The following is a 72,089-nucleotide window of genomic DNA, read 5'->3' on the forward strand; positions in this document are numbered from 1 at the left end:
GGGAAAGCTCCTATTGCAGACAACCTGGAGTGAACCATTGCAAGGGGAAAATGGGGGTACATAGAACCAGCTAACTAACATTTATTACAACCCCTAACTGAACCAACCCAGGATGCAACACATTACCTGAAGGAAGCTTATAAGAAAGATGGAGAGAGACTATTTACAAGAGCATGTAATGATAGAACAAGGCATAATGGCTCTAAACTGAGAGTAGATTGAGATTAGATATTAGGCAGAAATTTTTCACTGGAAGGATAGTGAGGCACTTGAACAGGTTGCCCAGGGAAGTTGTAGATGTCCCATCCTTGTAAATGTTTAAAGCCAGGCTGGTTAGGCCCCTGGTCTAGTGGAAGGTGTCGCTGCTCATGGCAGGGGAGTTGGAACAAGATAACCTTTAAGGTCCCTTCCAACCCAAGCCATTCTATGATTCTATACTTATTCAAACTGCATTATTAAAAGGGTAAACTATTAGTTACTCTGAGTACTAGGATATCTTACTACAGCTCTGGCTAGAGGGAAACTTGTGCAAGTATACAACAAACATGATAAGCAGGCAATAAATAACTTCCAGGCCATCTCCTATTGCTCAGAGGTGACTTGGCTGAAGTGGTATGTAGGGGATAGGTCCTTAACAGAGCTTTGAAGACATGAAATATTTGGACCATCCCTACTGATTGTCCAGTACCTAAAAAACATCAAAGAAAGATATCTTTTGCACAAAAAACAAACATTCTGGAGATCTGTGAGTCAGGAAAAGAGAACAGACACATTTGTCCTGTAGCTGGAGCTGAAGGACTAACAGGAGTGAAAAAACACAGGAAACTTGTTTCTGGGAGGTGATATTTGAACATGCACAAAGGTAGGTTGTTTACTAGATCAAAAATGTGACTTCATCATTTTTGGAGAAAAGCGTAAACACTTTGGCCAAATCAAATCATTCTAACGTGAGATACACTGAATCTTACGCAATGAAGTGGGTAGAAAGTGATAAACATTTTTCCCAAGAAGTCCATATGCTCTGTGTATTTAGTCCTCCATATTATCTATTTATTAAATAGATATTATCTATTTATTAAAAACCTTTTAAAGTAAAGATCTTTCTTACTCTCAGTTTGTCCACAAAAAGATTCTTGTGTCCCTGTTGGAAGCAGTCTTGTTTGGCTCTTCACTTAAGACCTGTCATCTGATTTCAGTGTCAGGAAAGATTCTGGATTTATTTCCATAGATTTGTGCATCTGTGTTCCTTCTTATTTTCTCACTCAACTCTCTCCCCTAATGATACACCTGATCTACAGGTACACAAACGGACAGGAAAAACTTCCATGTCATAATGTTCAGAGTTCAGTACTGGATTTCCCCTGGTGGGAATGGAGGAGCTTTTCCTCAGGTTGCTCTCTTTTGCAGCTGTAGGGGCCAGTGGTGCTCTCTTAGACCACATCTCCATGCTGTGTCTGTCGGAGGCACAAGCCCTGGATTTGCCAAGCCTGTAAACCCTTCTCAAGCATGCTCTGACTCCAGTGGCCAAATGCTGATTTCAGCTGGCAAGCAGCAGGCACTGGAGTTAGCCAGTGTGGCAACCACCAGCCACAGCTGTGTCTTATCCATGGCTGGTGCCTTACTCCTTAGGGAGTCAAGCCAAGACCCGGGCTGAGGGTGGCTGTTTCTAAGCTAAGAGGTTTGCCAAGGTTCTGTGTGAAAGTGTGACTCCGTGTTCAAATCTCAGACAGGTGCTTTCCAGATGATGTGTTGACTGTATTGTCCAAACAACATTGTATTACTGGATGTTCCATGTATTTTCTGCCACAGGGCCTTGATATTGCAGAATGACAGAAGGATATTGAACACATTGCAGATTAATGAAGGAAATTTTATTGTCTAGGTCACTCAAGGATCAGGTGAAATTACCCAAAGGACTCTTTCTGGTCTTAATAGCAGAAAGTTCATTACTTTGCTGACATTAGTGTTACAGAGGCTGTAAATAGACAAGATGGTAAACCTGTTTTAAGATGCCTATTACAAGATCAAAAGCTCTGTGGCCATATGACACAAAGCACTAAAACAACTTCAGTCTGTCAGTTCAAATTTGTTCCAAATATTTTGAATTCTTAGAACAACTTCAATCTGTCTTGACAGATCAGTTTTTAGCTCATCCTGCCCACTCTAATTTTATGCCGAATACACATCCTCTGTTTACCCATAGCTGGGATAAAGCCTGGCATATATCCATATACTGTACTCTGGTTAATTCATCAGAAATATGCCCGTGCCTCATTCAGATTGGATTTGTACCACAGGCTGATCCAGGAGCACACAGATCTTACACAGTGGAAGCACAGTCCGTGTGAGGCCTGTTGACAGAAATGGTATGTGACAGAAAGAATCTAGGAGGAGAGTAAAAAGTAGAAAAGCTGGAGGAAAGCTGATGAGGGGAAAAAAAGAAAAAAAAAGAGAGAGATGTGACTTGAAAGGGAAATAAATAAATAAATAAACATAGCATGTGAAACAAAATATTTGGAAACCACGCAAAAGCTGCAGGTAGTCCAAATATGGTTACACCTAGTGCCAGATGTAAAGCATTGAGAATACAGATAAAGGCAACTCAAGATGAGGCAGAATGTCAATGCAAGCTTCTCAACTTGATGAGGGAATTACTGGGTGAATTTCTGTGGTCTCTTTTATAGAGACCAAACCTAATAGAGTGAACCTTTCCACTTTAATGTTGGTTGATCATAAGTAATTGCCAGTCACTGTGGTGGTGCAGTCTGGATTGCACAGACTTGAGTGTATTTGTGCCACAGCTCTGAAGACAAGGTTGTGCTGCTGGGTACAAACAAGAAGAATATAACAACAAAATGGGAGGACTCTGTCTGGAGAAGAGGAAGAAATCTAATTAACATCTAATGAAAGACAAGAAGACAAACCCCCGGATGATCTCATAAAGTTACCAATTGAAAAGCCCTTGAGAGCTTTTGACTCTAATTTTTTCCTTGCTCTAGCCAAATGTTTTTTTTTTTACAGGTGCAACTTCTTTGATGGGTGACAACAGTCCTATCCCTACATGTAGATATCCACTACAGCTAAAATGTCAGCTGGAATTTTTTGCTGGAAAGGACACCATGTTTTGATTCTTTTCTCTCATTCTTCTGGTTACCAGGGGAAAGGAACAGGCATAAGGAAATTGAGGGGAAGAAGGATGTCTCTTCACCTGGTCTCGTTGCCCAAAACTGAATATATTTTGGTTCTTCTTAGAAATTGGTGGGAAAGAAGCATTATTTTAAAAATAAATGTAAAATCAATCTCATCTATGCCCAGCTAAATTTCTTTCTATATGAAAATATTCCCAAATTAATACCAGATTGCTCTTTCTTAACTGGCTAATTAGCAAGAGGAGGTGTGTATTCAAGATCACAAAGTCTCTCCTATTAAGAGCTGGTAATATAACCACATATTATCACTCTCTTCATTTACTTGACAACTGACAGATACTTTCTCAAAAAGCATTCTTTTTTCTTTTCTCTCTCTCTGAGAAATAAAAACAATTGCACAACAAAACAAATGTAGACTGCAGATTGGTCTATACATGAGATGGAGGGTAAATGAAAAGAGAAATTTAGCTAATATAACAGAAGCCCTAAGAAACATTACTAAAACTGATTGGACTTTAAAATCTCAGTAACTTAGCATATTCTAACTTAATTAAAACTTCATTGCAATTCAGAAAAGTTCTAAAAATGTCAAGGAGGGCAATTGCTTTTCTTGTACATGGGACGAAGACCGATCTTCCAAGGGCTTCATTGTATCCTTACTTTTGAGACCCTAAGATTGAGCACATATTTGTCTCAAGACAAATAATCTTCACAAAATAATTTCAGGGGCTTTGTGAATTAAAAAAAAAAAAAAACAGTGAAGAACTGCACAGTTTAGCATTCCCATAAACAGCAAAAGGATTCTGCTATAATTCGAAAAGAAGTAGCAATGACATTTTATGGATTCCTCCGCTTCTTAAAAAGAGAAAAATTTCCTCATCAATCTCTCCCTAAGCTTCACAAATTTGACCCTCACTATTAAGGACAGTGAAAGAAAATTTCTGCAGTGTGTAAATACAGGACACCTATCGGACCTTCCTTTTTTGCTTTTATGAACCCAAATGAAAGTGCTGTGAAATTAGCTTGTTAGCCTTTTAGTGATTAAAACAAAGTTAATTGTGATATAACACTAATCACAATGATGGTAATCAACTCTAAAATGAGAATGCATCCTTAATATTAGATTAAATTTTGTTAATGAGAAACTGAATTTAGGAACTGTTAATTTATTAACTAGCCAAGAGATATAAAAAAGCATGGGAAGTCTTGAACACCATTTAAAACTTTGGGAAAGGGTGAATACTGTAATATCAAATAGCACACAAAAAATCTCTATGGTCTGCAGCCACCCACTACTAAATGTGTTTGGGAAAGAATTCACAACAGCAAGGGAAGGTGGCAGATCAGGAGAAGCAAGAGGAAGGTGTATTTTGGAGCAACAAATAAAAGCAACCTGCTAAAGATGTGAGGAGGCCTTTGGAGAGAGGAGGAAGTGTTCCAATTCAAGGGTTATAGGACCCAGTTAATCTGCTTCTGCAGTGCTGGTCACTTGAGACACTTGCAGGTACTGCCTTGTGTAAACCAGTAATTTTTACAAAACTTCACAGCCTTCAGTTATTCCCATGAATGCAGATAAGAGTGACTTCTGAAGGTGGGTATCTAAACTCAAGCAGTATATGCTTTCCAGGCAGTAGCAAAGGCCCTGAAAGCACAGGAATTTTTTTTCCCATCCTCTTCTTGGCATTTCAGCACAGCGAGCACCTAGGAAGGGCTGCTGATAACTGTGCCTTGGGGAAACCCTGTGAGAAAAGTGTTTATGCCAAACAAGTCTGTAAACAACTGCTCATGCAGAGCACACTTAGTCTGGGCTGTTCTACAGTTCAGGAAAGATGTGTCCTTGTTTTAACACTGTTACTACAAAGCAAGCACTTGGGGGAATATCTGAGGGCTCACAGTGCTCACAGCTCACCTTCCACTTCCTAACAGCTCTGATTCCACTGAAATCAAACAGATGATGCTCCATATTGCAAATAATAAACAACAAAAACCTGTGGGAATTCCTGAAGTAAAAACAGCACTGGGACTTATGGTGCTCCTAAAATCACTGGTGGCCCTGCTGTATTTAATTTCTGGTATTTGTGAATTTTATCTGAATGGATGTGATCTTGACATTTGGCCTAATCTATTGTTTACTTTCCAATTTTAAAAGAAACCTGTAATTTTCATACATGTAATTTTTCTTGCAGAGTATCTCTTTGCCCACAGATCCCTCCTTGGACAAGGGGCATAGGTCAGAAAAAAACAGATGCCAAATTATGATACAGAGAGAGAAATCTGCACATACACATTTTCTTTGTTTGCTTTTTATGTTGAGGAACAAACCCTGCCTGAAGCTATAGTATGCAGACATCTAGTGGTTGGATAATATAATGCAATTAACACATCTTTACCAGACACCTGTAAAAGTTTTGCACCATCGTATCATCTGAAGGCCTGATACTTTGGGTCCTGTTGAAAACAGATTCTTTGGCTCTGCAAGAACTTTTTTTCATTCATTACAGCCCTAGTCACAGGTACTTTGAAATACTCTGGCCTCATGTGTTTCTAGGATTCCATTTTAAATTGTGTGGAACTGGGGTAGTCAAAATGTAAAATCTGAAGATTCAAAATTCTGCAGCACATCCACTTAATGACAGCCTATAATTTCACACTGAGACTCGTGCACTTAATAATCATTAGCAGCTTCCCTGCCAAGAGCACACAGCTCTCAGACCTTTGTGTGTTTGTTTTTTATTTTTCTCTTGAGTGAACATCTCCTTATCTGTATGATACATGTTTCTAAGCCATGAATAAATCTTTCAACTACCTTTGGTTTGCATTTTTTTTCTTTTTGCTTGGCCACATGTATGATTGCCCAGCTAAAGAGACCAAGCCATTGTCAACTTATGATCCAAGATAATGAAACTCGCTTTGTACAGACCTATATTGCACCAAAAAGAAAAACCCTGGTATCTTCACAACATGAGGCTAAACACACATTTTCTAGAACTGTTTTATACCTGCTATTTAAAATATTGCTGACATGGTGTATCATATTCAGCTGTATGTATTCACCGACTTAGCTTTCATCTGTTTCATGATCACCATTGTCAGATGTTTACATGGGAGGCACTTCAGAAAGCACTGTTTGTAGAGTATATTTATACTAAACCCTAAGGGAGGAAAAGAGTTTATGTCTATATAAGATCATGTTGTTTTTGTCTCCATCTCAGACACAAATATCACCTTTAATAATAAGCACTGGAGCTGCTTATGTGCTTGAAGCTCTGGCCTTCTCAAGTGCTTTACTTTATAAAATAATGGACCTTGTGCTTTAACTTTATTTCTTTACCATTCTCCATCTCAGGAGATGTGGTGGGGGTGGGAAGGTAACCCAACACAGGGAATGTGGTGAACAGCCAGGGTTTTGGATAAGATTTGCTGTCCAAGGACAAGCAGCCAATTCCCTGTCACTGGAGGGAAAGGTGCAGGAGAGAAGCAGTCTCAGAGAATAAGGCTGGCTGGATGTGGTTTCTGATCACTGATTTGGGAGTTGGCTATGGGTTAGTCAGCTGGTGTTACACAACCCAGAATGGATCACTTCCAACACAAGCAAGTTGAGATGGAAATAGAAAAGAAATATTTCCAACCACATCCCAGCTAGTGAAAAGGACACTTAAGGAAGTTTCTTTATGCTGTTTTTGCTTTGTTATCTTTATACTTTATTTTTCTTCGTTATTCAAGGCTTAAACAGCTCACTGTTGCTTTATAGGACAAGTTCTTTCCAAGTTTATCTAATATTTCCCTTCTTTTACCCCATCTTCAGTTGTTTCTCTGATGTTTGGGGAGGAGAAGGTCTCTGGATCAAGATGAGGTCAGGCTCTGGAGAAGGCCAAGCAGAAGCAAAAAGCTGCCACTGTCTCTGTAAACAGCATAGGAAGAACACTGTTGAGAAGCATTTGAAGATACTGAATGTAAGAATCACAAAAAATTACCCAGCCCTAAAAAGCAAACCTTGCATTAGAAGTAATTATCCCAGCAAATCAGGAAGAAGACTTAAGAGGTGATCTGACTACTGAGTCAATGCTGAGTTTTTAATTTGCAAACAAGGCTAAGTTAAAGTATAACAGGTCCTCCTGGACAAGGACTACATGCATTGTAGGTGCATATGAAGAGTCTCTCTCTGGCATGGCTGATTGCGGTGTCTTTTTCTTATACTTGGCATCCTGCAGATAATCTGCGATCAGAGATGAATTCTCACATGATACAGGGGAGAAGGCATATGCAAAGGGATTGAAAGATAAGTTCTTTAATACATCTGAAGCATTCCAACAAGTACTGTAAGAGAAAGGCTCATGAGAAAGTGTCTTCAGAGCAAGTCTCAAACAGCATTTGATATAAATGACCTGGGGCTGGCTGTAAATTGAATAATGGGGAAAAAGGAGAAAAAAAATAGGACTTTAACACAAATACATTAAGCAAAGGGAGAAAAGAAATCATACAAATACCAGCAGGGCTGGTGAACTGATGCTAGGCATATAGTCTTCATACTGAAATAGATTAACTTTAATTAGAAGTTCTACAATTCATTTTGAATTGCTTTTGGTTTTAAAATAGTTTTTTTTTTTATTTGTAGCATTCTTAAGAGATAAATACACACACATAGGTGTGCTTACAATGGCAGCTACAGTTTCATAAATAAATGTGCACATGAACGCTTCCAAACATGTTCTGCATGGTCTAGTCTCAGGAGGTGTAGTGGGTGGTTCTCCAGCTAGCTGACATTTCAGCAGGCAGCACTGGTGTATAAAGGAAGAGCACATCTCAAAGCAAACTCCATGGCTGATGATGCCACCATGAAACCCAGTCAAAAAAGAAAAACCAGGCCAAAATCTGCACTCCTTCCACAGTTCTTAACTCCTAGAGGGTTTTCCCCTTTTTCTCTACAGCCATCATTCCCCCTGAGATTTCCCCCATTTACAAGAAAGGAAGCTTCCCTTCATTCTCATTGGAGTGGATGTGACAACCATGAAAGGAATAGTTTGCCCAAGGCCATCACTGCACCAAGTGCTGTGCCCATCAGTCAAACTCAATGAAGGTGAGCCTGTGCTTTTATGGCAGCTGCATCCTGGCAAGGTCTGGAAAATGCTGATTGGTGTGACTTCTTGTGAAGCTGCATGTGCATGGATGTCCTCTCCTTGTTCCTTCTGCAGTCTCAGCAAAATTTAGCCAAAATTTCTCAGTAAAATTATTTTTTCTTTATGTTGCCCAGCCGTTACGCACTTTTATCTCCTCAGCAACAGTAGTCTTCAATTACCCTCTGAGAGTCAGGAACACAGATGAGTCAACCTTTAGGATGCAAACAAGGATGCTGGCCAGGGACCACTCTTATTTCCTCTTAGACTCATGTTCCACCTCACATCTGTTTCCATACACAGCCACTACCCCACACTTGCCAGTGTAATGTCTGGGATCGAGCCTATCCTTTAACCCACACCAATTTATTTTTGTTTACCTCCCAGGTATATTTTGAGATCAGGCCTAGAATTTATCGGTCCATCTACCTATGACTTAATTTTCACACAAAGGAAAGGTGGGAGGCAGGGCAAAAGGCAGCTTTAGGGAAGCACAGTGCTTTCTAAGAAGCTCCTCTAATTTAGATAAATGGAAGCCCAGAATCACAGCTCTAAGTGCAAAGCACATCATACCATGGTTAGAAGCCAAACTAAGAGTTTAAAGGCTCTAAATTTTTTGAGAGCTCCAGAAAACTACAGAGGAAACTGAAGAAGACATCACCTGCAGATGGATGATCACTTGACAGCAGGCATCTGCCCCAATTCACCTTCCTTCTCACAAGAGCCAGATTTCCTCCTATTCCCAATGCCTTCCTACAGCTTATCAGAAGCCTGTGCAGACAGTTTTTGCCTGATGAAGCACAAAGTTGCTTTTAAGTATTATGTCACTGATTTCGTGACCAACAAGTGTGCAACTGCTCAACATCTCTTGGAAACTTATAATTCACATTTCCAATAAATCTCTAAAATTATGTGAAGCATTATGTCCATTAACATTTACCTTTAGAAATACTTCCAGAGAGAAACTGATTCAAAATTTTAGTAGCTGTAGGCTTGAAGAAGAAATTATTAATTTATGGCCTTACACAACCCTCAGAAGCCCTTTATCAGTTTTCATGATTTCTTAAAAATATTAATGCAAAGGTAGGCATGTGGAACTCCAATTGGAGAGCAGCAGAGCCTTTCCACACTCAATAAAACCTCTGATGGGTGCAGTATAACTGAAATAATACATGAAGAGCCCTTCCTGAAAATTCCTCCCTGTGGATTCCTACCAAAACCAGAAAGACTAATTTAACTTTTCCCAACACAGAACAAATGTGGGTTGACCAATCTGTAATGGGTGTGTTTTGTGAATGAATTTGTTGTTATAATTAGATCCAGTTCTTAAGACACAAAACTGCTGTAAGTACTTTTACCAGTGGGTTTTATTTTTCTTTCAAACCCAAGCCTAGGAAAAAAAGTCTGACAAGTGTTGAGACAAATTTACTAACTTCAATTCCTCAGTAGTAGTATTTATATGACTAGAATTTCGCTGCACAAGGCAATGCTTGAAAGAACAGCAAACACAGGAAGGGAGCAGAGGAAAGGGAAATAATGGACTTTTTGGTGGAGACATTACATCATTTGCTTTGCAACGTATCTGTATTTCACAGCCACAAGAATATCAGCCAGCTCCAAGATAAGGAACATGTTTATTTAGAGAATAAATCTAGTTCAGATTTCATCATAATGTCAATATTTGCCATATTACTACTACAGTTCCTGTCAGTTAGCACTCAGGAGTTAATAGTATGTTGTATGCAAAGGGAGAATATCTGAATGAGCTGTGTATATAACCTGAGAACTGTCAAGTTAGCAACATGGTTCACTCCACTTTTGGAGGGTTCATTCATTGCTGGGTGCAAGGAGACAAGAACAGACCTTCACCTGGCAGAAAACAGCTGACTTCCACCTCACAGATTTTTATTTTCCCAAGATTTTAGTACCAAACCTGACAACTAAGACAAATTATAAGGCTCCTGTCAAAAACTACAGTCCAGCCAGGCCATTGCAGCAGAGACTTCTCCTGCCCTGTGATATGATGTAGATCAGTGGGAAGCCAGTGTCTAGTAATCAGGTGCTGGGGCTCTGGCTGCAGCTGCTTGGGGAGTAACTGCTGAAGGAAGAGAGGCAGCAGCCAGTGAAGCTGCTACACACACATATTGCAGACACTGCAGGTGCAAAATGTGGTTTTGGCCAGCACTGAAATCTTGAACCCATTGTATAGATAATGGGGTTATACTTCATTAATTGTGGGCAGGAGATGGAGATAACCCTAAGAAATATAAGTTTCTCTAAGCCCAAGGAAAAACACGCTGATTGTCATTCTGCTAAGCCCAAATGAACAAATGACCTCATGGTGGGCTGCTTGTTTTACAATTTCTGTGCATTTATTGCAATGCATGCTACCAAGGCATGTCTCCAAAGGAAGCACGTGTTTCTGCAGAACACCGAATTACAAACGCATCAAGTGGTCAGCAATATCTGGTCCCACTGACCCAGCTCACATGCACTGTGTTGTTTTGCCCTGTTGTTTCTGCTGCCCCTAATATACACATAAATTACTCAGCGAGCTCGTAACTCGTTATTCAGCAGTAGCTCTCCCCATAATGCTTGACAAGGTGGATTAAGGATGCCTTCTGACTCTGCATTTACCATTGCCTGGGAATGAGTTTGTGATTGCTGATTGATCTGCTCCAAGAGAGTGGCATCCCCTTTGTGAGCCCTCAGTTTGCATCTTCATTGTGCCCCAGACTAGAAGTTGCCATCTGTGCCTCTGAGGTTTTTCCACTGACACAGATCTCTGCAATATCCCTCATGCTAGGACAGGGGACCTCACTAATAGCTACAGTGATCAAAGTTATTGCCTCCCACATTAGTGACTCTGTCCCTCAGATCTTGGTGTTTCTCAGGAATTAGAAGTTATGAGGTTGACTAGGTGATTCAGACTACCCTTGCCTCATCTTCTCTGTCAGATAAGTCATGTGTGGCCCAGTGTGGCAATCCCCATGCTGTGCAGCGAGCTCAGGACATGCAGACTAAGAACCCAGACCACCATCCTCAGCAATGTACAAAACAAATAGAACTGTCATAATTCACAGGAGAACAAAGACTGAAAATTTTCTGCCTCAATTGAACACTATATTGCAAAGTTCCATGGCTCACCAAGTAGAAAATAATCCAGACAAGTCTGTTTAATGTTATATTGATTAATTTTACTCAGTTCCAAACTGTCCTTCTTTTTAGTAAGGTTCCTAGTAATGCAAATGTCATTCAGCTTTATTCAGACAAACCATGTCAAGTGCATATGTTTAGCAGAGAAGTGCTCCTTTCTGCCAAAAAATTAATTCTGAATTTGTATAATACTCTTTGTGAACAAACAATGTTATTACCTTTGTAGAATGCATCTTCCCTCTGCAGAAAATATGGTTACTGACAGCAGAAGAGATTGGAATAAAAGCAAATCTAACATTCAAAATAATAATAGGTATTTCTACATATTAGCATTCATACCAAGCTTAAAATCAGTACTATTTGGATCACAGATGACTATTGAATGCTATGGCAAAGTAGCTATCAAAGCAACAATAACGACAATTTAAAAATAGTTAACAGTGTGAATTGAAGATTTAATATGTTTTCTTCTTTTAATGTACAGCCCATTCCCAGAATTTCACTGGACCATGTGGACAGACCAACTGTCACAGCTGTCTATCAAGGCTGAATTAGATGAAGACAAACAATACAGGCTTTGTGGTTCAACTGAAGCAGCAGTCTCAAAAGTTTCCATTTCTCATCTGCGGGCACTGTGGGAGCATTGTCTTCCCCCTCTCTGAAAAGAGAATGGAACAATTATGTTACTGAAATTCCTCTGCAGTGGGTCTGAAAGACTGTTTATGTCCAGCCAGGAAGACAGGGGAAACTAAAAGCTGGGATTTCATGACAGCAGGTGGGAGCAGTTTCAGGGTATATACTTCAGTGACATAATGGTACTGATTCTTCTCTTTCAGGGTAAAGCCAGTGCTGCAAGATTTACTAGCAATAGAGGAAATGGCAGTAAAATTGCAAAGTTAAATGCAGTGGTAAAATTATTAATTTGAAACGAAGTTTAAAAACTGGCTTTCTGAATCAGTCTGGTAATTGATTCTAACCTGGTGCTCATGGTAGTAAACTAGAAAGAAAAATATACTGGTCACAGAGAACTTTTTACCATTTACTGTTTTAGGGGCCTTACTAAATGAAATGCTGAGTACCAGCTCTCAAGGGAATCAGGTGGGCTCAAGGGATAGAAAGCAATCACTCAATTTCTCCTAACAGCAGTAATATTCATTAGCAGCATTAATCAATACTTGATTTCATGCAAACACATATTCATGTGCTTTGGCATAACCTTAAGATCCAGGTGCTCAGGTTGTCCCAGTGCTCCCAGTTCAGAAGCAATGGGTATGAGAGTGTCTGACTGCTTCATTCTGTTGTAATAAGTTCCTTTTTCTTTCCCTGAGGTTATTATAGTGCTAACAATAGCTCAGTGTGTACACACAAACAATCTGAAAGTGTTTGTGTGCAAATGGTCACCCGGGGCTACAACTGCTTGCAGGAAGAGTCAACGCATTCCAGAGAGTTCCCACTCTGGTCCTGACAGGGGAAGGGACTGTAAAGGTTGCCAGTAACCAGCAGTGCTGCTAAGAAGTCAGTGCCTACCCACAAGACAATCTGTGTTGTGATTTCCACATACTCCCTGGTTATCACTCAATACCCCCCCAAAGCCACGTTGTCTGGCAGCAGCACCATTTGATGGTCCCCTTAAAGAGCTTTCTACCTAAGGCAGGCTGTAAGCCGTGTAAGGGTTTTACACTCCATGTAACAGCACGGAGGATTCCCAGCTCTTCCTGGGGCTTGGTATACAGGTAAAGACATAAAAAGACAAAATAACAACCAAGTAATAATAACAAGTTATTCTCCATCTCTGGAAAAACTCTTGGCATGTTTTTCAGTGGGCTACTGATACAAGGGTGCAGGGACCAACCAACCCCCTCCCTGAACTGAACAGAAAGTTTCCGCTTTTGTGTCCAGAGGTACTGGATCAGTGCATAAAACTGAACAATTCAAGTGAGAAAATTCAAAAGAAGCCAAAACCTTTGTGGTTTTAAGGTTCCATTTAGGTAAACGAATGCTGTGACACAGTGACACTTCTTCAATCTCACTTAGTGCTTAAACTAATTAAGAAAATTGTTTTACACACTGCAGTGAGTAGCATCTCCCTTCTTTCTTGGATAATCCCTAGTGTGATGTAAGGGTGATTGAGTATCTAATTACTCTTTAATTGAATGCACATTTTGTACATTTTTAGCTAGTTCAAGCTTAATGCTTTTAGTCCAAAAGTCAGTGAAATTAACTTGAACTGGGATTTGGTACCTATTGTATTAATGAATTACTTTCTGAAAGGAGCCTAATTATGAGCCAGTCTGAAGATTTGAGCTGTGTTTGTTACAGAAATACTTAATGTATTGTCTGACAAAAGACTGATTGTATATATTGGTAGTGTTGTTATCCATGTCTACCCTTGTTTATTCTTGTTTAACAATAACTTTCCTACTTTCTGGTGAAGTCCTCTACAGACCACATAATTATTCCCGAAGAAAACCTTCCAGGATCAGTGCCATAAAGCGTAAATACCTGCAAAATCTGAGAGTTCTTCACAATACCCATGGTTTGGAAAAAAAATTATTAGCAAGGTTAATCAATGCTCAGAAATCAACCTCAGAATGTAAAAAAATAATTATTTTTCCAAGAAGATTTATATCTAATTCTTTCATATACAAAATTTTATGCACCTGCATTCTTCACAGAGAAAATTTTCTTCTACAAAACTGGGACAAATGGAACACTATAAATTTTACCTCAGAAACAAGGAGCAAAAGTAGGAGCAAAGATAAGGAGCAAAGCTGGTATATTTTTAAGAACCAAAGTTCCTATAGCAATAGAGAGAACAAATTTAAAAGAGAAGATATGAGAAAACTTCAGTGAAAAGGATCATTTTTCAAAGTCTTCCAAAAGTGTTGAGAAAGTGCAAATAAAGAGACTATGGAGAAATTAAATAGGATGGCCACAATAACATGTCTTTCCATCTGATAGGGAGGAAGTAAGATGTCCCACTGCAACAGCTTTAGGTCAAGATCAAAACCTTTATTCTGCTACTTAAAAGTAGTCTATCTCCTTTCTGGAGAGCTTTTCCACTTCTTTTGTCTTACCATATTCCTTATCCTTGTCTCACACAATGTCCTATTTTTTTTTTTATAAAAGGATCTTTCCTTCTCCTCCTTAACACTATGATAAATCAAAAACTTTAAGAGTTTTAAAAAAAGCAAAATACATGGGTGGCAAAAACAGTATAATACTGACAAAATATTGCCTTTATCCTACAAACAGCACCTGAAAGTACAGCCAGGTGTGGATTCAGAGTGTCTCAGAAAACAGAACGGAGTACCTTATGAAACTTTATCTTTCTTGAAACACTTTGCATTCCTTCCATGAAAAGGTTACAATTTATTGAATCAACATCAACTTCTGTGGGCATTTAACTACATCTAGCTAACTAAAATACACCTTTGTTTGTCTTGAGCTACAAGGATGCATAAATGTTTTTAAAGAAAGTTTTGCTGGGTAGCACTGCTCTGTCATAAACTCTCTTTTTATACATAAAACATTGCTAGCAACAGTTAGTGCTGACATTCTGTTTCTTGAGTGGCAAGTACCAGTTACAAAAACATTTTCAGTAATCCAAATAACTTGGAAGGTTTCATTTGCTATTTATTTACAAAACATGTCTGTTTGCTTAGTAAGTGTTTGCATATTTTTCATTGCATTGTCTTTATCCATATGAAATAATCAGAATTAAAAAGTTCAAATAAGAGTAAGGACGACCTGGATCTTCAGTTTCAATGGAGTAATAATGTTCTGCTTAAATCTGTGTGATTTCATCCAGGTAAAACAGAGTGCACTTCCAGTGCTTAACTTGTATAACATTGGTGAAGGAGGAAAGCATATTGCAGGCTTTCTTCATTGTATTGTACAGACATATGTACCTGTGTGTCCTTCTAGTATATTTGATAATTGAGAGTCTATTACACCATATTTTATATGCACCACTCTCTTTTTTAAAAATGGGTGTAGCTTTATCAGTGATGATTTAAGCCTCCCACTATTTTGACTCACCACTAATTTGCAGCATTTTCCCCATAAATGAAAATGCCATGGCAGAGTTTCAGTGCGTGTTCAGACTCTAACTTGTGTTGTGATTGCTAATAAACATGTTGTGAGGGTGTTTTGTATGACAGGCACTCTGGGCTCCTACATTACCAGTTCCCAAGCAGCAGTCTACAAACTATACATGGTTATGGTAAGCTGCTGGGAATTATACTCTCAAAACTCTTTTTATGAAAAACTGATGATAACAGCAAATTATTAATTGGAAAAACTGTATGATGCTGGTAGAAACTCACCAATCACAAAATTTAGGAGCATTTGTCAGCATGAAGTATCTTATTTGAAGCATAAGCAGGGATCTGATTCCTAGACTACCTTGTGACATTTTCAGCTTAGAAAAGGAAGCACAATAATCTTTCCTCCTGGCTTCTTTACATGCTAAGGGATTTTGAACATTTTCCATTCCTCCACAATTCATATATTTCTAACAAGAGCTCAGTAAAGAATTGAACAAGGACAATTCCAATATGATACTAACTCTGAAAACTCAAAATGGTTTTCTTTCTCATTTAGGGCTTGATCACCTGCTATACTGATGCTCTGGCCTGGACACATAAATACCACAGCAAGGACCAGCCTATGACTCTCGGCTGCCTCTGGCTACCAAGTCCCTACATTCTGGCCCCCATGTCTGAGGTATGTCACATAAGCAACAAAAGCGTTTTTCTAGTCACTTATTTGAATCATCAGCAGTGGGAAAATAATTTATGCTGATATTACAGAGTTCACTTGCAATTTCAGTGCACAGCCTACCCTCTGCTATTACAATGAAGTAGTGGGAAACAACCTCAAAAGGCACCCTTTTTCAGCCATTCCTGGAGGTTTTGGTTGCCTGAAGGCCCCAAAAGTTTTGTTACTAGTAGGCCTCTGATTATGGTGTGTGGCTCACAAGCCAAATGTGTTTGGCCCTCTGTCCTACAGTCATGTGCTCAATTGTAAGCACATTCTCAAGAACTCTGAAGTGGCAGCAGAGGGTTGGGCACTGGACATTAGACATTTAATACAGAAGAACGAGAGTCAGTTTTGGTGATAACATGGATTTCAGTTTCTTTAAAAGACTGAAACTTAACAATTAAACCAATCACCTTTTAAGCACAAACTCTAAATTCATGGAGACAAACAATGACCAATAAAAAAATCACTCACTTAGAAGAAGTATAAGTACTTAAATTTCAACAAATCTAGGAAATTGGTGTTTGCCTTTCTAAAGAACTAGTGTTGATAATCTTTGTGTCAGGTTGATTCAGGATTTTCAAACAGGAAAATGATAAGAACAGTTGTAGTGGCCTAATGATGCATGGCTGCTGATAGCTCATTCCAGCTCTGGACCTACACAACAGGAAAGGATAAAATCCCCAAGTGTTAGAACTTTTGCAGAGCAACTTGTTTGTGAACTTCACAAATTGTAAAAGCTGCTAGTAAACTGAGAGTAAAGACATGTGGATTGCTAATGTAAATGTCCATTAAAATATAAATTTCATTGAAATACAGTCCATAGCATTGCATCACCCTTCCCATTTCTCAAAGGCAAGAAACACTTTCCCAAGTGTTAGAACTTTTGCAGAGCAACTTGTTTGTGAACTTCACAAATTGTAAAAGCTGCTAGTAAACTGAGAGTAAAGACATGTGGATTGCTAATGTAAATGTCCATTAAAATATAAATTTCATTGAAATACAGTCCATAGCATTGCATCACCCTTCCCATTTCTCAAAGGCAAGAAAGGCAAGGTGCAGCTCCATGGCTCACTCCGGATTTGAATGTTCTTTCATATTCTACAATCTAGTATCATATAATTCACAATTCCATAAAGAGGAGAGTGCACCACCACCTGTTCAGTACTAGTTCATTCCACTGGCAACACCAGATCCCCTATTTAATATCCTGGGGAAAGGGCAACGTAGTTTTGTAGCCACAAGAGCTGCTCAGCAGCTTCAAAAGCAAGGAATTTGCACTATCTAGTCACAAAATGCACCAGATAGTCACCTCATTGCTGTGAAACTATTGTTGTGCCAGCTTCTCCTTGTCTGCTCAGACCTCTCAGTATTATGCAGAGAGTGTCTGTAGCATCAGAAACGCAGTCTCTGTTCCTCCCACCCTAAATTACACCTTCCTGTTCCTCAGGCCTAGCAAAACCTTGCTATTTTAATGATGTCATTTAATTGTTTTCTCTAATCTTGAATTTACAACTAGGAAAATAGTAATTATATTAAGCATGTTTTTAATCTGAATTAATTTCTGCTATCATAATTTACAGGACATTGGATAAACTTGCAGCTACTTGCAGTCTGAGTCTACCACAGATGTATGTGTATGTTTGAGTATGTCTATGGACTTGTGTATATAAAAATTGATGCTTTCTCAGGAATTTCTGAATCAGTCACAAATGAAAAAATGTTCAGGAGAACTTGAGTAATGTATGCAGATGGAATAGGTATAAGACAACATCACACTTGGAGGATAATTATGAATACAAAATAAATTGCGTCTGAGATAGGGAGTTTTGAGACAACACACTGGAGATCAAATTCTTTTATTAATTATTCTCAGAGGAAAGCAAATTAAAGTTTATCACTTTAAAAAGAAAATATTCTTCTACCAAATTGGTTTTTAGAATAAGCTCTTACTGTCTTCTATTAAAAGAGTCTTGTGGATTTCAGTGATCTCTATAATAGGCATCTATTTGACCTCCTCTTAAACAGGAGCAATGCCATTTACCTGCTCTATGCATGGAATCATGTGTTTACACCCTGGTGTATAAAGGGATGAAGACACGCTGGCATGCCATACTGAGTTCACTATCATTACAAATTCCAGTTGATATCCAAGTGTTTGAAATCAGAAGTCTTGCTCATTCACAGATAAAGCTGTTCCACTGATGTAAAAGGGGAAAGGCATGTCTATCAAATCAGCTACATGTAAAGCAACACGAATTAAAGAGAGGGTGATAAATCCATTGAAAACCAAAAATAATGCTGTCTTCAGTGAAAAATGCAATACTGGACAAGTACTTATCCATTAGAAAAGGTAGCAAGCCCCAAAATTCCATCAAGCCTTCTGGAATAGTCACAATTCACCTATTGAGAAATAGTGTGTCAAGACTACAACTGTGAAATAAATACCCTTTAATGAAATGGAAGATTTAAGATTTTTGTTGTTTGATTTCTAGAAGCTATAGCATTTGTTTTCCTCACTGTTAGGCTTTGTTGCATAACAATAGTAACTATAAATCTTATTCCAAGATCATCTGAAATTATCAAGAAATGGCTCAATGCCCATAGCAAGGGTTCTGAGTCAAGCAGGATGTAAAAAAGAAACTAGCATTAACACTGAGGAAGTCAGTCAGAAGGAAGGAACACTCAGGAAGTCAGAAAAGGACTTGGGAATCCTGGCAAACATCAAATTCAAGCTAAGTCAGTAATGCACCCAAGGCAATAATGAAGTTCTGCAGCTTTCTAGGCTGCACCAGGAAAAGCATTGCCAGCAGGTGGAGGGAAATACTTCTACTCAGCACAGATAGAACATCTGGAGCACTGGGTCCTGTCCTGGGTTCCTGGGTTCCCTAGACATACTGGAGAGCAGCAACAGGCTACAAACATGGTAAAGGATTGGAGCACCTGTCATTAAAGGATGGCTGAGAGAGCTGAAACTGCCCAGCCTCCAGAAAAGATGTTTCAACAGGGATTTTATCAATGAGTATAAAAACTTGATGAGAACAAGTAAAGAAGATCACACCAGACTGCATCTTCAGCTGCATCCAGTGAAAGAAGAAGAGTCAATGGGTACAAACTGAAATACGGGAAATTTCATTTAAAATTAAGGAAAACCTTTTTCCCTGAAGGAGTGCACAGGTACCTGTGCTTAGAGAGGTTAAGGAGTCTTCATCCTTATGATATTCAAAACCCAGCTGGACACGTCTCCGAGTAACGCACTGTAGTTAACACTGCTTTGAGCAGAGGATCAAACTAATAGATCTCCAGAGGAACCTTTCAATTACAACTACTCTGTTATTCTATTGTTCTTCACTCTCTAAATCTGAACTCATTTTTTTAACCTTCCATGTCTGAAAGCAAATTTATACTGAGCTTTTCCTCCAAACTCCTTAACACCTGATCGGTTCTTTCATTATTGGATATGATTTTAAAATGTTAGAAAATTTTTAAACCGCCTTTTCAAAAGAAATGTACTTGAAAACTTTAGCAACTGCAGGAGAAGAAGAATGAAAAGGTCATTTAATGGGATATAATTTGGATGCATGTCAAAAACCCTACCAAAACAGAATCCAAAAACTCATTAACCCCAAGCTATAGCTGAGAGAGATACATTTTCAGCAGAAAAGAAGCAGAGCCAAGAGAGGCCAATAAGATAGCAGCAAACTTATTCTAAAAACTACCAGGTGAAAGAGAGCAGAGAAGCTACAAAGTTCTCTCTGTTTTACTATCCTGAAGGCCCCCTTTGGAGCCTGGCCAGACTTTGTCTTAGAACGGGGGAGGAATATTTTGAGATCTGGGCTTTTCTATGATGGAGGAACATTAAAAAAAATATAGTTCTTTCCCTGATATTACACACCATGATATTCCATGTTTGTGTCAACTCTGCTTCTTACTCAACAAATTAGAACAAATTACATCAAAGATCAACATATGCCATTTGATCATAAGCCACAAAGGGTTCTGTTTTGTCAAGGTTTAAATCAAGGCTGAGGAGCAGATGTTCTGAAGCTTTGGGAGCATGGTGTGCATAGAGCCTGCATTCTGATTCAGTCAAAATTAATTAGACCTTTCAAACAACCTCTTGCTACTCCTGTGGATACATTTACAGGAACATTTGTCTCCTTCTTTCTCCAGCAGAGTAACAAGGTCATGGCAAACTAACATTCCCCAAAGTTCTTCAAGTGGCTGTGCCACACTGGCTTGGAATATAAAAAAAAAAAAATGAAAACTTTACTGACAGGAATTCCAGCAGTCTTGGCAGAGGAGCATAGTGTAAGAAAAGAAGTCAAGCAGTGTGTTTGTAATTGTAATATTAAAGACATACCAGAGCTTCAAAATAAAAGGTAATCTCCTCTTTGAAAAGAAGAAACGCTCCTCTTGAATCACTAGGAAGATGCTGCCCAGAAAATGATCACTTCCCCATCTACTGCTGAGTTGTCATAGCAATATTCAGCTGATGTCAGCAGTCCCAGCTTAATGGACTGCCCTCATTCCTGTGAAGGAAGGAATCTTTCTGAGGTCTGTGTGAGGAGCTACTGTTCTTCAACACCCTCCTCCTGGAGAGGTGTGAGGAAATCACTACAAAGTAAGTAGGATTGTTTCCTTCCCTTTTTACCCCTTTGCATAGAAGAAATGTGAACAAAGCCATGTGATTTCTTTTTACACTTCATTTTTTTTCAGCTCCCTAAACTCAATAGCAAAGATATATAATGAAACCTTGATTAGTTCAGTGCTACTTGGACTGATGCATACAAAACTAAAAAGACCTGACCAAATGAATTTCTGATAAATAATTCAATCAGGTGTAGAGAAACAAGTGTCATTTCTTCTGTGAGCTACACTGTGTCAGAAGTCACAGTTCTTCCTCAGTGCTTGAGTGTCCATAATTACTATGGCCCTGCAGTAAGGACTATTACTTTGCATTAAAAATTCCATCATTTGAGAATTAAAACTGCAGACTATTTTGTGAAGCAAAGCCAAGATAAATCTTATTACATAGAAAAAATCTTTATAAGTATTGACAAATGTAATAAAATTTCAAACATGAAAGCAAAAGGGAAATTTTTACATTTCAATTCCATCATTGTAAAAGAAACCCTTTCATGCTTAAAATTCAATCTCAGTGTGTCAAGTAATTTCACTGTTACAGACTTGAATTACCTGCACTGGCCTGAGGGCATTATTCACTCTCTGAGAAAAATTGTACTTTAATATTGCTACGATTTTCACAAGTAATTTTTATGCAGAAGCTGAGATGAATTTGAAACATCCATTTCAAGATTAAAGTGACAACATTTGGTTACCATGAGAACCATGTAATTGAGAATTGGTCTTAGGGATATGCCCAAAATTAAATATGAGAATGAGAAAATAATATTTAAAAAAAGGATCAGTGTTTTGGGTTTTTGTTCAACTTCTGGGATGCAGATATTAAATAGGGTTATAAAATACAAAAAACCCTTACTTCAAAAATGTTTATATGCATACTCTATATTGAAGGCTTATGCTATATGAAAAAACCATGAAATTAATGAAATTGTTGGTCATTGTCCTAGCCAATTTAATAATTTCTATCATATGCAGGAGAGAGGATAATCTTCTCACTTTGTTTTAATGGATCTATTTTTTGGAAGCACTGAATTATCAATCTTTTTTATGGGCTATCTGCTGCCTGATCATTTGGTACTTCACATAAAACTGGGAAATGGATCCAGAGCATGTTCTGAATCAGCATAACTCCACAACAGAGCCTGGCATGAACTAGAGAAGGCAAGAATTTAAAGTACAAATAAATATCCTTATCCAAAACAGTTTATCAAAAGTCTTTAAGCAGCATGCTTTCCAGATGAAACCCTAGATTAATTGGTTATTTTGTAGTTTTGGAGAAATGAGAAGATAGAAAATCTGAGGCTTTTATATTATGTGTTTCAACAGTAAATAGGGTAATGGGGAATACCCAATGTTTCTATTATTTAAATGAAGTTTTTTGTGGGAAACTAGAGGAAAAGTTTTACCATGTTAAAAAGTAGTAGTACTTATTTAAAAAGCAATCAAACAGATTCTTTTCTTGATTATTTCTCAGATTTGCTCTTCTATTTTTTGCATTAAAGCAGGATCACTTCATTTCAAAATCAACCATAAAGCTGGTGCCTTGACTCATTATTTTCAAGGCAACAATTTGTCTTAGAATAATAGAATTGTTTAAGTTACAAAAGACCTTTAAGATCATCATGTCCAACTATTAACCCAGCATTGCCAGGTGGTCCACCACTAAACCATATGCCTAAAATCTCATCTAATATCTTAAATGCCTTCAGGAATCGTGACTTAACCACTTCCCTGGACTTTAACTCTCTTTGAATCTCATTGCCAGGTTATTCATTATAGCAAAACATCCACTAACTAAGTATAACGAGGATTAGGAGTAACTGTTGAGCATTGAGGGGATTTATTTTATATATAAAATAGATAGAGGCTGGGGGAACATGACACAAGATGTTTTAATAACTGCAGCAGGGTTAATGCAGATTCATACATGTATTTCTCTTGCTCTGTGTGTCAATGAAGGTGGAAAAGAAGTAGCAACTCATTTGATTAATGAAATATGAAAAATTAGCCATGACAGAATTTAATTTGTTTCCTTTCGTACCTTCACTGAAGTTGCCCAAAATTCAGACTTGTTGGGAAGGAACAGCATTGTGGGGAAAAAAAAAAAAAAAAAAAAAAGCGCCTCATTTTACAATTAAAGACTTCCTTCCAGAACTACTACCCTGCTTTTTTAACAGGGTGAAAAGACCCACCAATGGCTGGTTTTCCAGAAACATGGGAAGAAATCAACCAGTAAAACTCAGTAACTGAGGAAATACACCACATAACCAAGGCATACTGTGCTCTTCTTCACTGCAGCAGGAGAAATTTAAAGCTACAAGAAGTAATTGTGATGTAAGTGGGCATTGTGATTCACTGCCTGGATGGTGGTGAATTACTTTCTTGTTTTCTATTGCTTTTCTTGCATGCATGGCTTTTGCTTTACCAATTAAAATGTCTTTGCCTCAACCCAAATTCTCTCACTTTTACCCTTCTGATTCTCTCCCCCATCCCACCACATGGAAGTGGACTGAGCAGCTTGTGGGGCTTGGTTGCCAACTGGAGTTAAATCATGACATAGCCAAACTATTATACACAGAATGAAATAGAGATTACAGTGTCAACATTTACAATTGTGACAATGTATCATAACATTAGCTAAAATTAAGTGCATTTTCTACTTTAGCTAAGTTACTTCAAAATTTTGATTTTTCCGCAAAATTTTTGCTTACCTGACTGAAGATTCGTCATTGCTCTTCCTCCTCTGCTACTGAAATGCAGCCCTGATGACTCTATCACTAAGTGGCTGAGTTGGTCTGAAGTTATCTCCTAGGATTCCATCAGAGCCCTCTAAAAGTTCAGCACCTTTAACATGAGTCCTCAGTCTTCGAAATTCCTCTATCTGAAAGACAGAAAAACAGAAATTAAGAAGCTGAGACACATTCTTCACCAAAACCAGCCCTGTACATCCAATTCTGCAGCTTTGAAAATGGCAGTGTTCAGGTGACATATAGTAAGGTCAATATACATTAATAACATTTTAAAATAGTTATCAGCACTGTCAAAATACTTGAGATATAGAGAAAAACAAGAACTCTTAGGCACATGGTTTGGCAAACTTATCCTTTGCCTTCTCACAACTTCTTTTAAGATCTATAACCATCTTGGCCACTGCAGATTACATCCTATGAATCAGCCTTACTGTTGTGTGTTTAGAGCAGTAATTCTGGTCTTCTTCTTCAAAGAAATGCATTTTAGGAATAACTTACTTGACTATAGATTGTTTTGAAATTCTCCTAGTGATTCATTTACTGCCTGAAACTGTTGTTATCTTCTAACCAGAAGAATACTAAAGAGATTCTTAGCTTCAGAGGATGTCTGTTGACATTTTATATGGAAAAAATACAGTTTTTGTGATCAAAACAAAATACTGCTTCAAAAGATCTGCAGGTGTAGATAGTCAGAAAGTCAAATACAGTAAAAAATAAATATGAAATATTTAAATTGAGCCAAAACAAATATGTTTCTTGCTTATAGATTCTTTCTAGATTTTTCTAAATCTAATCTGGTGTATGGAAGAATATGAGCAGCTTCCATCTGCATCCCTGGTGTTAGCATCAAGTGCTGCATGATAAAAACCTTTACCTTACTGTTCACCAGTGCTGCTTTTAAAAGTCTGGTATTTTAAATAGTTACAACTACTAGAAAAAAAATGCTTTTTCTTTGACATATTCACAAGCTGTTTTAGCTGGATACAGCAAATGTACTTGATGGCTGACTCCCCTAGCCTCAGCCTCTGTACTTGGACTTCACTATGCACTTCACTTCACTATGCAGTTCATCACTAACTTCAAACTGAAGATACACAGAAAGTAAAATGGAGCCTGAAGTATACAATCATTTTAATATCTAAGACATTATAGAGTTAAATTCTCCATGAAAAACACCCTAGGAAATATTACAGGGAGAATGTAAGCATGATTCCCAAATTAAATTAAATGAGGTACTAAACAGCAGGTAATGGCATTTTTATTCTTACCCTGCCTACAGAGAATACTTTCTTACTGCAACCTGGAACACAACTGCCCTCACTGTTGTTTTCCACTCTACAGCAGTACTGATACAGACCTATTTACTTGATTTAGAGGCTAGCTCTTCTCTGCTTAATTTTCCTCAAAAAAAACCAGTATGCTTGGAAATCAACACCCAGTTTGTGGCAGCTGAGATATAAGGCAACAGCTTAGACTGCAAAAATGAAAAAAGCTCCTTGAAGGTGCTTTTAGAGGCAGAATCCTGTTATGGAAGATTGTTGTTTAAAGCAAACAGAAAACAAACCCACTACCAGCTTGGAATTGAAAAAGTCTTCAGAACTCAAGGGCTGGTAAATGACTGAAGGAGTTTTGTAAAAGCATACTTTTTCACCATCTGAATCAACTCTGGAAAGTCTGAGATAATTGCAGTTTAGGAAGGAGCACTTTACAAAAATGTGGCTTTTGTTTGATCTTGTGAGAATGAGGTACTTCAAACAAAGACAGATGAAGGAGAGGGAAGAGCAGGCTCTCTGCAAAGCTGGCATTTGTGAGCTGTCTCCTACTGCAACTACAAATGCTCCATCCCAGTTTCCACAGTGAAATCTTTCTCCAGGAGGTAACTCCTCACAAAGCAGCTTCCAGTTTCTTCAGTCAGGAGAGTAGAACTGACCTGACCTCTGTGCCTGTTCTTTAGTCTTTACGGAAATCAAGAATTGTAGCTGTGCTCCAAGGAGGAATTTCTTCTGAGATTGACACCCTCCTTGTTTAGTTGTTCCTTCCATGGTTCACATTGCCGTGTCAGAGACCCTCTACAACATGGTGGTTTGCTCTACTCGTGAGAAGGACTTCTGTCAGAAAAGGACGCTAGCTGTGCCAACACTACTTTCCCTATTAAATTTTCATGCGGCAAGGAAATATATTGTCTCAAGTTGAAAGGTGTAGCTGGATGTGTATTGTATTCCCATCTGTTAGAGATGGGGCAGTTATTTTCTGTTAATTGGGCAGTTTTTCTTTATCTCTTCCACAACCAATCCTCCCTCCCTGGGGGAGATGGTTTCTGTTAATGGGCCATTCAGTGTCACTGTGTGACTGATAAAATTACATCATCCCATTGTGAGATGCTCCACTCAGGGAGAGGAGCCAAGCGTTCTTACCTGGATATAACCAGACATTTGGAACATCACAGTCAGCCTTTTCCCACTGGATTCTCAGAGGAGCAGCTACCTTCTCCACTGGATTCCCAGAGGAAGACTAGGCCCATCTACACCCCTTCTGGACCTTCAGAGGAAACCTACATCCTTCTACAGGATCACTGCTCCAACAGTACCACATCTGCCACTCCAGGAGGACTGCAGCTCAACAGTTCAATCGGACTGCTACAAACACCCTGACCAACAGGGTGTCAGGTCATATTCTGACTCTGTCAGTAGTTTATTTTCTTTTTTTTGTACTACTGTATTTTTTTAATTTTTCCTAGTAAAGAATTGTTATTCCTATTCCCATATCTTTGCCTGAGAGCCTCTTAATTTCAAAATCATAACAAGTTGGAGGGAGGGGGTTTACATTTTCCATTTCAAGGAAGGCTCTTGTCTTCCTTAGCAGACACCTGTCTTTTCAAACCAAGACATATGTGTGCCTTGCTGATCCTGTTTCACTGCTCACCATCTCCTCCCAACCCCTCAAAAGTCAAGGCTGTGAAGTACACCCTGCAGGACTGACAATGTAACAGATGTTTTAGAGGAATACAGCTAAGCACCCTTGGATAGCCACATACTTTTACCAGGAATAGCTACTTTAAAAAGTTCTTCTCCTGCCCAGAAGACATTAAGGATGACCTAAGCCAGTTCACACTGAAATTTGGGATTAAGTTCTAACCAGTGAAGAGGGCAAATCCACAATGTGAACAATGGCATTCCTACTAAGTAAAACCGTTCACGTTCATGTTGTGTAGAATTTTTTTGACCACTCATTGTATTCAGATCCTGAGCGCTCTTCTGTTTCACTCACACATTTGTTGAAGAATAGAGCACACAATACTAAAAATTTGCATGTTTTCTATAAACATTTCTTCGATATGAGCTATAGAAGTATTATCCTTCTGTTTGAAAATTTTGCATGTCTCCATGACATCTTCCAAGAACAAGGACCTTACTTCCCAGCACCCAGAATACCATGAAGCTTTATTTTAGTTTACATAAATTTTGCACAATTCCCACTACGGCTCATATGCTAGTTACTATTTCTGTCCTTTGGTAGTTTGGTAGTTTTTCATTCTGAATGAGGTAGACAAAAGGACTAGAGACCATGCCATTTAATAAAAGAACAGTTAACTCTGACAATGAATACAGCAGAACAACAGCTCCTGCATCATTGTTTAAAATCCCTAGTGAGTGGCTTAGACAATGCACTTGTTCTGGGTGAACCACAAAGCACATTATTCACAAATGTCCCATTTTTTTTTTTTAATATAGTGGGGAGAAGCACGCCTAAGTATTTTTCAATTATTTCCTACTTTTTAAGGGCGTAAAAGGAGTTTTCTCCCATTGCATTTCAGCAGTGAACTGAATTGCTCTTTTGCTATTTCTATAACCAGCACACTCAGATCTCCTTTCACTTAACTTTGCCTTAGATCAGTAGCATATCAACTCATCAGCTGAACTTTACTATGTGAAAATGTCTTCAGGTAAAAAAAAAAGGTTCTCTACTTTGTAATGGTCAGCCTATTGTGCCTATGTCAAAATGCTTACTTCATTGTTTCAAAATAAAAAAGTGTGAAAATATTTTAGGAATAGGACCATGAAACAGAGTGGCAATTTTATTCATTTTTTGCCCTTATGACCTGCAGTTTGTTAAGCTGGTCAATATTGCTGTGTTAATTGCAGAAAAATAGCATATTGTCTCCAATAGATTAAGTAGTTTGATCAGAGGAAAGAAATAAAACTTATTCTATATTATATTATGTAATTCTTTATTTACTTGTTATTGACACTCAGAACTTGATTATTTCATGGCCTGAAAAAGGAAAATAGTCTTGAATTTGTCTCTCACTCGCTATAACCACAGATGCTACTAGTATTTATATAAAGCACTTGACATTTCATTAGTATCCTAAAGAAGAATTTCTACAAGGTAATGACAAATGTAAAAATAATGTACTTAAACCTATTAGAAATGCATTTGCACTGAAATCTATGATTTAATACTACAAGCTGGCTGAATTAAATACCTCTAACAGCCTTCCATGGAAGATCCAAATGGTATATCCTATACTACATCCTCTTATTTTTCACAGACAAAAGTCCTTGCATTTCTAAACTCTCCTTAATCTCTCCTGGGCAACTTGCTCTAGATGACCCTGAATAGCAGGGCATTTGGAATAGATGCTCTCCAGAGATCCCTTCCAACCCCAGTCATTCTGTGGTTCTGTGATTAAATGAAATCTCTCATAGGCACTCATGCCCACATGCACAAAAGAGGCCAGATAGGTCATTGCAGCCAAAATGCTAATTACAATTTAAAATCTTTGAATTTTAGCTATAGCAAAATATTCTAGAACCAACAAAATCTTAATTTGGGCATCATGAAGACCTCACAATACCTTTAAATTTACAAATCCCAGAATCATCACCTCTCAATTACCCCATATTTATTTTTCATTGACATCTTTATTTTATTGACATATTTATTTTTCATTGACATCTGAAAGCAATATCTGCTGAAATATATTTTTTTTCTATCCCACCTTGGCAAAAGCCTTTCAAGTTTTTAATAATTATCTTCCCTGCACAACCTTAACTTTAATGCTGTAATCATAAATATCACTGAGGAATATTTTTCTAATTGATTCTTATCTCTGACAAGTATAGTGGATCATCCTGGCATGAGTCTGCTCCAATCCATCACTGGACTCCAGTGCCACTTCTCACCCAGGTACACTGGCAGTGGGAGGGAAAAGCTCCTCCATGACTTGCATGCCCTTCATCATTGCAATGTTTTTGGATCGGGTTTGCACCTATCAAAGTAATGCAGCAACATAAACCATCTACTCCTCACCTAACAAAGGCCATGGTTGTGAATTTCAGTCTTTGCCCCAGGCATTATGGGTGACTGTTTTCCCCAGGCATAATATTCTTTTCAGGAGTCTTATTGTCTTCACACGACATTCCAACATCCTGCTTTCTCGTGGTAAATTAGTAGATAGTAATACTAACTAAAGTTGTACTTCTCTTCTTAATTCCTCTTTTGTTCACCCTCTTGCTGTCTCCCACTACATGTGGATGGTTTAAACTCGGCTCTCTTCAGTGCACTGACTGGATTAAAAAGGAATAGAGACTTCAAAATCTGCAACTAGCAATATCATACTCTGTCTCAATGTAATAGCTGTAATATCATACTATGTCTCAGCTGTAACAGCTGGACTTTGTACATCTGATTATGTTCCCTTATTTATCAATATCCCATCTGAGCAATTAACTGACAAGTTACAAAATGCACTCTGTCCTTAAAAGTTATTCTGAATCTAATAATGCTAACAGAATGCTGTTTACTCAGTAGCAAGTAATGCATTTACTCAATAGTAAGCAGCCACAAGTCTTAGCTTTTCATAAACAAATAACAGAATTCATGATAGGATGCATTTAAGTTGCAGCTACCAGACAAATTACTTATTGGGAGTCACTGCTTTTATCCTATGATTAGACCTAGAATTCAGTTTCCATAAAACAAGAAATGCTGTCAATTTTAAATTGTTAAGGATGTTAAAATATTGTGCTGGCATCACTAGCAAAATTTTAAATTATTAAAGCTGAAATAATTGAAATCTGAATTTATCACCTTTTATACTCTTTTCACATGCTTCAGAGCAGGCAATGAAAATGAATGAATTCAGCTTCAGGGATTCTAGGTAGGTTCACTTAAATTAAATGCACATTCCTCCAGCTGGGATTCACAGACTGTGGGAGAATATTCATCAGGAGTTTTCTTTGTTTTTACTGGGATTATTTGTAGACAGATTTGAAAAACTGCACACAGAAAGGCTCACAACTGTGAGATTTAATTTAAGAAAAAAAAAACCCAAACATTTTAAAATACATGGATGGGAAATCAAATTTAAATAGGTAGCTTCCATTTGACATTTATTATAAAACTGAATTTTAAAAGAACCAGATAAATTAAATACAGTTCAGTGCAATCTAGCCAATCTGTACTACATTAATGTTTTTCATTCTCCAGGACGTAGTGCCTCCCTGTGCTTTTTTTTCCCCTTTAACATTAAAAAGCAGTGATATTTGAAAGCATACAATTACAAAGAATTTAATTTCTTTTGCCCATTGAGTTCCTTTTTTCTTTTTCATTCACTTAAATATAAGAATTATTTTAAATGCAGATGATAAATGATAACAAGGCTTTTCATCTCTGACCTTTGCGTTGTTTTCAGTGACTCAAAAGGTTTAACCTTTACTTGAAAAGCCTTGTACTGATCTAATGGGATCTTTAAGGAGAACAGACATAACATTCTGATATATACATTTGCACGCTATAACCTTTAGCTCATAACCATAGTCCAAGGTCACTTTAAGCTCAGCTGTTACCTGCACTTGGGACACAGTCAAAGGATAGCGAAATAATATCCAGGTGACACCTTCACTGCAGGGTGGAATGGTTAGAGAGCCCTCATACACCCAGTAGTCACGCAGAAGAGGATCTGAAATCAAAAGAAACGTGGAGTTTTAATGACTATTAGGAAGTTAAGGTGGTTTTCAGTGACAGCTGTGGGCTCGCTCGCATGATGAATTTAGTAAGCAGAAGCTAAGGTGTGAATTTATAACCGGCCAAGCACTGCCCACTACTTCCTTATATGACTGTATATGAGCTTGTGGTCATTATATTATTGTAAGTTACCCTGCAGATAAGCATTTTAGGTATGAAAATGACACTTTGTAGATGTGAAAAATAACAAGTGCACAGCTCTTTAAATTAACACAGCAAATAAGCAATGTTATGGGAATAAAGTAATTCCTGTTAATGTCAAAAGCTAAAAAGAGATGTATTTTGAAGGCAGAGGGTCTGTGGTGATTGAATTTTAACTGACTTCTACATTTAGGATATGTCTCAAGAATTAATTTTATTTCATTTTTTAGAAAAAAAAATCAATGAAAATTCAGCTGAAAAAAACTTTTCACTTTGCAATTCTGGTGACATTATTTTTTCAGATGCAGAGATGCTTCCTACCTTTGGAAAACTGAGTTGAGGGGGAAAAACATCAAGGTTTACCTTATAATTACATAATTTTTAAAGTTTATATATTTATTAATAGGTTTATAAATAACTGTTAGAATAAACAGTTGTCACTGAAGAAAATGTACAAAATTTTGTGCATGCAGAGTTTTAACTCTACATAAAACACATTTGATTTTAATTATTTTAATTTTTTTCAATTTCTCATAGATTCCAATCACACTACACTTCATAAGTGAGACGACACAGGGCTTCCCTTTGCTGCTGTACAGCCTAAAAAGTGCTAAGAAAAGGAGAGAAAACTGCCTGACTGTAAAAGAGAGTTTCTCAAGAAACAAACCTAGAGAGAAACTGGAGACAAAGGGTGGTTAATCATGGCATAGAGAGCCAGGGGGAAGGTTGTGACTAGCTTGACAAGGATAGAATGGGATACTGGAAACAAATAAACCTGCTTGGTGGAACTAACCTGTTACTGTCATTTCACTACTAGCTCAGAGGAATATCAATAGAATTAAATTTTGCTAATGAAGCCTGTGATTGTCAGTAAATGGATTTTGTTTTGTTGGTGTGATTTTCTTTCTCAGCTATGAAATTATGAAGCATATCCATTGACAGCAAGTTGCATTATCAAACACTCAAAAGTTAAGAACTGCAAGAATTAATTCAGCCCATCCTGTGCATGCATCGTGATATAGTGTTGTCACATGATCATGTGTGTCTTTTCTGGAGAACCTTTCCTAGTTTACTTGCAAAGACAGATGATTTTGTTTTGAAAAGTACATAATATTATTTAGAATTCTTAGTACAATATGAGGCACTTTGTCTTCTTTTTCCTATTATATTGAAATCCTGCTTGTTAGAATATTTTCTCATTTTTCATATTTCTAATACACTCATTTCTCCAGTGCCTGAGAGCTTAAATGAATTAATTTATCCTCCCATACCCTAGAGTGGTGAGGAAGGATAGATTATCCCCTCACTTTACAGCTGGGGAACTGAGGCAGAGAAGATGAGGTCAAATGCATCTATTCATTTCAGGTGTTCAATATGACATGCTTAGAACCTGATTTCTCAGAGTATTTAACTTTCTATAGCACATAATACAGTCAGAGCACTGCTCCCATTGACTTCTCTTGGAGGTGTAAGCACTCAGCACTTCTGCAAATCAGACCCCATGATCTCAAGTCGGGCACCTAGAAAATGAGGAACACATAGTTAGAGATGACTTGTGAACATTTTTGTTTATGTGACTTGATCAGCATCAAACAGGAACTGTGAGGCAGGGGTCCTGTAAAAAATAACTTATGGTCATGCAATCAGGTGATGTTTCATAATGGCTATGATGAGAGGCACAGGCTGCCTTAATTCCTGCAATTCCTAATTGCTGAGACTTGACTTTGCAACCTAGACAATATTCTTTTGATATAATTAATATAGTTTAATGAAGATCTGGGCTACTTTGAAAAATTTAAGATCTTGCCACTATGACAGAGTTTAGCTCAAATGGATTCCTTGCAGAAACATTTCCTTTTAGAAACATTTTTAAAGACACATTTCTTACTGTTACTCTCTAACTTTTAGCTATGTAAGTTTGAATTTGCCTCCCTTTGTCACTTCTCCTTTTATGCTATACAACTGTCGTTGCATAATGGCATTGTCTTTTGATTCTGCCAAAAAAACTACCTTGTTAAGTGGGTAGCCTTACACTTCCTATTTTATGCCCAAGTAGAGAAAGGAATACACACAGCTGTCTCTTTGGATGGGTTGGTAAATCCTCAACAAAGCTAGCCACAGTGTTGTCAGCAGTGCACAGACTACAGTATCACATCCCACTCATATGACAAAGGTGCAGATTTACAGTAAATTCCAGTGGGACTTCACCACTATCCCTGTTAGGACCTGCATTACCAAAATGCATTACCACCTTATGGGACACACTCAGGCTTGCAGTTTAGGCTAGGCTTTAGATTAAGATAGTCTCAGCCTCTGCAATCAGCTCCTAATCCACACACACAAAAGTAAGCAAAGGCACCTACCTGGCAATAAAGAGTTGGGATTAAAACAGGGTATTGTTTTGGACTTTCCCTGAAAAAACGAATACAAGTCAATCTCATCTCTAGCTTCTAATTAAAATGCTGATGAATGCCGAGGTAAAACACATTCTGTGTTCTTTTACCATTAAGCCTTGAATTCCTGTGGAAAGCAACCTCATTAAGAGCCCCCATTTAATTATTATTGCATTTGTTCTTGCAGCTACACAAACACATATTTTTATCCTATTTTTTATTTAATTTTTAAGTTTATCCCAGCAATTTGTTAGCGTTCTGCCTTTAGCACCTGGACTTCTTTCAGGTCCCAGACTTGAAATTCTCTTCATGAAATTCAGGGGTTTCATATAAAAAGAGTTAAAAAAGCAAGGGCCAAAGTGAGCTTTACTTAACTGATGTGGATAACACTTAATAAAATAATTCTTGTTCAGCATATTTAATACATGAAAATGTTATGTATGCCAAAGTGTATTTGATGCTGACCCTTTGAAAGGCACTATTATAAGACAATGGTGAGGCTTTTATGACCTTTCTCTGCTTGCCTGTTGTCTCAGTAATGAAATTAGAGTTCCATACACTATTGTTTTCTCTGACACTTTCATAAATGAGGAGTTTATAATATTAAACATAATGACTGAAGTTTACCATACATTATTTGACTAAAAGATTGTGATTCCTTTCTCATTTTTCTGCACTTTGGCATCTGCTGAAGTGAATGGTAATCTCTTCAGACCAATAAAAATGTGTCATCAATACATCTCAAAATCCTTTTAAAATTAAAGATATGTATGATTACTTCTATGTTACAGATCATGAAGAAAAGAGATGAAAGTAACTTGCCCAAGGTCATTTAAGATAGTGTCAATATTTTGGAGAGCACTCAACTCTCCTCAGTCCTGCTAGGGTTACTACCTCTCCTTCAGGATCCCCACACATAATCCACTTAACAAGTTGGCATTGTGTTTTTGCTGATTTCCCTGCAAGTTAATATGGGTGCTCACTTCATCTGTTCTTTTCCTCTACAAATTAAAACCAGGTAAGCTTGGAGATATGGCTGCTGGTGTTCACTAAGCATGTTGCAGTGCTTGCACTCATACTGACTCCATGAAAATCACTGAAAAGGTAGGACTTGCAAGCAGTTACTGGTATAGATCAAACTTTCTGGCCACCAAAAAAAGAAAGAAGTATAAAAAATATATATTAGCTGAATAATATTAGCTGAATAAAATGCTGAGTTTTTCATGCTGGCCACCAAATGATGGCTTTTATACGTGATTTTACTACAGACACATCTGAAATCTTTCTCTTGGCTCCATACAGACCCTTTGCTTACTGTCTCTCTGGTCATTAAAGGAAGCATTGCTTCAGACAATGCCCTACCTTGTACTGGATATCCTGAAGAATTTCAGTTACAGCCTTTAGGCCCACATGCTCTTTTCCTATCTGAAATACAGCAAACAAAGGTGAGTTTCAGTATCTTGGTATTTCAGAAACTGTGAGGCAAAACTCAGGTCAACCAGAACAGTAAGTACTATAGCTGTTTTTAGTTTAGCTACACAGCCTTGTGTTAATCAAATACACTGATATGCGACAACTCCAAAAAATTAAATCATTTTAAAACCACCAGCCAAAAGTAAAGAGGCTTAAATAACTTTAAAGCAGAGACAAACTCACAGAACAAGAGAAAGAGTCATAATTAAGTCTGGTAGGTTTTTATTAACCCTGTCTTGCAGCACCTATTCTATGTGGAGTCAAAATCATGCAGTATTGTGGCATACAAATGCCAAGGATACAGTTTGTCCTTACCAGTTTTTGTCAGAAAAGTACACAGAAAGGAACAGAGTGAACAAGCATAACAGAAAATTTTTGAATTTGTTCCCATAGCGTTGCAAATCTGGCCCAAGGTATCTCTGAAGCTCAGGGGAGTTTTTTCCTGCCTGCAGAGCACAGAACAGCAGATTCCCTCTCCCACAGCACCTCTGGGATCATGCCAGTGAAAGCCAGGCTCCTGGCAGGCTGCAGCACTGCCTCTACCGAATGCCTGTAAGGCACAGAATATGGGGCTCTAAAGAAACACACTGAGAAAAGGAATTCTAATTTTATATGTATGGTGCTCACTCTGCACACTAATCTCAACTGCCTCTGACTCAAAACAGCCATTCCAAGATCCTAGTTTTACCTTCAGTAAAAAATCAAAAGAGGCAGAATGGCCTTCTACTTGATTTCTTTGCCAACATGTACAAATACAAGGTAAGGAAATAAACCAGCATGAGTGAGAATGGGAGAGCTAGACCCTGAAAAATTTGTTTGCTTTTTGTTTCTCTTGGAATAGAATGACATAGTAGCCACTGGAAGGAAACAACTGAATGTCAACAAAAGGTACTTTGTTACTTCTAGGAATTGAAGAGCATTTTCTTTTGTTTCAGAAAGGAATTTCAATTTCAAACTTTTCAAAGTGCATAAAAGATATTGAAGTCACTTCAAAGATGCTGCTTCTAAACTAATAATCCCCAAGGGCTGTCATTTAAATCAGTGAAAATATTTTCATTGACCTTAAAATAATGTATTTTGAGAACCATGGTACAAAATTATTTTTCCATGCCTTTACCAAGAAAAAGATGGTCATCAAAGTAACTCTCCCTGTTCCTTTAATAAACAGCTTAAATATTATTTTCCTTGGTCAGTTGTAATTATGCCTTTCTTGGCTAATGAAAAAGCCTTTTTGGAACGCTTACGAACACTGATGCGGGTGAGAGACCAGAAATGGAAAATGTATCATTGAAGTTTCAAATTTATTTAAGAACTTATATATAACTTTGTAACTGACTCAAAGGTTACTTCTGCTGGAATGAGAAGGTGACTTACATAAGCAATTATCACACAGCCCTCTAGGACACAAAGCTGAAGACTTTCTAACTTCCATTTTTAGCAGTTCTGAGTGTTGAGGCAGTAACCAATGTGCCTTTAAATTCAGAGGTAAAGCTCAAAGGCACTCATAAACTCGTTATGAAATACGACAAATTAATAATATCACTGTGCAAGAAAATCCATTTGATCTAAGGATGAACTCTAAACCTCTTCCTCCAAACCCATTTAAATAAAACAGTTTGCCATTTCTCATGAGGAAGATGAGAATCTGGTGTTTGAGGACTAAAACTGAAAATCTTTATAGGGTGCAGACCTTGAAAAACCTTCAACAGCAATTAGATTATAGTGCTAACTTCCCAGATTTCATTACACCTTGTCCCCAGGAAGTTTTAAGCCTTCTCATTGCAGGCTTTTCTGAGGGTTTCTGGCAAGTCTTGTTAACACTCTCAGTCTCTGAAGAAGTAATATGACTCCACCTCACATTTGTCCTGTGTGAAGAAACACACTTGTCCCTGTTCTCAGGAAAGTACAATTCTACTACCAGTTTTCAACAGCACCAATGGCTTTGTAGGCCTTTTCTTTAATCTTTCCTCCTCTCCTCTATCTATTTCCTCAACCTCTGAACAGCAGACCCAGCCAGGAATTAAGAGAAATACATCACAGAGATAGTGAAGCACTTGTCCCTCCTGACAGCCCTCATTCTGCCCTCAGAGGAAAGAAGATTGGGTGTCTACTTATAGCCAGAGTCCCAGGAAGGTGCCTATGTATTATCCCTTCTTTAACTAACACACTTCCAATATCCTGTTTAAATAAGAATTGATTGCTTAACACACATATAGAAGACAGGACTGAAAAATATCTTGCAAATATAATACCGGCAGTCATACATTGTTTTCTTTCATGAAATCATTAAAAATTAAATAACATGGAAAGGACCTCATTATCCTCAGACAAATGACAGTGCATTGTAACAAGTGTAACACAGGAAACTTACCTGCACAAACAAAGCAATAATAGCTATGCCGTGCTTCTTCCCTACTGCCTCATCAATGCTGCTGTACAGTGTGGAGTTCCAGTGCATTAGATGAAGCTAAAACAAAGCAATGCAAAGAGACCAATAGAGAAATATGTTTTGTAATTAAAAACACCAGCAATTTACATCAATTAACAAAGCCTCAGCATGTGGTGTGTGCACATGCATGACTACACATATGTGCATGCTTATGGCTGTGCATACAGGGATAAGCGGATTTACTTCTGATAGTACATATTGTAAACATCAGGAACACCAAGAAAAAAACAGGTAAAATTACAGATAAAGTGATGTACAGCCAGTTACCAAAAATCTACAAAAAGGTGTGAATGACTGTAGTAATGACGATTTAACAACTCTCTCAATCTGAATACTGAAATAATGTCAGCTAATGAAATCCACCAACATTACCCCTCAGCCAGCCAGCTCTCTCCCAAGGTAGGAGAATTATTATGGACACAGGCTGTCCAAACACGTCAGACTGACTGACTGTACTATCACAACGCCACTTGTCTCACACACTACCTCCCAAGACAAATCATTCAAATGTCAGTAGTAAGAGTAGAAGTGATTTCAGAAAAGGTTAACACAGAGAAAGTCAAGCAGAGAAAAGTGGCTTGAGGATCACCTTAGGGGTAAGGGTGAAAGAAAGATGGTAAAGAGCAAAGAGCTAATGCAGGAATACATGGGAGGCAGTGGACACTGGATAGTAAACACAAAGTCTGTTGTGGTGAAGTGTCACAGCATAATCTGGGAAGTAGTGTTTGAGAAAAGTGCTGGAAGAGAGAGTAGCAGGAAGTTGGAAAGGGAGGAAAAGGAGGGAGGGAGGAAGGCAGTTTGGGAGGGAGGGAAGGAAGTTGTGGAAGGAAGGAAGTTGTGGAAGTTGTGGAAGGAAGGAAGTTGTGGAAGGAAGGAAGGAAGTTGTGGAAGGAAGTTAGGAAGGAAGGAAGTTAGGAAGGAAGTTAGGAAGGAAGTTAGGAAGGAAGTAAGTTAGGAAGGAAGTAAGTTAGGAAGGAAGTTAGGAAGGAAGGAAGTTAGGAAGGAAGTTAGGAAGTTAGGAAGGAAGGAAGGAAGTTAGGAAGGAAGTTAGGAAGGAAGTTAGGAAGTTAGGAAGGAAGTTAGGAAGGAAGTTAGGAAGGAAGTTAGGAAGGAAGGAAGTTAGGAAGGAAGTTAGGAAGGAAGGAAGGAAGTTAGGAAGGAAGGAAGTTAGGAAGGAAGGAAGTTAGGAAGGAAGGAAGTTAGGAAGGAAGGAAGGAAGGAAGGAAGGAAGGAAGGAAGGAAGGAAGGAAGGAAGGAAGGAAGGAAGGAAGGAAGGAAGGAAGGAAGGAAGGAAGGAAGGAAGGAAGGAAGGAAGGAAGGAAGGAAGGAAGGAAGGAAGGAAGGAAGGAAGGAAGGAAGGAAGGAAGGAAGGAAGGAAGGAAGGAAGGAAGGAAGGAAGGAAGGAAGGAAGGAAGGAAGGAAGGAAGGAAGGAAGGAAGGAAGGAAGGAAGGAAGGAAGGAAGGAAGGAAGGAAGGAAGGAAGGAAGGAAGGAAGGAAGGAAGGAAGGAAGGAAGGAAGGAAGGAAGGGAGGGAGGGAGGGAGGGAGGGAGGGAGGGAGGGAGGGAGAGAGGAAGGGAGGAAGGGAGGAAGGGAGGAAGGGAGGAAGGGAGGAATCTATCTACTCAAAGATAATACAAATTCTGAACATGAGTTTTTTTAGAAATAAATGCAAATGTAATCTCTGTGCCTAGGACTGGTAACACTGTAGAGGTTCAACATCCTACGCACAGCTGCTTTGAAGTTTATCTGCCAATTCTTAGACTTAATTTCCACTGTAAAATCATGATCAATGTTTGTTCAGTCGTGTGCCTAAAAATGTCATTTTTATAGCTACCATTGTTTTTCACCTTCATCAAAATTAGTTTTTAAAACAGTGTATCTTCATATTTTGTTTTTTTATTTCTGTGCAGAAACATCCTCTGTGAAATGCTTATTGCCTCTTTCACAATAGGAGCTCATTCAGTCATCCTAGCATTTCAGAATACCAGTTCTTCAAGCAATCAGTCTCCGCTTACTTATTTCCAATATGAATTTTAGGCACTCCTTTTGATGACTGTTATTCCAAAAGTAAATATAAACTTTTAAATGAACATATTGTAAATTGAACTAAATTTCAGATTATCACACAAATAATTTTATTCATTTTTATCAAAGTCATCTGCTGTGGTAAAAAAAATGAAACTTTTTTTAGCAAATACAACAAATTGTTTTTACACTAGAACACTAATATAAATTATCTACTTGCCCATAGCTACAAAACTTCTAGACATACACATGCTTCCTGTTAGAGCAAAGCCCGTGGATTTACTTTGTTGTGTGCATTTTATCAAGTATAAAAACCTTTGTTACATATTTGATTTGCCTTTGGATTTTAAAGCCAGAGGATCAAATAATGAGATTTCGGTCTCTGAGGTCTCTCCAGAAGAGCCTGGAGTTCGCACGAGTTCCCCACTAGAGGGGGATCACGGAGTCCCACAAGCCACACCAAAATCCTGATGTTAAGAGGGAAACGTGAAGGAAAAATTGGTTGTGGTGACTACAGTGGGGATGGCAGTGCTACATTCCCTTGGAGGTGAAGTCTAATCTGACATCTATCTGCGTTCTGACAACAGAATGCTTTCTCTAAACAGGAAATGCTGAACCCCAGAAAGAAGAAAATGAACAAGCACTTCAAATTGTTCAAGCAATGACCCCAGTTTATCCAGAAACAGATTATCCTGTCTTAGGCAGCAGGTTCATCAGGGCACAGATTTCCCTATGATAAGGCCGCATCACCTAGAAAAATGACACCAAAACCTGTGTGTAATGCTATAAAATATTAAGAGCTCTAGAATTAGTCTGTGCAGGACTGTGTATATATGTAAAGGTAATGTTGACACCCCCAGACTAGGTTCAGGTTTAGTAATCAACATCACTAAAAGTACTGAAAAATCAGCAATCAGTACTTTCTTGTCTAAAGGTTTCTGTAGGGTTTGTTTGAGGGTCTGCTTAAGGGCATTTAACTTAATAGGGTCCTTGGAATAAGATCCATCATTTTGTACTGGCTTGCTAACACCCAAAGTAGAATGAACTTCTGATCTGTGTTTAAGATGCTAGTGTTAAACATGGCCATAATTACAGTGGATTAGTGATATATTTTCATACAGCAGGTTGCAAACTTGCTGTCATAAACACTAAAGAAAACAGGTAGAGAGCACTCCTAGCCCCATGATAGCAGATGACTGGGGAGTACAATAAAAAGTGGTCTGGCTCATATGTTCTTTCTGCATAGTACCCCTGACTGGTACTGCTGACAACAGCACACTGGATGCACTGCAGTGTATTTGTTTCATTCCCATGTCCTGACTCAAAGTGGTATTCAGAATTAGCTGTTCACAGAAAATGTTCTATCATTAGCAATTTACAAACTGAAATTAGAAAGGCAACTTAATGGAAAATAATAATTAATACCATGATATTTCCAAACAGCAGGCCAACGTATCCTTTAACTCTATAAGACCATGCATGCACACTCAAATAATTAAATACATTTGGTTATGCACTTTAAAAAAATGGAAGTCAAATTATTTCTTCTACAAAGCAGGAAAAACATAGCTAAAAGCAGGGCTGGGCAAGTATGTGAAAAAGTCACTCAGAAAGTGAGGTAGCAAGGAAGTAGTAAGTGTTTGTAGTAAAGTGTGTGGGTTTTATAAATCATGTTTTATCCTGCATATTTGTTGCTCTCTGGAGCTCTTCTGACTTTTGTGTGTTCTTTTTTATTTGTAATGTAACACCAGATATAAACATCAGACAACAGTTTTCAAAAAAAGATGGCAACAAGTCTACAAACATTACAAAATCTGAACTCTTGAGAGTACAGACTACAAAAAACATGGTCTATAACTCTTGTTAATATTTATGGGAATCAGATGTGCACAGAGGAAAGACCACAGCACTTTCACAAATCTTGAAACTGTCACTATGATATAATGCCCATGCATATGGACAATGTCATATCCATGCCACTGTATCTCACAACTAGGAATAATCACAGAGGCTAACAATGTTCTGTATTTTAGTAACCTTCATTTCCACATTTATTTGAGACAGCTGTTTGAAAAGTGCTCAGTCACAAGGGGTGCCAGCCCCTGATATGAACATAACCATGCAGGGCTTTTTAAACAATCAGTTACAGTGCATTGGCAGCTTTCCATTGTGTGGTTTTCATTCAGAGTACAAAGCAGCTGCACATGTCAGTGTGGCAGGAAAGGCTCTGCTCACCTTGTCAGGTAATGTTTTGATACTTTGTAGTTATGATGGTTCAACACAGCCAAAATGAGTCAGCTATGCTGTTACTGATTATCGGTGACTGGCTTGACATGCCAGACAGTATATTTTTACAAAATAATCAGAAAGCTATCAAAAAATCCTTAGCACTCAAAAAAATCTACTTTTCTCTTGAAAAACCCATAAATTTGGTCCTTTTAACATTACAGCTGTAAATCAAAGAATTGTGGTAGCGGCTTCTTTAAAATCAGATAAACTGAAAACTCATGAAGGCAAATGATAATAAAGTGCTGATAAAGTTGATTTGCTTTGTGAACAGCTGGAGAAACTCTCCTACACAGTGAAGATTAAGAAATCCTTCCAGGTAGCAGAGCAAACCCCCTGGAAGGATTATTCTGTATGCAACAAATTCTGAGAAACTTCTCAATTTTCATCCAGTCCCCACTCAACCAAAAGGCTATTGAACCAAATCCTTATTTAGGAAAAGCTGACAGACATTAGCAGGGGGCTTGTCTCAAAACAAGACTTTCTCTAAACGGAGTGAGATTCTGACTTTAACATCAATAAACATTTATCAAGTGAAAACCCTACCCCTTAAATCCATTCCTTTCTCTACCACAGAAATACCTTCTATGTCAATATGATATGGTTTGATGGTAGATTTTTACACAAAATTGGAGTCCTGGGATGACAGATTCTAGCAGGAGTCAGTGTCAGTGTATATGATCTATCACATTCATCAGTTCTGGAAGCCAGTGTCTCAATAAAAAACACAGTTACAAAAATGTACATTTTTCCCCTGTCTGGGGCACTGACTACTCTGTGGAATTCTGCAGGGTCTAAAGCTCACTGAGAGCAAAAATTATCTTTTAAGCTCTGTTGATGACCTTACTTCATTCCCAGCTCACAGATAAAATATATAATGACAGGATAATTTATGTTGGAAGTCACCTCTGAAGATCAACTCTTTCACAGCAGCACCACCTTCAAAGTTAGCTACTAGTTCAAAGTCAGATCAGATTGTCCAGGTCCTTGTCCAACTAAGTTTTGTGTCTCTCTAACGATGGAGGGCTCACAACCTCTCTAGATAACCTGTTCTGTGCTTGACCTACCCATAATTTATTTCTCCTTCTACCTAATCAGAATCCTTCTGTTGCAACCTGTGTCCCTTGCCTCTTGTTCTTTTGCCCTCCTCAGGATTCTCAGTTCGGGAGAACAGGCATGAATTGCCTGTGACTGCCAAATCAGCACCTCGTGATTGACTCCCGAATGATGCCTCTTTCTCAAACCTCCTCAGTCATCCACTTGTTTGAATGACCATGTTTCACCTAAGCTTACTTTCAACTAAGCTTGCCCAACTCTTAAAATGTCAGGAAAGTTGCTACTAGCTCTGTCCCTTACTGTGACCTACTGGTGTGCATGTGTCACCCAAATGTCAGACCCAGGATAATTCCTCACAGGAAAATACAAACTGAAATAAATCACAGCTCATCATCTGTTATGAGATATGTGATTAATGGTATGAGGAGAAGAGAGACTCTGCTCCAACATTTCTGCACTTTTGTATGATCCTAATGTTGCAAATTTGCTATGAACCTGCACAGTCTGGAATATCCTGCTACCATAGAAAGCAGCTCATATGCTATAACTCCTTTCTTTATGAGTACTTACTGCTAAATGACTGAAACTCTAATTTGCTGTTCAGTGTGCTGTGTTTCCACTGGCTAAGTCAAGCAGTTTAGAACAGAGCACCAAGCTCACCCTCCATAGGAGTCAAAAGGAAATGTGCCAACAGCAAAAATCCTCCCAAACCCCCTGGCACCAGAACCAGGCTCAACAGGGGCTTGATAAAACCATTGGCAGCTCAGGCAGCGAGAGGCAACAAGAAACACCTGCCCAGCCTGGGTGTAGGTTCTGCCTCAACTTTATTGGCAACCATAACCCATATTGCAAGAGCTTGTGACACAGGGGATTATTCTGTTTAACAGGTTCCTGTTTGTGCTCTACGCACAGTAGAAGACCATAATTTTTAAATAATTCCTCTTTAGATCGATTGGAACTTCTAATTGGGACACAATTGTCAGTGGGCCTGCTTGAAACTGTGCAGCTGGCACAATAAACCATTGCATTTTTTCCACTCTCTACACTCTTGATTGAGAAGCTAATTATTACAAAAGCTTCTTTCTTCAGTGCATGCTGCATCATGTGTAAATGAATTTTCTAGTAACCTTTGTTCCTTGCTCAGAACTAGGATATACATGCAGCTATTCCTTGTTAGCTGTGCAACCAGCTGTTACAAGCTCCAGAAAAGTCTGCTTAGTCTAATTATATTATATTATAGGAAGGAAGACGCCTCTTAACAAATGTCTCAAGGATGAGAGATTCGTCAGTGCTCTCGTATCTTCCCAACTCTTATTTCAATGCAATAGGCTGTACATCAAAATACTAGTAGGGGGATACTGCATCACGATGTCTTAATCAGAAGGGCACCTAAAACATGTCAGTCTGGAAATTCTGAACAGAATGGGTTTTGTGATATTTCTGTCACTGCTGAGGAAGAGTGTAGCTGAAACACTCTTTTGATTCCATAAACATGGTTTCAGGGATAAATCTATATCTCTAAGGTAAATTAAAGCAGCTTTATAATTCCTCTGCTACAGATTGTAGATATCAAAAGTTCTCCTGGACTCACCCAAGTTTGCCAGGGATCAGTACATTCCAGTTTCATCCACAACATGCCATAAAAGTGGAGTAGGGAACAGAAAAATGGCTTACTCTGGCTACCTAACTACAGCCGGCAGGAAGGCTTTTTCCTGGATTGAGAGGGATGAAATTAAGCTCAGGATTTCAGCTAGTAATAGTGGAAGGCAACACAGCCTAGCTGTACAATAATGATGTGTAATTTCAACAGCACAAATATTGCGTAAGCAATATCTCAGGAGGACAAAATGTGAAAAAATTGTGTCTTGCTATTTTACATGTGCACAAGAATTTATGAGTTGATACTTGACTTGGCACTGAATTGTTTCAGGAAGCAATTGACTAAGCTGTTGGCAGTGACCATAACATACAGTAATTAAGTTCCAAATCCTCACAAGGGGACCAAACCAAGGATATGACCAGGGCACACAGCTTCCAGAAAAGTGATTAAAAAACCAGAAAGTTAGTTATTAACAGCCTGAAGGAGAGGTTTAGGAAAATAAAGTTAATGGAATTGATACAGAGACTGTTTGAAAATATCTTAGGAGAAGCAGGAGTACGTGTACATACTTCATGCCACAAAACAAAGAAACAAATACCCATAAAGTCTTAATGGTTAAACATTATAGTTCAGTCAATGTAAACATGCTTCCTATGTAAATGCAAATGCAAACAGAAGCAAATTATTAGATCATGAACTCTGTGCAAAATGAAGAAGAGGGTGAAAATGTCATTAGGTTATATATAAATTAGTGCACTTGGTTTATGCTTCCATGCTTGAATTCTTCAAGGCTTCCATAGTGGATAGGTGACAAAATGACACTAAATTTCAGTATAATTTAAATGCTCTTTAAAATTCCATACATAGATCATTGTAATGAAAAAAATCACATAATGGAAATCTTTGCCCATCATTGAAAGCAACACTAAGTTCACCACTAAGAGACATAAGTTCCAATGAAAGCAGTTCCAATGAACACAGATGACAACACTGTTAGCATTAAAAATCTCCTGATTAATATAATGTAGGAGAAGAGAAAGCACAGTTTCTGCTCAACTTCTGCTTTCATAATTTACTGAAAGTCTTAAAGATCGAGCAGATCTAGTCTGCGCATTAATCGTCAGGCTCCAAGTATGTTCAGAACAAGATGACATTCCCTGAACAAAGAAGTCTGTAATCTAAGATCAGAGAAATTAGGTGCACGTAAATCAAGATGGAGCAGAGCACGAGGTATCCTGGAGATACTGTTCAAACAACTTCACAATCACAGAGTGAAATACTACACGTTTCAGGTCAAAAGCTAAATTCACAGCTAAAACATGCTGAACATATGCTTGACTGGAACACCAGGGTGGTCCAGAACCTTTGCTGACTAATGGTCTCTTCTCCATGAACACCTTTGAAAGAAGAACAGCTGTAAAACAGTTATTTTGTTGAATCATAAAAGGAAAGACTGCAAAGACACCTTTCAAAATCTATTATCTTTCCAAACAAGCCAGCCTAGTGAAAGCAGAAGTAGTCTAAGCAATTGTATGGCATACCTTCAGATGTGCTACACAAAAGGTAACGAACCCTGGGACTATTGAATTAATTGCAGCATCTCAGGAAACACTACTGCAGTTTCTTTTGGCAAACTCACTAAAGAAGCATCTACATAACAAAATAATAAAAACATTGCAACATCTAATATTAAACAGGAATCTCTGTTCCCTTTGAAAAGTCTAATCACATGCAGCATCCTCATTTCATTTTACACAAAGAACTATTGGTTCATTTAAAAAATGAAATTAACAGCAGGAAGTACTGATGTAAATGGAAAAACTCAAAACACGACAGCTACAAAGAGTAAGCTAAAATGAAAAGCAATGGGAACCATAAAAATCCAACCAGCACTCTTTTTTCTATTCTGGGAAAATAAGCCAGAAGGTCTAAAAAAGTGGGGGTGGGGGGAAAAAGGGGAATCTTCATGGTTAATGCAACTGCAATGTAGATGTTTTTACCTATCTCCTTGTTTGCCCACAGAAGCTGCTGACATGTAACATTAGCTTGCCTGTTTCTTAGGAAAGTCAGTGGCAAAAACATCATAGGGTGTAGGGGAAACTGAGGATACATAATTTGTCATCTGTATGTATTTTTTTTTCTTCATGTTTGAAATCACAAGCACAGCTTATGTGTACTGGCACTCACCAGAGATTAAAAGAAAACAGGAATTAATTAAAATTCACTTTTTTTTTAAACTGTAATGTAAGTATACAGGCTAAAAGACATGAAAAAGACATGAAAAGACTGGAAATGTCCTTGTCTCTATGCTGCCAACTTTCAATATCAACCTAATGGTAAGAAACTAAACAGCTACACAGTTATTACTGTCAGATTCATAGGTCAGGCTCTTCACTGTGCCAAGTTTCTGCTCAGTGTGTGAAGCAAGGAGCACCACAGAGCAGCTTATTGTTCCCTACTATGTTTGGCCCCAGCAAACACACAGGCTGAAGTGCCCTGGGTCTGCCTTTACCTATGCTAACAGAAACAAATATACTTTCAAGCCTTTCTTTTTCCTTCCTTTGAAATATGAAAGCCAGGAAGGAAAAAGCAAGGGTTCTACTGCAAGATTCTCCAGCCTACCTTCACTTTGGATTCTTACCAGCCTGAGAGGGTGCATGTGCATGTGCATATCTGCATGTGCTTTTATAGCTCCACAGTTAGATAGTGTGAAGCTTGGAAAAAAGACTGGACCTTGATGGATAGTTGATTACATTATAGACTAGCAATATCATCAAGAAGACAGAAAACACAAAGAGCTATAAGTTAAGCATTTAATTCTGGAAGTGCTATATATATCATTAAGCATTTAATAAAAGCATGTCCAGTTCCAAAGTGTTGCCTGGTTGCCTGCAATCTATTGTCTTGGATTTAAAACCAGACTGTTCATATGTGGAATGTTTTAAATCCCCAATTTAATTTTCAATGGTAGATTCTCTCATGAAGGCAGAAGAGAAAATACTCCTTCCCTGTTAATTTGCCATGTTTTGTTAATAACTGATTTGTGTCCCACAGTTCTCTGTGTTTCAAAGGTAACAGTCTGTTTTAAGATATGAGAATCTGCAGCTGCATATTATCTTCTTAAGTCATAATCTTGACTGTTATCCAGGGAGCAGTTGTTCTTCCATAATACACTCCTCTATGAAACTCAGGCAGGTTTTTGTTTTCCTGTAATGTTGGCTAAGCTTCCTTTGAAATAATAAACTTTGTTATGCTTCTCCAACAGTTTTCTCTTGAATTTCAAGTTCAAAGATTGCATAATAGCATGCTATATTTTTCTCTTCCATAGCTCCATGAACTGCACAAATTTTGCTAAACTTTAGCTGTTTCCCAGTTCAGTTCATTATGTGGCTTAATGCTAGGACAGTAAAGTCAGGAATGGCCAGTGTCTCATTGACAACAGTGTGGCCTATGGACTAGGGCATCAGATAGCCCTGTGGTTAAATTACTGAAACAGGATTTACAACCCAAGTTAGGTATTCCAACACTACAGTGTCTGAAACCCTTACTAGATTTCAAGCACCTAGGAATCATTAGTCAGTTCTCCCCCACTTCTACAAAAGGCATCATGTGTGACCATGGCCAAACAATTTAATCCCTTTGAACTTGTTTCCTATCAGTTCCTTGACAATAGCAATAGAACTCATCTCCCTTGCACTGATGTTTTAAGGATTATATTATTTGTGTTTGTGATGCACTCAGGCACAATAGCAAATACTTCCAGAAGCCTCCTAAGGTTTTCAGATCTTAGATGATCTACAAGTTTCATCCTTTACTTCTTGAGGGACATGAGTGCACTATTAGCACACATAACATGAAATTTGGGGCTAGCATCAAAAAGATATTACTTCTGGTTTTTAGAGTATTTACTTATGCATTGGGGCCAGTCTTGGAACTGGTCCTGACTCAAGCAAGGACTCTCCCCTTCTTCAACAAGTGATAGGCTCTAGATAGCAAAACAGTTATGCCTAGTGGTTAGGGCAAAGTGCAAAGGAAAACCAAGTAGGAAAACCAAGGCAGCAGGAAACTGAAGCAAAATACAAGCAGAATGCCAGCAAAGATCATGGCAGAAATTAGAAAAATTATGTACAACTGAAGCAAATCACAGCAAGGGCACACAGCCAATAAAAATGGCAAAGACTTGAGCAGCAATCTTGTTGAGCTCCAAACTAAGTTTAAATCCTCTTCCCATCTGCTAAGAGACTCCAGAATGTCTTCTCCTACATAAGTAGCCACTCTGTTAGAGCTGGAGAACAGAGTTTTCTATAAGGGTTGTCTGGTAGCAACCTCTCTATCCATGAATCCAAGCACTGTCAGCAAGACAGTTGTGTAAGAAAGCAGAGAAAGGAGAAGGCAAAGCTGTAAATCTGCTCAAGGAATGGAAAAGAATTCCATATTTTTTAAAAGTGTCAGAGGCTGTACTGTTGCTACCACAGACAGGGTATGCTAAGAGCTCTTCTGTCCAAGGTTACATGCCTGCCTCCACAAGGATGCAGTGCCACCAAACAGGCTGCAACTGAACATCTTACCTTAGCCCAGCAGGGCTGCAAGAAAATTTGATGCAGGCAAAACACAAAGACTACCTGAAGCTTCTGGCAGAACTAAAGCAATAGACTGAGATTAGGTGGAACAGGGAGCCCAGAGAAGGGCTCCTCTCTTCAGTTGCTCCTCATTTTCTTCTCATTCTCTTCTCCTTCACCCAGCTTTTCTCCTCTTGCAAATTTTTTCCTGTTAGTTTGTCCTGTTCTGCTCAGTCATTTTTAGTTTGAACTATTTATTTCTTCAATGGATACTGAAATTCTCCATCCTGATAGAAGTTACTAATCACAGATGATTGCAACCACCACCTCAAAGGTGGTTTAGGTGCATATGGGCCACAAAGCTTCTCCACACAAAACTCAAATGAGTCTTAAAAACAGACAGAAAGATAAAGAGGCTTCAGTAAACACTATTAACACCACTCCTCTTTGACCTGGTGTCTGGCAGCTCATACATCTTCCAAAATCCAATAAATATATTGTAGATTTTGCACAGAAGGGTAGCACATTTGCAACCTCTAAAATTGTGTACCTTTTTCCACAGGGCTTAACTTAATTTTTTTTCAGGTATTAGACAAGATAAAAGCATGTTTGTGCAAGTACATCAGCCCATTTTAGCACCTGCTTTCAGGAATTCACACTAGAAAGCACATAGGTACATTCCTGAAAAATTAAAACTATATGTGAGTGAGCAAACAAGAGCCAATTGAAGCCCATATTGGCAAATTACCCAAAAACAAAATATACTCCAGAGACTGCATGTGCCTACTTAGGTCAAATTAACCCTCAACAACAATAAAAACACAACACTGAAAGAACTTAAAGCACTAGTAATCTCAGGAGTCCTAAGATGATCATATGTGGTTTTACAATGATGGTAATTTTTTCTTTATTTTGTTGCTGGTTTCATGTTTCCCTGTACATTGGGAGGAGACAAAGACCTCACAGCTTTGTCCCACCACAAAAACTCCAAAGAGAAGTCACATCAATAAGGGGATTGCAGAATGTATGATACATAGCAAAATGCAGAAAAATACTTAAAACACCTGTACATTTGGGACTAGGATCCCACATAACACAATTCACTGACAGTCCTGGAATTGGTGCTAAGACCAATTTTGCCCACAGAGTGCTGTGTAAATCTAAGTGTTACTGCTACATTCCTAAATGGCATCTACACAACATGTAAAAAATTGCTTTTGTAGAAATCACTGAGATTTAGAAAGCAAAACTGAAAACAGCTGTTTAAATATTGGCACAATTTTCCTGTATTTTTCCACAATTCTGTCCTCAAAATTTAGATGTTGTCCAATGAAAATATCTACTTTAAACAATTCCTAGTCTTATTCATAATCTGTCAAGGATATTAGCTATTACACTAATGTCATCATTTCCTTATAAGGCACACTGTGTTTAATCACAGCAAAGAGTGTTCACCTGCAATGATTCCAAAATTTAGAAGATTGTCCAAGACTATTAGTAACAAGTTAATATTCCAGCAGAAAACTTGGACAGTGTCTGAGCAGAGTTTCAGACTCCAGCATGATGCTACATAAACTCTTCTGGAATCTGTTCTTTTTGCCTCTCATTAAATTCATAGATATCCTTCATTCAAAGGTCTTGTGCCAATATGAGTGGAATTAATTATTTTTTCACAAGCAGGCAATCAGTGCAACCAACTAAGGCAACAGGATTTACTCTCTGGTTTCTCTTTTAGAGTTTATTACTTGGACCACAGTCCTAATAAAGAAACTACTGTCATCATGGTTTGAATCCTGCTTGTCATTCACCCAGACCTTCTGCAGCTTGTGAGTCTTGGAATAAAAAGGGAGACACGCTGGCAAGCACACTGTTTCCCATGCTTTCTATTACAATTACAAATACTCTGTTTTATTTTTTAGTCCAGATAAGGTAATAAGAAAATAATTAAAAGAGAAAGCAAGGTAAAATAGCCTTTGCAAAGAATATTAAAAGTTGGCAAAAAAATAAACTTCTGTGTGGAAAGCACGATGCTTTCTCTCCAAAAATGCCAGCAAGGGGATGCACTGAGTGCAGATACCTGATTTCAGAGCTAGGCATGGAGAAAACCCACAGTGAAAACTGTACAGGCTTTAGCAGGTATGTGTAATGTTAACAGCCTCACTTGAAGCCCTAAAGCTTTAACTGTGTTAGATGAGTTCTTTAGGCACCATTTCTTGTAACAAAGGAAAACATCATGGTTTAAATCAAATTGAGGGTAGGATATGTGTTTTGCACTGTTACCTTCATTGCAGCAAGTATTTCAGTTACTCTGAGTCTACAGAATTAGTTTTCATTTTGTTTTCCAACAGAAAGGAATAGTTTTGATTCCTGTCCAGAGCTGATTTTGGTCCTTGCAGCAACTGTATTTTCTTCTGTTCTACTCAAAAAATGTAGGACAGACAATAATATCCTGCACATCTTGGAAACATTTTTTAAATTATTTTCTGCCAACCCACTTCTACTGAGAGCTTTCACGTGGTTTGCAGTTAATGTAATCCTACATTTTAAAGAGGATGGATTACAGAGAATTATCCTCCTAGTTATATTGCAAATGGTGAAAGGAACCTTTTTATTTTCCCTGATACAGTTTTATTTTAGAGCAGCGGCCTGGAAACAACTGTGCCTTTGTGGTCAGTTTGTGCCTTTGGTCACATCACCATTTGACTAACTAAGAGGAAGAGATAACTTTAAGGCCCCTTTATATTTTTCCCTGTTTCCCTTCATTTCAGAAGTAGTGAAAACATTTTTTTTCCCATAAACCTGTATTGATGCTATCATATGATGTACTTTCTCCCACTAAATTTAATTTCTTTTTTTCTGTAAGTTCATTCAGCCTGGCACTATTATATGCTGTGTTTATACAGAGATCAGATACAATGGGAACTCATTTTTAGCTGCTCCCATTTCACTTTGTTAACAAAAATAAATAGCAGCAATTTGCAGTTCTTGTCCTCTGCTATCTCCCTGTTATATTCAGAGGTAAGGGAAAGAGTCAGTTTCATTAGTTCTTCATTTGCTTTTCCTCCTTCTCCAACCCATACTGTTGGCATCAAGTGGAGGAATAAAGATGCTAAATAGTTCCTCTCTTTCCTACACCTAAATCAGTTTCAGGTAAATAAAATGTGTAAATGTGGATTTCATTGCTTTATGTAAATTTGTACTGTAAGGCACAGATATTTGGTATCCTGTTCCATTTGCTGGCATGAAACAGTCTCTCAATGTTAAGACCTTTACTAAACATTTAGCATATATCATGGGCAATGCATCTTTGGCCAAAAGGCAAAGTAGTGCTCTTTTAAATGAAGTAGAAGTAGTTGGTGAGAAGGATTTCTAGAGAAAGTCACACAAATGTTTCCTTCAGATTCCTGCCCAAAGGGCAAGAGTGGTCTTCATGCTCCTTTTTTCTCCTTTGAATAAAGGAGAGGAGCACTGGTATGTACAGCCCTCTGCTTTTCCTTGGTTTAAGAAGAGGTGTTACCGTATTTCCTTTTGACAAATATTTTTGCTTTGTCCTGCTTTCCTGACTTATTGCAAACACAGATTTTTTCAGTGAAAATGAAAACACTGGCATATCACTGTCTACATTCTGGTTTCTTCAGTCAAGGAAGGTGAAAAACACATCTTTGCTGAACCTCATATAAGAATTAAAAAAACCAAGCCTCCAAGCCACATGAACAACATTTTTGGACAATATGTATTAACTCAAGAAGCTGTTCCAGAGGTTACACAAACTTTGTAATCTACCCAAATTCACCATGAGACTATATATCCTAACCACATGCAAAGGCCCTGGCTGTGTAGTAAGAAGTAATGGATTTTTGCACTAAGAAACATGGGATATTACCCAACTAATACAGGATAGTGCCTAACTTCTTTTATAGAAATTATGGTACCAAAGATGAAGAGACTAAGGAAGTAATTGAAAATTGGCCTTCCAAACTTTGAAAAATTACACTCCTTTTCAAAATATTTTACAAAGGTCATTACACGATCTGTCATTACATGATCTGAAGCTGTTTCACAACTATTTTGTTCAGTGTAATAAAATAAAGCTGTATAACCTTCAGCCCTAAAAAAAACAGACTGCTGCTCCAGTCAATAATTAGTGTCAGATAGTCATCTCAGATCTCGTCAAACTAAAAGCTGATTTTTGTAGAACTGCTCAGTTCAGGTTTTAAAATAGAGTAGTAGAGTGCGTAATCTAAGCCGACCTGTTGTGTTGTTAATATACCCACTTAAACCAAGCACTTCCATTTTCATATTATTGCTTATCTCCTTGTTTTCCTCTCACAAAGAGAAGATAATCCCTATCATTTGCCACAGAAATGATTTCTAGTTCCTTAGGAAGATGACCTACTAGATTTGTTACACTTGAAAAACCCAAAACTTATGCACTTGGTGCATGACACACTCCTAGGCATCCACTGATGCACAAACAACTGCCAGCTTATTTTGTGTGAAAGCATGAACTACACCAGATTGCTTGGAGGTAGCCAAAATAGGCATCAATTGCTGTTTGTGTTCAGTAACCAACAAACTTAGTTCTGCTGATTACAGCATGGTACTTATAACACCAAGATTGTGGGATCAATCCCCATATGAGCCATTTACTTAAGAATTGGACTGGATGATCCATGTGGGTCCCTTCCAAGTCAGGGTATTCTGTCAATCTGTGAAACCCAGTAGAAATCAAGGCAAATATACATTCCGAATATGATGATTTCCAACAATGCCAATGTCAAAAGCTAAGAAAATAAGATTTCCTGGTCTGTTCATCAAAGCTGCTGTTAAAAAAAAAAAAAAAAAAAAAAAAAAAAAGTCTATGCCTGGAATGGAAACAGCAAATCCTCCATTCTGGAGTGTCAGGTGTGCTACCTAAACATTACAGTGGCCACAAGCACCCGTTTTATTATTGCTCAAGTATAATATTTGATTTGGACAATTTGAGAGGGAATTAATATAACAGCTCTTTGTGCATATAGCAGAAAGAAATGCAGTTCATCTGTCAAAAAAATAAAAAATTGCTCTGCACTTTCTTGCAGCTTGGGGCAGAAGATGATGAACTGGCCATTTTCTGCCATAAGAATTTATCTGTTTACAAAACAAAACATTCACACTGTACTTAAAGTGTATTATGGGCCAGTTTTTTTCTGCTAGAGAATTTTTGCATCAGTAATTATTTCTCGGAAGTTAGAGTTTAATTGAAAGCTGCTTAGATGCAGGAAACAGAAAAACACTGGCTTGCTCACCTCCAGGTGATGTTCTTCAACTGTGCCAGAATTCTGTTTGTGCAGCTGCTGTACTGCTTTTAAAGTAGCTGAAGAATGAAATCCCTTCATGACTTATTAAGTTTGTTGTTTTGTATCTCTGGGTCAAACATATTTTTTCTCTGGACTGATCTGTAGTAGATAATTCTAGGTTTTCTGCAGATTATCAACAGACTGTTCCCACATACCACCAAGACGGTTTGCAAGTGATCTTTAATAAACAAAGAGATGGGAAATCCTGATAGATTCCCAAGTACAGTTCTCAGCATAGCCCATGTCAGTATTTCTCGATCACCACATACTGGATCTGCCTTGAAGAAAAGCACTAAGCAGAGCTATTTTATAATGAATTGGCTACTTCCTGCCTCAGGGGAACACTGCAGTATCCTGAAGGTCTTACTGCCCATATAAATCATATTGTACATATTGTGCCAGGCAACCAGGATGCAGAAGTCATTGCCTTGTTCTCCCTTTGGTTTATGAGTCTTACTCATTCAAGCAATTCTGCATTTCCAAGAACTGCCTGGAATCAACCGGCAGAGGGGATCTACACATAGATGTGGTACTTAGGGACATGGTTTAGGGGAGGACTTTGGCAGTATTAGGTTTATGATTGGACTTGTTGATCATAAGTCTTCTCCAATATAAATGATTCTATGATCTGACTCAATTCAACCTGAAAACTCCAAATGATTAAGTTTACATATGGGGGGGTTGTGACAGACCAGTGCAAAATAGCAAATAGCAGAGACCAAAATCAGACCCACACCTCTTAAAGAAATTATTTGAACAACCCTAAGAATTAGATGGATGATGTAAGTCCACAAGATTTTTACACTTATTTCTGCAGTAGTTGCTTTAATATTGTTTAATATTTTTATATTCTTTTATACTATTATATTTATATATTTATAATAGTTATAATATTGTTTAATATTTTTATATTATTTTCCATAAGACAGTTCTATTCCAGTAGTCAAGCATTCATGAACACTATAATAATAAATTTCGTAACACTGAGCACAGTGAATAAAAGAAACCGTTTCAGACTCATGAGGGATTATGATAGATAAATAAGGCAAAAATAAATTAAAGAACTCAAAAAAAAATCTTGAGTTTCTTTAAAACAAATAGTGCACAACAAATGAAATAACAGATGCAAAGCTGAAGTCACCAAACGTAGGGGTTGGTATCTTTTAAAAGTAGTCTTGCAACCCAGGGCCTAAGGAATATTCCAGGCCATTCCTTGACAGCTGTAAGCAATGAGACAGTGGTAAGTGAAGACAAACCACTGATGAAGGGCAGAAGAAATAGGACCAAGCATTTTGTGTTACCTATGACACAAACCCCATAAGGAGCTGAATTTTTTAAGACTGCATTATCACTTTGCTTTTATTTCAAAATCGTATACTTCTTTCAGATCTTGCAGAACATACAGAGGACTATCACATAATCTTCAATTTTCAAGTATGTAAAGCTGTTTCATGAACAAATCACTCTACACTTACTCCAAATTGACCTAAATTGTTATTACTCACCATGGAAATATTTCCAGTGGCTAGTTCTCCCCATCTATAGCTATTAGTCAGGGTGGCATAGGAAGTGTTGAAATGGCAGATCTTGTTAGAACACTAATAAGAAAGAAGTTAATAATTCTGCAAGTTAACTTTACGACCAATTAATCATACAGTGTGATGAGTGCTGGAGGCATTCTATTCCAGATGCATATCCTAATTTACCTGCACTAAAGCACACCCCAGGAAGCTAGATTTGTGGTTGAAATATAAAGCATGCAGAGCTAAAAGGAAGTCACTTTTGGGCTACCAAGAATTCAGGCTACGAAACAAAATCTTTTGCATTTCACAGACGTTATACAATGCAGAGCACCCTTACCTCCATGGGAAAGGCCTTAAAATTAACCGTGTGTTCAGAACCACGCTGGTTTTCTCTCCCCCAGTGAAATCGAACATCGTGTAGTTCAAACTCATGGCCCCGAGGTAACGGCCCCCCTATTAACACTGGAAAAGAAGATAAATGGTAAAGAACTTGCCCTTTGAAGCAGACAAGCCACTGAATATATTCTCCAAATACAACAAGGAGTTTGTGGCAATCTTCTATATTATTAGTGGTACCAGAGAGGAGAAGAGTTAAGTTCACAGACTTGTCACCTTTACTTCTGAAGAACCTTGCAGGTACAGAACAAGAATTGAGGCAGTTACAGAAAAACAGTAAAACTGCTGTCATCCTGAACTCTTTGTTTTATGATGCAGAACACCAAATAAAAGCACTGTACCTTTACCAGTCAGAAGAGGGAATGTTTATTTGTCTTATCAAGACATTAACTGTGTGCTCTAAACAGATGGCAGGGGTTCTGAATTGAACTGGGAAGTAACCTCCATGTTGTCCAAATGTTTAATCTCCATCACCTATATTTACTATGGGTCACAGAAATGGATAGAAAACTTTTGATAGCAAATATTTTGCTGGGTAAAGGTGTTGTATACCACCTGTCAGGCTTCTGAGATACTGCACACCACCACACCAAGATATAATAAAATCTACACACTGGAGCAAATCCAGCATACGTAATTTACTTAAAAACAGCTTCTAGGCAGCCATGGGTTTTCCTTACTTCAGTTTTTTAAACATCTGGAACTTCTTAAAAGCATCTGTCCGCAATCACAACACATGCACCAAAAAATGTATATAGTTGCTCAGTACTTTTGCCTTAATAGAGACTTCCACCAGAAGTAGTAAAAGCAAGCAATTGTGAGGCCCAATCTGGTATGGAATTAATAAATGGAAACATTTCGCCCAGGGATTTCTGAATCTGCTTTAGATCAAATATTACACCACAAGCTGGAGGTAACTTCCCACCAAAATCATTGAATATTGGCTTCTAGGCAGGGCTGAGTTTTATTTAAGGGCATTCACAGTCTTCCCCAGAATCCATTAAATTCTAGCTTGCGTTTCATAGACTTAGAATTAATCTTTTACAATCTCTGATAATTGATAAAGATTATTTAACTGCATGAAATATAGCCTTAGGGAATTAGTTCCATAATATATAGCTATTTTGGCACACAAACTATACCACCTGAGTTTGGAGCACAAGAAGCAGTATAATACTAAAACATAAGTTAGCAATTGAATCATATTACAATTGTACAAACACAAAAACAAAGGTATGAAACTGTAAAAAAAAAAGAAAGAAAACAGATCAATTATTGTTTTCATAAGCAATTACACTGGAGGAAGAAAAGTCAAATATTCCAAATAATCTTCCTTTAATAATTCTTCACAACTAATCCAACAGCCATTAGAGTTTCTAACATGAAATGTCCTAAATATAGTTATAGTTTTCTCCTTAACCTTGCTTTATCTATACTCCATCTATACCTATATCCCCTAGAGTGAAAATCTACAAATCCAATGAACACTCAAGGAATAAACTAATTGAAGTATTTAAGAAATCTGGACAAACAAAAAGAATCATGATACTCAATTAGTTCTTAATTAGGAGAATAATAATAATAATAATAATCTAAATCAAGAACATTGAGCATTTTCTGTTTTAAAACATTTCTCTGAGAAAAACAGTAACTAGAAAAAATGTTTTTTATATGATGTAGTTCTGGATCTCCAGGAGCTTCAAAGAGTTTATTTCCAAGGCTTCAGTTAGGACACTGATCCCATAATAAAACTATTTCATAGCTGGTCATGGTTCTTCCACCTAATGCACCACACGTATTCCACTATCAAAATGAAAGCAGCTGTGAAAATGTTTGCAATTAAATAATGAACAGGATTTGGGAATTTCATATGGACTGTGTGTCTTGAATTAAAGGATAAAAACATTCACCAGTAATGACAAATTTATTTTTGATATGCATCTTAATCAGATTATGTTTTTCCATAAAGCCCTTTTTCTTTGACTGCTAACATTACAGTAGATGAGGATCTCTTGCACATTAATTGGACAGAGTTTCAAAAGCATCCAGTGCTCAATAGTTCCCAATAAAATAATCTGCGTAAATGGATATGTCATCAGAGATCTCCTGTGAGGAAAAGAAACTGTAGGAGTTTCTGCAATCCTTGAAAAATGGCCAGAATACTAGGCCATATTCAATCACAGCTTATTAACTCCTTTCTCCTCTTGGTAGGTTTAATAAATGTTGTCCCTCCCAAATTATTCCCAGTTTACAAAGGGAAAATGGGAAACTATGTAACGTTAAATTTAAGGAAAAGCTGAAACAAAACCAAGAGTTCCTAAATCATATTTCCATACTTCAGTCATAAACTTTTTCCCTATTTGACATTTTCTTATAATTCAAAACACATCTGTCTGGCATCACATTGCAGTCAAGTGTAAAGAAGTCTTTCCTTTTTTCTAATTCTCTTAATGGGTTTGCAAAGGCATTTAAGTGTGTTGGTCCTGTCTTATTAATTATCACTACTAAGTTAGAAACTGCCCTTGGGAAAGGTAGGACGGATGGAAAGAGTTGCATTTTGGCATGCGAATGATGAGGTCACTTGTGGGCACTCTCACTTCCTCCACAGGAGAATTCAAGAACTCCTGATCCTGCAAGGAGAACCTTATCCCTTGGTGAAAAAGCTCTGCTTCTGATGAAGGCAGTAAAATGGATTGGAAGTATAACATTTCTATTGCAAATCCGCAAAATTCCATGGAAAAAAAAAGTTCTGTGTTGCAAAAATACATGGAAATTATCACAGAAAGGAAATTATAAAGGAAAGCATCATTATTGAGATAACAAACCCTTCCTTTTTAAAAAACTGTGTGAAACTGAACTGACTCCCTCACTTAGCACAGCTGTAGTCCCCAGTACTACTGAGTTCTCAGAAGAAAACAGAAGTTGGAATGTCTCATGGTTTGACAATGTTCAGCTGTTTAAATGCCCCCAAAGGGCTGTTACTAGTTAAGACTGGTTGGAATAACATAGAGGCTCTTCCAAACACGTGGTAAGAACTACTGCAGTGCTGGAAAGTAAAATGGACTTTTTTCCTCCCTATTTTCTTGTCTCCTTCATACAGAATAGTTTACCCAGATAAAAAGTCTGGATAAAATGTTGCAATTTCATTCATGTTGGAATTGTTTCTTTTATTATTTTCTTCTAAATCGTATTTGATGCGTGACACCAAAAATGTCACCCTTTAAGAAATGAGGACTGCCTTCTACTTGGTCCTCATCAATATTGTGAGCGTGTATAACTGGTGTATCTATCTTAAGCTGTCCAATTCTGTAGGTAGTATTCAGAATCCACTCAAGTTAATGGGAAAAAAAGCATTTTTAACTTACATGGTCATTGAACCATGAACAAATCTTGCCAGCTGTACAGAACAGTTTGGCACTGCACTGTCTTAGCAGCAGTCTGTACTGCTTCTGAGTGCAGACAGCTGTTAATGCCAGTGAATTGGATACCACCACCACCACAAGAAGAAATTCTGGACATGTTTTGAAGCAATCTCACTGACCATCCAGTCTGGCATCGAAATCTGCAACTTCCATTGCAACACCTGCTCCTCTTCCTACCAAAGTCAACAGCAACACTCTCACAGAGCATAGTCCATGCTGAATGGGCACAACTGCTCTCAGCTGGGAAAGGCTGCTTTCCCTAAACTCCGGGACATGAGTACAGTGAGTCTTCAGGCAACACAACCTTTAGCCGGGAAAATCAAGGCCATGTTTCAGCATACCTGATTTTGACTTCAGGGCAATCTGAATCGAATGCCCGTCGTTGATCACTTCGCAGTCACGACACACCACGTAGTTCGGTGACAAACGCACTTCCAGGAGCGAGGGGTCATATTTAGCTTCTCTTGAGTTCAAGTTAATGGGCGACTGGTACTCCCCGTTAGCATCGGGGAAAATCAGCCCCCACTCCACTCCTGAGGCACAAGGAAAAAGCGGTTACGGGGGACCCGGCACCCCGCGCTGCGGGTCAGACAGACCCTGTCCCCGGCCAGGGAAGGGGCTGCTCGGCCGGACCCGGCGGCTCCGCGGCCGCCGCCCCGCGCTGCCCTCCCGCCGGCGGGGATGGACCTCCTGCGGGACGGCTCTTCCCCGCTCCCGGCGGCTCGGGACGGCCGCAGAGCGAACCCCGCTGTGCTCCGCCACTGAAATTCCCACACCGCCGCCTCCTCCCCCGGCAGCGGACAAAGTTTCTCCCCGGCGGAGCTGCCGCCCGCTCCTCACCTTCCTCGTAGCCCCACTCCGGAGCCTCCTCCCGGCGCGGCTGGGGCTCGGCGCCCTCGATCAGGCTCCTGTCAGCCATGGGCGGGCGCCCCGGGAGCGGCCGGGCGGGCTGCGCCGAGTGCGAGCGTGTGCGGGGCGAGCCGGGCTGGCGGCGCTCGGCTCCGCGCCTGGACCTCCCCCCGCCCTCCGCCCCCGCCCGCGGGTGGCGGCGAGAGCCGGGGCAGGGCCGGGGGCGGCCGCCGGGCAACACCGGGAGCCGGTCGCTGTCCCAGCGAGGCGACGCGGCACGGCGAGCGAGAGGTGAGGTGGCAGCGGGCGTTCCCGGCGGGACGCTGCTCCTGAGCCTCCCTGCGTCTTCCTCGCCGTCCTCCGCAGGCTGCTTCCCTAGCCCGGGTGGGTGGGTGTCTCCACAGCTCCCGCTGCCCCTCCAGCTGGGCACAGGCGTTCTGTGCACCCAGGGACACCCAGGGAGAGCAACTTTAACAAGGCGAAGGGCAAAGCCCGGCCACTGGGGAGGAACAATCCAGGCGCCGGGACAGGCGGGGGACTACCTGACTGGAATGCAGTTTGGCATTGGGTGAGTGGTGGATTCCACCCACTGTGGGTCCTGGTGGGTATCAGGTCAGACATGAGCCAGAAGTGTGCCCTTGCCGCAAAGAAGGTGAACGATACCTTGAGCTGCATTAGGCAAAGCAACTCCAACAAGTCGAGGGAGGTGATCCTGCCCGTCTGCTCAGCACGGATGAGGACACGCCTGGGGTGCTGGGTTCAGATCTGGGCTGCTCCGGTACAGAGAGACATGAACATACTGGAGAGAGTCCAACAAATGGTCATGAATATGGTTAAGGTGCTGGACCATCCCTTCTGTGTGGAAAGGCTGAGAGAGCTGGGACTGTTCAGCTGAGAAAAGGACAGGTTCAATGGGATCTCACAAATAGCCAAAGGGAAAATGCAAAGAGGGTGAAGCCAGGCTCTTCTCAGTGGGGCCCAGTAACAAGAACAGTGATCATGGGCACAAATTGAAACATGGGAGGATTTTTTTGAACATCAGGAAACAATTTTTACTGTGAGAATGACTAAGCCCTAGCACAGGCTGCCCCAGGAGGTTGGGGAGTCTACATCCATGAAGGTATTAATGTGAACACAGTCCTTGTTGTGGGCAGCCCTGCTTGAACAGGTGATTTGGACAAGATGATGTTCAGAAGTTCTTTCCAACATCAGCCATTCTGTGACTCTGTGTTTACTCCTCACTACTGAGCACTGTGTCCCTTCTGTGGAGGAACAGAAACTCTCAGTGAGGATAAGGAAGACATCAAGTAAGGAAGGGAGCCCACTTCTGCCCTTTCTGTCCTAAAGGAAGAAGTGTGGCATCAATTCCTACTGCAAATTATTCAAAAAATGAAGGGTTTGAGGAAATTCTCTCCCCAAGATGAAGATGCCTCAGTTCAAGGTTATGAAAGAACTCCTCATTCTCCTTTGAAAAAGCCATGTATGGAACTAGAGAATATTCATTCTGTCAGGGGAAAAAGGGACAGAAGGGACCTCTGTTATAGAGGACTCTTCTAGGCAGTGGCCCAAAAACTTGCATCAGTGACAGGAAGAGAAATGAGAATGTAGTACTGGCAGTCTGCAATCCCTGACAGCAATCAGAAAAGGTAACAGAGGCTGTCAAACAGTGCTGCTATAATGGTAAGAAGTGCCCTTTGCTTACCATCCTAGTCACTAAAAGTCAGTGACCAGACCTTCCTGAATTCTCGTATCCCAAGATGATAACATCTTGATCCTGTGCTGTTGATCCACAGCACAGGTTTGATCTCAGTCTGGAGCTCATTGTGCTTCAGTGATCACAGTACCTGTGATTCCTGTGCAACACTGACACAGGAGCAGAAATTATCATCAGTGTGCATGTGAGATGAAAAAAGCAGGACTGAGATGAAACTTCATTAATGAAGCAAGAGAGTACTGGTTCATGAGCTGCATGCAAGGTGAAAAGAAAGTAGGGCAAAAGAAGTAGAGTTTACTGGGTTGGGTTTTTTCAAGAGCAGAGAAGAAACATGGATTTCCTTCTGCAATATCATCCTACCCAAATTACAACATCGTGCAGTTTATTGAGGGGAAAAAAAAAAACCCAAACAGACAGTTTTTATATATTGAGCACCTGACAACAGTACAAAGAGAAAACTCAGATATTTTTAACATGCATTTTAGTCACATAAGGTATCATGTTGTATATGCATACGCATCTCCCATAGCCAATTGGCTTTATTAAGTTGTTAAGTTTTATAATCTATTCACTTCTAAAACACATGCTAGCTGCTTCTATTAATGTAGACTCCTTTGAATCATTGTTCAACCACATGGGGAAAAAACAAACATTACCCAAAATTCTGGTCCATCTGACTGGAAATTCATTTTCTTCTAAAAAGGGAGTCTTATATTTTGGAAACAAACCAAACAGTCCTAGGAGGCAGGGTTCATTCCCTTAGTCCTTGAAATACAGTATTTCATTCATTCATGTTCTCTATTAAGTCCTTTCCTGCAGTAACTTTCCTGTGGGATGTCTGTTCTCAAATTACATGCTTATGAGGGGCAACTTTATCATACCTGTGAGTTCCTGTCTTGCAATAAATACTTTTCATGGCTTTGCCATGTATTTGTTGCCCTTCCTTTTAACCTTTCAATTCTTTCCATATTCCTCTGCAAAACTAGGCATAGCAGGTAAATCCTTGCTGAATAATTGACATCTCTTTATTCCCATATGTCTGCTGAGTTTTTGTGCAAATATTCTGTTTCTTTCTTAGTATCTGTCAGGCATAGATTAGAGAATCAAAAGATTAAATTCCACTGAAGATTCCTGGGACTACTTTAATGGTGAAGTATGTAAGTAACAAAGGAGTTTGCTTCTCCATAAGGAAATGGAGCATGGGACTAAGCCCTCACATTAAACTCCAATGATAAATGTGGATATTGACCTTACAAAAATGGATAAAGATGAATATGGATATTGACCTCTGCACAAACCAACTCATTCGTTTATGGACCCAGCTTCAAGTAAAAGGGCTGAAACAATCAGATGGAGATAGTGGCATGAGCTAAGATTTGTTCAAAATCAGTGGGATTTGATCTCCTTTAATGATGTAAGCAAATGTAAAATTGTTTGTGTAGAAGCTCCCAATAGTTGAATTTACAATGAAAATATGTTAAATATATAACTATAATACATATAAATGCACTCTTTATTCTGTAAAAATGCATTGCCCATGATGTTTGCTACATTGGCTCAACACACTGAAAAATCTATACACAGGTATAGTTATGGCCCCCAAGCTAATATTAAATTGTTGAGCAAAAAGTAGGAGAAGTTCAGCCAACATGAGCTTCATAAGTGACATAACACCTCATCAACAGAAGCAGGAGCAGGCAATCTCTCTCCTGAATCCTGGTTCACCCTTTGATTCTGTGGAACATGCTGACTTCTTGTTTAACTGGGATTAATGATCACACCCTTTGATAGTACCAGGAATAAAAAGCTCAGCACAGATCCAGGGCTTAATAGTTCCTCTTTGAACTCACACAACAGTAGTTCAGAAGCAGTGTAGTCTCTGACATTTCTTTTGTCAAACAAGATATGGCATTTTGAAACATGCTTAGTATAACACTTAATCCTGGTGAGATCCCGAGCAACTGTTCTTCTGTTTTCTATATCTAGATATACTCTTTTGTTCTACATTGTTGTTTTTTTTTTTTCAGAAAATATATCTTCCACAAACACCTTTAAAGGTATATACTGGGAAAACTGGGTCTGAACCAATATTCTCCGTCCAAATGCTGAAAAATTTGTATGTGACAATTCTTATTAATGACTAGCAACATTTTTAAAGAGGTTACATGTCCACAACTTCACTTACTGCTTTCATCCCTCTGAAAAGGGAGAGTCCAGTGCAGAGAACTGTACAGGTTACTAAGAAATCTATAGGAAAAAAAGAAAAACAGAATTACATACAAGTTATTTTAGACTATACGTTCCTACCTGCATGATTCTTTGCAGACACAGAACTGGCAGTTATTTCCTTGGTGCAAGGGATGAGAAATTCAGACTCTGAGATGATCATATTTCCTGTATTGTCCACTTTTTTCTTTATTATGTTGCTGCCAACATAGAGTAGGTGAGAGCATGCATGATTTAATATTTTGATAAGGAAGGAATTGTTCTATGGCATATTAAAGCATTCCATTTTGGGTAATTTAGAGTCTATTTATGCTTCTGCAAACCAGATCTCTGCTCTTGCCAAGGTGTCCTGAAGGAAGGCAATGTCCATACAGCAAGACAGACAGCTGAAGGGACCTGGAGCATCTAGTTTTTCCAGTGAATAGGGCTTCCTATTTTTCTTCCTGTGTTGACTATGAGGTTGAGCAGCAAATATCTCCCACATGGTCTTGTTTCTATCTTTATTTCATGCCAGATTATGCTCTCAAAGAACTTTGATTCTTTTCCAAGTTTAGAAGTGTAAGTACAGAGTTTCTGCATTTGAACTTTAAAGCACAAGCTTATATGTACCAATATTGAAAATCTCTCTGCACGTTTTAAAAGGAACTAGTTCATTAGAAGGAATAATATTCCAGTATTCCTGGAATTATAATATTTGCCTATTTTTATTTTCTTCATCTGTAGTTATGCATTACAGAACAGAAAATTTGGTTGGGTAGTTCAAACAGTCCAGGATGAAAAGGTAAAGGGAGACCATTTCCAATAAAGAGGCCATTTATAGCAAAAATAAACCATTCACAGTGAAAGACACTGTATCTTTGCAAGTCGGGTTTACATTGGCAAATGCCATCCTGCAAACATTGCAAAAATATGTCAGCTGAATCCCTATTTCCCCTTACATCTACACCAAAGGGTGGTTTCCATGGCCTTGTGTGTTTTTATGGTCTGTAAGTGTAAATTTGTCCTTCCTGGTTTTGCCAGCTAATAGGACAGCAGACTGGCCCTAAACACACTTCACATGCTTCACTTCACAATATGCAATGCATGGTTTGGGTGAGGAATTTAAAGATCAACATGCCGATCTGCAAGTGTGTACAGACATTTTTCTACAGTATAGTTATAAACCTTTTACATGCACAAGAGATGAGGGGAAAATGGGAGCAAGCCACAAACCTATGGATATAATTGGTGTGTATTCTCCCAGTGTTCAAATGTGTAAAGCAGGACTATTATGGCTGCCCATGAGAATTTAGACATACAGCTTGAGGACATTAAAACTACAGGGGGATAATGTCAAGCTTTTTAAAGAAAAAACAAGTAATAGGAGGTCATTTTTAAGGACTGAAAAAACTACCATCAAAAGGGAACAGAAGAAATAATAATAAAGTACAGTGTACTTAAGGGCACAGAAAAAATTTAGAGAGTAATCTATGTAGTCTGCTGGAGCATTTCCTTTCCTTAAAAGGATCTAGCCCTGGAAAAAAAAATGTGTGAAGAGTTACAAAAAATGGTAGATCAATAGGAATTGCTGATGAAGTAAAATAAGCACAAAAGTAAAGTGAATTCCTGAAGACAACAGAAGACTAGAAGGGAAGTAAGATTTTTTTTTTATGTTACTGGGCTAAAAGGAAAAGGCAGTTAAAGGATACAATGTCTCTGAAACACAGAATGCAAATGATAATCAAGGGCCCTGACATGGCAAAACTCCTATTCCTTTATTTCTTTAGTAAGGAAGCAAAACTAATGATACACCCAGATGCAAATTAAAGGAAGATGGGAAGCTCAGGGAGGAACTCTGCAATAAGGAGATGATAAATATGTATTTACCTAGCTGTAATAATTTCACATCTTTAACATTATATGAGATTCTTGAAGGATTATGAATTTCATCTAATAGCTATTGAAAAGGAGTGGCTCTTTGTCAGTGGAACTGATAGATGTTAAATCCACCACTTGTAAATTAAATGTTTCAAAGGGAAGCACTGAATCAGGGAAAGATATAATACCTTCTACAGTTTAAAATAAAAGGAGAGGATGAGCTAAATAATGGGCCTGATCATTTTTTCACTAGAAGAGCACAAGCAGGTGTTGGCTTACAGGTGTTGGCTTTTCAGCTGGGAAGCTTGTGAGAAAGAGGAAGCACTGATCAGCATGAAGTGGCAAGGAGATAACAACATATTTGAGTCTGTAAAATGATGGTGAAAGGAGTGTCAGTTCATCATTCATTCTACTAAGTTTCACTTATCAATGTGCCAACATCCATAGCTGGCAAAGTGCTCATGTGCCCTGTTCTGGAAAAGCTATGAAATCATACATTCAGAGCATAATCTTCTTCCTATATCACAAGTTATTACTCATGTATTAAATTAATTATTTGGCTATCAATAAATATTAACTTGTGTTTAGCCACAGCACATTTTTAAGAAATGCCTGTCCTGAAGACATCAAGACATGAAGAACTCATTACTTTGAGAGCTCATTCCAGTGGTTAATCTCTTTCAGTGTTAACTAATGGGTATTCAATTCAAATTTGAATTTTTCTGGCTTTAACTTTCAGCCTCTAGTTCATGTTATACTTCTTTGCCTTGACAGGAAAGCCTTTATTGCTTTGTGTTTCTCTCTAATGTACTCACCTGTGTTAGTCTGGTCACCTCTGTGAGGTTTAAACAAAAGGAGCTCATTAACACTTACTAGAGGGTCAAGACCAAGATATCTTGGGTTCAGCTTTTTTCTGCACATTTTCCCATTTTCCACATCAAAAATACAGACACTAGAATTCTCCTGAGTAGCTCTTGTTTTACCTCTATGTACCATTTCTTTTTTATTTGCACATTTAGGATTCACAATTAGTTTTTTTGTTGTTTTTTTTTTTTTTTTGCTGTTGAATCAAATATTTGCTTTCTTGTTTGTTGCGATTTAGTATAAACATTAAATCCTCTTTGTGAGTCAGGGTATCCAGGAGCCAGTCTACAGAATATGGACACAGACTGCATTATCATTTTACATTTTGTTGACCTAAAATGCCATTCATTTGAATGAGCCTTAGTCTTCCTTTTTAATCAGTATCTTGTACATTACTAAATCATATGCCTCAACAAATCTGTAATCTCATTATAAGTTTCTTTGACAAGACACACTTCTAGTAAAACTATTGTCATTAGCATTAGTCCTCTCCATCAAGATTTTATAACTGTAGTCCCATATCTTTTGTAGTTTTCCTGCTACTTTTGTCAAACCAGAGAGTAATTACTTAAATTATCTCATTTCTCTCTTTTTTTCTTTAATATTTACACAATGCTAACATTATTTATGTCTTACAACATTTTCCTGTATTTGTTAACAATTTACACAACAGACTGAGGATCTGTTCAGCCAGATCTTGTAAAACTCCAGGGTTCTGTGAGAACCTGGTAAGTACCTATATAGGTAAATACATTTAAATCAGATTTTATGTTATTGCACAATACCACTTAGTTATTAATAAAATGAAAAATTCTTTAACCACTCCTGATGTAAGCAGATCAGACTCCTCCCCAAAAATAAAACCCCTAAAATATTTAGGAATATTTTATCTCTTTATCACCATAAAAAAATGCAGTCTTAGCCAGTAATGACTTAGTTTCTTCTCTAATTAATATAGTTTAAAAATTCACAAATTTGTGTGAAACCTGGTTATTGATTTTTCTTGAAGTGTACATCAATATTTTTATAGCCTGAAATTTCTACTACATATCAACATTTCTTTAGTCTTTTTCTACTTACATCTACTCATTTTTTTCCTATTCACCACTGAATCAGAACCAGATTTCAAGTACTATTACTCCATTTTGGTCACAGAGATGTGTCATGTTTTATAGTCAGTAGAGAGCTCCCTATTTTCATTGACATTTTTCTACTTTTTTCTTTTTAAGTCGTGCTGCTTGTAATCTTAGTGACAGATAACATACCGTGTGATTTCAATGTATATACAGCAGGAAACAAAAGATATGGAAAGCAGTTTGCAGTTTCAAAGTCCAGTGGCCAACTGCAGATAATAATTATGAAGGAACAAGTACTTAAAAAGGAGAGCAGGCAGTAAATGACAGGCAGTGTGTCACTGTAATGCTGTTAGAGAGGCTCTTAGCTCACATCCTCAGTCTGGCAATTCAAAACTGATCAATTGGAACCTTGGAAGAGGAGATACTTCCATTCAGATTTATATTTTACCAATAGTTAATCATGTGTCATGCAGCTAGCTAAGAAAAAGCAACTGATTTTGTTCTAATTTAAATGTTTTGTACAGAAGCATTGAACACTGATTTCCTGAATTAGTATTCTTCCAGGGTGATAATATAATCAAAAATATTGTAGTATTTGGCTCAGATTAGATGTGTGGTAAAAAGAACCACAGCCTCAAAAAATTGAGATCTTACACAGACACAGAAATGTTCATATTCAGAAATGAAAAGGAACTGGTAACTTTCCAAGCTGCTGAACAACTTCAAATAGCTACATTAAAAATAAAAATACTTTCCCACACTGAATATGAAATATTTTCCAAAAATGCTCCAGATTTCTGTGCAGTAATTTAGAGCCATGCAGTGGCTCTAATATTTTATCGATGTTCTACAATGCATCTGTGTACTTCAGTTTTGTATAAAAAGGGCAGGGGGGAAAGCATCAAAGAAGACTTCTTCACTAAAAAGAAGAGTTTGATATCAGACTTTGTATTCTTGTGATTAGCTTTTGTATTACAGTCTGCACCCTCCTGTTTAAGAATCTGTAAACAGGCATTTTGTGGTTTATATTGAAACACAGGAGTCTTGAATATCTCTTCAGCTGCTTCCTAATGTTTTTTCCACAGGAAGGGAGTTAGTTCATAGCATAGTGTGCTTTGTTGTATCTGCATTAGCAAAGCAGATAAGCTCAGCCTCTCTTCATCTGAAAAGGGAACAGAGGAGTAGCACCAGGAGACAGTGCAATACTTCAGGATATTATGAAGATTCCAGGCAACAAGACGACTTCCAGGTAAGCAGAAAAGGTCCTCTGCTACTTACATTCCTGTGCTGCTTCCCAAACTGCTAATTTTGGCACTGAAAAACTCTGCCTTGTGTATGTTAGCATACATTTTAGTGTTGGTATTCCCTTCATGCAGAAGATGGCTCTTCACCAGCTGTTCACTGTGACACATGTGGACTGGTGTCATATGGAAGGGGCCAGCAGGGCTTTTTCCTGAAACCCTGATGCTGAGATTTGGCTACTTATGTACTTTGATTACACTACAGTTCTTTCCATAGAGACCTTATCACATGAAAGGGCAGGCTCCTCATGAGTCCCAGCACGTTTCTTGCTTTGGCAGATCCCTCCTTAGAATTCAGGGAGGCAGAAGATACTTTTCAGGTCACAAACATCATTTCTGGCTTCTTGGGAGTTTTCCTGGACTGTCTACACTGGCACTTAGGAGAAGGCCTGCTGCAGTAGGACTGATGGCACTAAATCAAAGCACTGACAAAGTTTCTAAAGTACAATTCTTCTGTGTGTTTCCTGTGAGCACTTTCTCTCCTACCCTCTTTTACCATCTCTGTTCAGGGCTGAGCTTTTGGCACAGTCATTGGCACACAGATTTGTCAAGTTGCAACTTGCTTAGTAAAAGTGTGGAAATACAGGATTAAAAGCTTGTTTATCACAGAACTTGTTTGCTAGCATAGGGCATCAAAGCAAGTTGTTCTGTGGCAGTGCTTTTTCAGTGTCACGGGGAAAGTGAAATCCATGCCAGACAATGCAGTGCATCAAGCCCAGGAAGCTGCAGGCATTTTTCTTGTAAACTTCTCCTTTCATAGTCAAAATCCCAGACACTGCAAAATCCCTGCCATGTGGTGTTTCAAATGAGGTACAGCAAGAATGGCAAAAAAAAAGTGGGCATGCTGTGCTAATGAGGGCAAATTGTGCCAGCTCTTTACAAAGAATCGTGTGTTTCCACCCACATCAAACCTGACAGATGTGGAAAGAGAGGAGAGAGAGGCTATAGTGCTATTTATTCTTTTCTGCTCACCTCAGTCTGGAGTCTTGTAGAGACCATGGATCATATCATGTCTGATCTTGCCCCCATTAAAAAAGGACACTATTTTGTGTGGAAGTTGGATTGCCTAAGGGAGAAAATGGCAGTAGTCAGATCCTCACCACACATCCAGACATAGTATGCTCTCAGATATTGCTGCTGGCTTTAACAGTAATAATATGATTGGCAACAATCAGTTTGTGGCCTTCATTAGGTTCAGGAGTCTGGCTGTTGTAAATTGTAATATTTTACAGCTACTATTCAGGGTATTTATATGCAGTTTCAGACACTGCTGCAGTATATGGAGAGCATCCATTTGGGGGTTTCCAGTTTATAACAAATTCTGTCGTTTATATAGCATTCAAATATGCTAGACTTTTTTTTCTAGTATTAGACATTTTTTTCCTAAGTACTTTCTGTGGTAACTTAATAAATCATTCCTCATATCCTCCCTCATGTTTAAATTATATTCCCATATACACTGCATCCATCAGAGCTGATGAGAGTGCAACAGTGCATGCTCTAACTTCCAAAGAGCTGGCATCTCATGCCCTCATTAGCAGGAACGTATCTAGAAGCTATAAATGCTTTCTAAATATCCAAACAGCACAGCTCTCTGTGACTTATTCACTTCCTGCTTTCCTTCAAAAGCAGCTGAAAGAGGCACTCTGCACCTGCCTTCTCCTTGTGCTGACATCTGTTTTTAAATGAGAAAGGAGGCAATGAATGTTAAGTTGAAGGGACTTACTTTACTTATGATTGCAAAGATTCTCAGCTTGAAGAATGAGTTCAATTCCAGTGCCTTTCACCTTCCTTGGTACACAGGAAGACAAAGAGAGCATTCATAGACATAACACATGTGACATGGGGTAGTCTAATGGCATTAGAACAGTTCAGTGAAACATTAATGAATTTACAGTGATGACAGCACAACAGTGCCAGAATCTCATCTGCTCTGTGCTAAGTGGTTTTCATAAGTAACTCAAACACAAAAAAAAAAACAGTCAGGACTAAAATTTTTCCTTTTCTGACAAAATATAATCAACTGTTTTTCTTTTTAAACCAGTAACCATTCCCTTGGTGTTTCTCCAGTCCATGTAATTTCTCAGGTTCTTCTCAGCAGACTCAGATAAGACTGCAGTTTTTCCAAGCATCTGATGGTTCAAATATATTTTTGCCCCTAATCTCCTGTGTTTCTTGCTACTTGCCTCAACAGCTGCTTGGACTGAGATATAGAAAAAAACTTGCACAGTAAAATAGATTATATGATCTTGCCTACACCTTTAATCCAACCTTATATTCACATCCTTTTCTTCACCATTATACCTCCTTCCTGTCACATATCTGTGCTTACTTAAGTATTTGAGAGAGGTGCATATGTAAGGTGTTAAGCCAGATGTCAGCAAGGTTCTTGAGATGAGGAAAGATGTGAGGACTGGCTGTTTACACAAGCTTTTATCCTGCCTCACTGACATCATCAAAAAGGTTATTGCCATTGACTTAAATTAGCATGGTGACAGAGACAGAAACATCTGCTAGACTGTCCATTTCCAGAATCCTGAAGAGGAAGGTTTTGGGCATGAGGAGATAAATGTGTGGGAGCTTCTCTTCACAATCTACCCAGAACAGAGGTCATATTTTAACATCCACAAAATTATTCACAAGATTAGTAATTTCATTGTAGAGATCCCCCTATAAGTAGAACTATGAGTCTGTACTTCAAGCAAAGCAAAGCAAAGTAGTCCCAGATTTCTGTGGTTTTAAATATATCCCATGACATTTCTCTGAAGAAATAGGTGTTCTTCCAAATGCTATAAAGATACATATTATAAATCACATTGTCCTTTCCAAGGAAAATGGGTAATGAAACAGACCAGGAAGGGGACAAAGAGGGAAATAAGTATCTATGTTTTCAGGGATCTGCTAAACCAAACTGAAGCTGATTTCAGTTA

The 72,089-nt window shown here is 38.4% G+C and overlaps 1 protein-coding gene across 1 annotated transcript; it reads right to left on the reverse strand.

Moving 5' to 3' along the window:
• Positions 1-11,438: 11,438 nt before the first annotated feature.
• CA8 (carbonic anhydrase 8) lies at positions 11,439-60,400 on the reverse strand. The gene is made up of 9 exons (XM_053961684.1): positions 60,113-60,400; positions 59,614-59,805; positions 55,792-55,916; positions 36,988-37,083; positions 34,506-34,568; positions 33,114-33,162; positions 30,432-30,544; positions 23,542-23,711; positions 11,439-12,077 (listed from the first exon to the last, which is right to left on the reverse strand). Exons 1-8 carry the CDS (start codon positions 60,189-60,191, stop codon positions 23,577-23,579), a joined length of 852 nt encoding a protein of 283 aa, XP_053817659.1. The 5' UTR covers positions 60,192-60,400; the 3' UTR covers positions 11,439-12,077; positions 23,542-23,576.
• Positions 60,401-72,089: the final 11,689 nt, after the last annotated feature.

Source organism: Vidua chalybeata, chromosome 1 (genome assembly GCF_026979565.1).
Source record: "Vidua chalybeata isolate OUT-0048 chromosome 1, bVidCha1 merged haplotype, whole genome shotgun sequence".
Taxonomy (NCBI): Eukaryota; Metazoa; Chordata; class Aves; order Passeriformes; family Viduidae; genus Vidua; species Vidua chalybeata.

What these genes read in the sequence shown, in the direction of transcription:
- CA8 (XM_053961684.1), bottom strand. Translation starts at nt 60,191, where the DNA reads ATGGCTGACAGGAGCCTGATCGAGGGCGCCGAGCCCCAGCCGCGCCGG. An exon ending in GGAGTGGGGCTACGAGGAAG is followed by an intron (nt 59,806 to 60,112) that starts GTGAGGAGCGGG and finishes CTTGTGCCTCAG; the next exon opens with GAGTGGAGTGGGGGCTGATT. An exon ending in TTATTGCTTTGTTTGTGCAG is followed by an intron (nt 34,569 to 36,987) that starts GTAAGTTTCCTG and finishes GCTGTATTTCAG; the next exon opens with ATAGGAAAAGAGCATGTGGG.